Below are 72,089 nucleotides of genomic sequence, written 5' to 3' on the forward strand. Positions count from 1 at the left end.
CTGGTATGCAGTGACAAGTCCTGATCACCTCTACTGCACAGCTTTGGTAGCTGAAGCACACACTATAGTATCCAAAACACCACAACACTGTTAAGGTCCTACTGTAATCCTAGAGTGGCTGTGATATTACATTTATTTAATGTATTCCATAATCCATATATACAGTATAAACCATAGATCACTCCTATGCCCTCCTATGTCGGTGACATTGTGAAATGTAAGTGATATCATCACAGCTATTCCATTGCTGAATTAATTTATCATATAGCGTCCATACTCACTCAGAAACCTGTTGAAATGTCTCCCAAACACTCTCTTCTCCTCCAGGCTAGTGTGTTAGTTGACTAGACAGCCACAGTCCATCTTATCTTGTAGTTATTAATGTCAGCTGGTCATGGTAGAAATACTGAGTGAAACCCCAGCTCCAAACACACAGACATGCTGATATATCCACACTGGTTTATTATCCCTGGCCCGCTTTTACATTTAACAGATTATTTAATTCATAAACATCTGTTTTCAACGTGTGGTTGGACTAGCTGTCAGATTGTTTTCCTTCGAGCTATTTTCCTTCCTGCTTCTTTTAGCCCCACCCCCTCTTGTAATTGCTAGGTCGTCTTGTCTAGAGTTGATTGATTGATTGCTTGATTGAAGACTTTATTAGAAATGTACATAGGAAAAGGTACAGTTTCATGACGGTACAGTTCACTTTTACAAGGTCAACTAAAAGAAAAAAAAATCCTAGAAAACCACTTGGCTTAATTTACTCAGGAAACCATTGAAGTATCTCATATAACATTGAATGACAGACGGATAGAACACAGTAGGCCTACTATGCTGTAGATATATCAGGAGAAAATAAAATAAAAAAGAGACTAAAAGAAACAGTGCAAAAAATATACAGTAGGTTAGAAAGAAGGGTCAGGGGAGGGTAAGGCTGGGCTAGGTTTGAGCCCTAGCTACTATCACAATGTCTAACTCTAGTTAGGCTAACACAGTACACTGTTACTGAACAAAAGCTCTACAGTCTGTAGGCCCCGCCTATATTAGCAATGATTAGCAGTAAGTAATTTGGAGTCTGTATTGGCGCTGTCATATGGCTGCATGAGGCAGCGATGACTTGTAGGCTGTTGTTGCCCTATAAAGCCACCAGGCGTCATCAGAACACCACTTCATAGACAAGACATTTAGACCGCTCATAAACAATAACATTAATATTGTGTGTTATGATGAATGTGTCTCAGCATGGACAATTAACGCACAAACCACAGTTAAGGTTGAGAACAAATGATTTAGATATTACAGGTTACAAAATTCACATTTTGTAGGTTTGCCCCTTTAGTAGTTTTCCTGACTTATATCTAGATTTGAAAAGTGTTGAATGAGGCTTCTGAGCAGCAGGGAGAATACAATCATTGTTACCAATAGATTCAGTTGTCCTGTGACATTTTGAACAGAGAGTAAGGCTCTATGCAGGGGTGTCACAAGGGGGGAAAGTGGGACTGAGTTATAGGGCCCAAGGTGGAGGGGCCTTAATTATTTTATACTTTAGCTATTGAAAAATAGCAGATATACAAGTTCACAGCGTGGCACCGACTGCCGTGCTGCCTGGCTTGGCCAGACTATATAGTAATGCAGCTAACTAACTGCATTCCCACCTTGTTTTAAGATGGGTGGATTGTTTAGCTGTGCTAGCGCTGCAAGCTTGTAGGACCTACAGTAGATCTGCTATTTTTTGAAAAGTCGTGGAAATGTGTGCAAATATTTGAATATATGTATTTTTAAGCCAACATTTGTAACTAAAACTTTGCTTCTGGGGGGTCCCTGGAACTAAATATTTTGAGATGGGGGTCCGCAACCAAATACATGTAATTTTGGGGGTCCTTCACATGAAAAAGTTTGAGCACCACCGACATAGAAATATAGGTTTTTCAAAAAAACCTTAGGATTTAGAAGACACTTATAGGCTGTGTTTACATGCACAACATTCATTCATTCAGAATGAACTCATTCCGAATAGAGATTCATACACAAACGTTTACATGGAACCTGAACAAAAGTCTATTCTGATTCAAAATACCACCCCTCCAGACCGGAATGAAAATTCATTCTGAATGGATATTCTATTCCATTCTGAGGTTTTACATGAGCATTTTCATTCTGAATGAGCAGTCATTCTGAATACAAGTGGAATGTACCTGCCCATGTAAACGCAGCACTCGGTGCCGCACTGGAGGGAGGGCTGTGAGCTTGTATATCTGCTATTTTTCAATAGTTAAAGCACAAAATAATGCTTAATAACAGTGAATCCAGGGCCCAGAATTTGTTGAGACACCCCTGGCTCTATGCACAGTCCTGCGACACTACGGTCAGTAGATTTGTTTTGTCACTTTGCTTCTCAGTGACAAAACAAATGGTATACCCAGGCTACTGATATCGTGCATGTTGGCTCACTGGAAACACTTTAGTACACCAGTGGGTCTCAAACATAGACTGTATGGACGGTGGGAAACATTGGTTTCTATACTGCTCTTCAAGCTTTTTTTGGGTATGGGTGTCACAATCATTGTTTTAATGTGGGTACCAGCCAGGAATGCTATTGGCTGCCAACGGAACCGCATGGGAATTGTCTTGAGCTTGCCAAAAATAAAGCACACGAAGAAGAACCATCACAACAAGCCTATGATCACGAGCATACCCTGTTTTAACATCAATTGTAACATAAATTGGACCATATTTTCACAAAACACAATATCATGGTGATTGAAACAAGACTTTAAACTAGCGACAGCAACCACAATGTATTTACAGTATGACAATGTTTATTAAGGTAAGAAAATCAAATGTAAAAGTTCGGGGGAAATGAATGGAATCCTATGGAGAACATGTTGCTTTTGGTACCAGAACAGCGCAACTAGCGGCCATTCATAGGAACTTTCAGTTCTGTGTTTGCTTCATTTGAAATCCGGACAAATCCGGTCTGTAACTCTGAGAGTGTACAAACGGAACAAAATGCACTGTGTTATGGCCTGGGTGTCATCAGCCGTTCCGTTGGGATGGGTGTCATCAGCGGTTCTGTTGGGATGGGTGTCATCATCAGCTGTTCCGTTCGGTTGTGGATCCAGTCCAGGTAGTTGGACACGCGGGTGTAGATGCCGTAGTTCCCTGGTCGCGCGCAGCCCTTCCCCCAGCTGACGATGCCCAGCAAGAAGGTGGTGTTCTTGTACTGGGAGAGGAGAGGTGAGGTGAGGGGAGGGGAGGGGAGGGGAGGAGTTCATTTAATCAACTCACAGTAGCAAGTATACATTTATACAAATCTTACATCCACAAAAGAGAACAGTAGCACTGTTTGAGGTGATCAAAAGGAATAGGCTGAAGCTACAAAGCTTATGAATGCCTATCCTACATATTCATGGTTTAAGATACAGTAACATGTTATTAAAGTGTACAAATTCACCATATAAAGAGAATGTAAATAAAAAGAAAATGTAGAGGAGGAAAGGAGAGAGAGTAACAAATATTAGCATTAAATATCATTAACACTATCATTCGTTAGTGTGCAATACTGGCTTTATATTATGAATAGTACTGTAATAATTTCTTGATCGCCTCTTGTCTTGATTGTTTAAACATGAGCTATGCACGATAACAAGCTCGATACGCTCAAAGCTTGTTGATACCGGATACTCAATACATTTGTTATGGCGTTTGTAGCGGAACCTTGTTTCGAGCTCACCTTGGTTACCAGAGGTCCTCCGCTGTCTCCCTTACAGCTGTCCTGTCTCCCCTCCAGATATCCTGCACAGAACATGTTGTCGGTCAGAACCACACCGCTCTCCTTCACACATTCCTGGGTTCTGATCCTGGGAACCTGGGATGGGGATGGGGGAAGAAACAAGGTTTGTATGTCTGTTTGTAACAGTGTTCTTTAAAGGAGTAGTTCACCCAGGTTGCAAAGCGCCCCTTGAGGGAAGCAGTCGCATCTCAGTTTGGCTCTGCAGTTGTTTTCCTACTTTCTCTTTTTCTTGCTTTTTTTCCTGTCTTCTTTTTTCTTGTGGTGACTCATAACATTGGCCAAGCTGGTCATGTTCTGAAGTTTTATTCGTGTATATAGTAGTTTAGTCTGTCTTTTCGTGTTGTTGTGTTTTTCTGATTGGCTGGCGAAAAAGTGGGTGTAGGGCCTTCTGTGCCTTGCGTGGAACAATAGCATAGGAAACAGCGGCCTACCTCTATCTGCCTACCCTGTCTTAAGCGTGTGGCCCTGGGGTGTGGCACTGTGTTGATAAGTAGTTCCTTTAAGTCCCTTAAAATTGCAACCCATTATAGAAATGTTAAGTACTACTATTTTATTGTTCTGTTGTGTTTTTTTTTAAACTGTTCTCGACACTTTATATGTATATATTTGTATTACTTAAGTGCTCTGTATGGTTGATTCTCCTGTATTGTTGATTCTTCTTTCTTGTTTGTTTTTTGTCGCTCGGCTGTACACAACAGTCCTTTTTTCTTTTTCTTACGGTCCTGTAACCTTAAATGCTGTGCCGCCTGGATGACTTCATTTCCCCCTTGGGATAATAAAGGTATCTATCTATCTATCACCCCCAAAATGTCATTTTTTTCCTATTGATTACTCACACCATGGAGACCTGAGTTCAATACTATTTTTAAATTTTTTGTCGCATTCCTAAGACAATCATTTGATTACCATAAATGTACCCCTATTGATTTTGGATGGGGACCCAAATTCCCATCAATGGGGGTACATTTACTATATTTCTTTTTTTTGTCTTCAGAATGCGACAAATACAAAAAAATATGATTGAACTCAAGTCTCAAAATTGTACTAACATTAAGTGCAGTACTTACTCAAGTACATGAGTACTTACTCAAGTAAGTATGTACTCATAGCAGCATTAAGAGTGCTCACGGTAATGCCAGGCGTCGCTAGCATGTAGATCTGCTATTTTCACAATTTCTGCCTCAAATATTTGACGATTTGTCCAATGTTTAATTTGTCATTTTAGAGTATTAAAACGTTTGTCACTTTAGAAATGTGCAGCCAGATACCATCTATACACTTAAACTTTATGTTGGTTTGTTTACTGTTGAGTGAGAAAACAATATTGCACATTAAGTTAATCATCTGGGATAACCACTGGTTACTTTTTTTTTATTTTTTTAGTTTAGTTTAGTTTAGATTATTTGATCATCTTCTCACAGTATCAATCATACTTTTTCCAAATCATACATCAACAAAAGCAAAAAAAAAAAAAAAAAAAAAACAGTAGCACTGTTAGAGGAGATCAAAAGGAATAGGCTATAAAGCTTATAACTGCCTATCCCACATACGTATCCTTTAATTTTAGATACAATAATGTGTTTTACCTGCAGGCGTCTGAGCAGGTGTGAGGTGGGTCCGTTCTCGCTGCGCTGGCCCCATCCGCTCACCGTGTGCATGCTGACCGCCCACAGGTAGACCTCGGCGAGCGGCCGCGTGGGCAGGCACACGGGCACGGCGTACTGCGTGTAGGCCACGGGCTCGCTCAGACGCAGCAGCGCAATGTCGTTGTCGGCCGTGCGCGACACGTACGCCTCGTGCATTATGATCTGCGACACCTGGATCACCTGCTCTGTGTGCTCGTCCACCCCCGTGTTGTGTTCACCTGACAGACAGACAGACAGACAGACAGGCAGGCAGGCAGGTAGAAAGGCAGGCAGGCAGGCAGGCAGACAGGCAGGCAGGCAGGCAGGCAGGCAGACAGGCAGGCAGGCAGGCAGGAAGGCAGACAGGCAGGCAGGCAGGCAGACAGATAGACAGGCAGGCAGGTAGAAAGGCAGGCAGGCAGACAGACAGACAGATAGATAGATAGGGGAAATACATTTATGAATGAAACACTTAAAGATGGGGTGCCATGATTTCCTCCCCTCCTAAAACATGATGATCAAGTATTATGATTATACAAGGATTATACTAAGATTTTTTCCAAAAAAGTCTACAGAAAGTGTTGCCTTGTTGTCAGGTGGGTGGTGACCCAGCTGAAGTTAGCCACACCCACAGTGTTGGGTGAATGGCAAAAGAGGAGGGGATGATTAAAAAATTAAAAATGTTAAAGTCAAAACAGGGAAAGAAACCTGGGGAAAAAATGCATTTGCAGAACAAATTCAGTAAAAAATGATTTAAAACCTAAACAAATGCTATCTTGCTTTCATGTATGGTCAGTCGAGTGCTACGGTTAAGTGCTATGGGCTAAGGTGGAGTCTCAAGAGGTGAGTCTTCAGACCACAGTGGAAGTTAGGGAGTGAGTCTGCAGTTCTAAGTGAGAAAGGGAGTTTAATCCTCAGTTTGGGGGCCAGGAGAGTGAATTGTCTAGGACGAGTGGAGTTTTGTCCTGCATTTTTTAGTGGGTTCTGTCAGCATCCCTGTGTTGGCTGATCTGAGTGAACGGGTGGGGTTGTAGGGATCTATCAGGCTTTGACTGCTTTGAAGGTCAGCATCAGTGTTTTGTATTCAGTGCGGGCAGCCACCGGGAGCCAGTGGAGGGAGCGGAGAAGAGGGGGGGGAGACAGATGTGAAACTTTTGGCTGGTTGAAGACCAATCGTGCCGCAGTATTTTGGATCAGTTGGAGAGGCTTAAGTGCACATGCCGGGAGGCCAGTGAGGAGAGAGTACAGTAGTGGAGTTTTGTCATGACAGATGGCCGACTCCTGGGTGAGGAAGAGAAGGGTCTGAGTGAGAACCTACAGGATCGAGTGACTGATGCAATGTGTACCTTGAACGACGGCTGTCCAGGACCACACCAAGGTTCTGGATGGAGGAATGGATGGATGGATGGATGTTCAAATGGATGTATGGTTTGATGTACTGTTGGATGGATGTACGTACGTATGGATGGTGTTACGGTTGGATGTATGGTACCTGCCACCACCCTGAGCAGCTCGGTATGCATGTTCTCCATGCAGTGAGAGGCGGTGAGGACCCAGGATGGATGTATGATGATCCCTCCACAGAACCCCTTCCCCCTGGACATCAACAGCACCTACACGCACACGCGCACACGCACGCGCACACGCACACACACACACACACACACACACACACACACACACACACACACACACATGCACCAGGGACGTGCAGAGAGAGAGGCAAGGGTTGAAATTTATAAAAGGGCCTTTTGGTGAAAATAGCCGACCTCCAAGCTCGCAGCGCGACGCGTTGTGAGCTTGGAGGTCGGCTATTTTCCATACTTGATAGATACCACACTGAACTAAGCATAATCAAGTGAATACTGGAGATGTGACGTAACAGCATGGATTTCTACACAGACAGAGCGATTCCTTCAACATAAGACGCTGCAGTTCAGGAGAGTTTGGACAAGGCAATTCTCTTAAATACCGCCCTACTTTTACCATCTGGAATTGCTCGGGCAGACCCGATGTAAGGGGCGGGCCATTTTTTCAAATTCTTCATCAGGTGATTGGATGGGGCCGTCTGTCTATCACAATCTGGGAGTGCCAACTCCAACCACTCATATTGGCATGTCTGCAACTCTGCATGATGTTGTTACACCCAGAATCCGCCTCCTGGGTTTCCATGTGGTCTGCAGTGAGACTCTATTGGCTCAGAGCCGCTCAGAACCCGCCTGTAGCTGCCGCTGATTCGTCCGGTCTGGGACTTTACGAGTGATATCAACTCTCCCCGAGCAGTCTCAGATGGTAAAGTAGGGCGGTACGCACTGCTGCCACCATCTGGCGGAGTCAGGTTAGTCCCCTTACCTGCCAGGGACATTCTCCTTTGGGACACTCTGTTCCTCCAACGATGCGAGAACGAGGGTCCACCTGATCTGCTTTGTCTGACGCCCCCTGGAGGACGGGAACCATACCACACGCTATAGGCTCTGTAAGATACACAACACTTATATGAACGTAAACAGAATGCATTACAACATTAACAAAATGAATATAATACAACCACAGTATAAAAAACAATAAGAGAACTAAAGCTATAGCGCCAGTATTTTATTTTACTTTTTCCATTGAAAATACCATAGGGTCATCTTAGATCACGTCATAAGAACTGCTTTGAAAATAATCAATGAGCATTAGTGATTTTACTCATATGCATATGAAGCATCAACTATCTTTATGATCTCTCTATGAACACAATAAAATACAATATCAACAAAACATAAACGACGTAGGCTATATTTAAGAGGTTGAACTGAAGTTATCATCTTACGTCATTGAATTCTCTAAATACTTTTTAAATATGTTATAGTAATAGTTTTATTTCATTTTTTTCACAAAACACCTACTCTGTTAAGCAGATATTTTCATCAATGAGTCTTTCAGTACTCAATAAACAGACATATTTCATCCTGCTAACATTGATTGATTGAATAATATTTTGTCATTTTGCATAGGAAAAAAGTAGAGTTTCATGACAGTACAGTTCACTGGTACAAGGTCAACTAATAGGAGATCCTAACAGGAACCACTTTATGTATCTGGGGGGGGGGGGGGGGGGGGGGGGGGGGGGTCTTGAGTAGCAGCCGTCTGAAGGTGACTTTTCAGACCAATTTTGAAGGAGGCTAGGGATTTGCACTCCTTTAAGGCCTGTGGAAGGGCGTTCCATATGTTGGTGCCGGTATAGCTGGAGAACCAATTAGAGCCTTTTTTAGTGTTAAATCTGGGTTGAACATGATTAGTGGAGCTGCCTCTGGTGTTGTGATCGTGGACATCCTAGTAGTATTTTGTCAGGTACATGGGTATCTTGGAGGTGTAGTGTATCTTGTAGGCCTACACCAGGCCCATTGCAAGACGCTGTACTCTGTGAGCTACTGTGAGCCACCCCACGCTTATGTGGTGACATATTTCATCCTATATCTCTGCTAAGCAGACATATTTCATCCTATATCTCTGCTAAGCAGACATATTTCATCCTATATCTCTGCTAAGCAGACATATTTCCGTCACGTGAATCAAAACAGCGTCCTGGTTCCGACAATGGAACAAGGGGGGAGCGCTTGTTTTCGGTGGAGATGACGGAGGCGCGCCGGCGTTATATTATAAACACAATCTGATCTCGCTATAACAACAATCATGACATAGGCTATTTATTATAATATAATCACTAATTCACTATGAAGTGTCTTTAATTAGTAAAAATAGTCAAATAACAAACAAGGACAAATTGTTCTGCCCACATCAAACCAAAATGCCTAAACTACTGTAAATGTAGGCCTATTATAACTATGATAATGGTTCTTAACTTCTAGTAAGTCCCTATTATTAAGTATAATACTTGACCTTATAAATATAGAATGTTTATGATTATTTCTTGTGTTATGAAACATCGCATGTAGGCCTATTATAATTACCTATAACCTGAGCTCTCGGCACCTCCGCACGGTCCAGGCAAATCCAAACGGAGCGCTCCCTTACCTCCGGTTCAGCCAATCACAAGCTTCCATTGTCGGAATCGGGACGCTGTTTTGATACACGCATTTCCGTCCTACCTCTCGGCACACAGTTGAGTCCGTTCCGATGCAGGAAGTAGCCGTCCGCACACGAGCAGTTGACACTTCCTGCTTCCCCCTCACAGAAGTGTTCGCATCCACCGTTGTCCAACAGACAGTTGACTGGGACAGCATTGTACTCTGAACAAACAACGACAACGACAACACTGGCTTGTTAACATATACTCTGCCATGATTCACTGTTTTTCACCTACTGCACACGTGCCCTTTTACCTGTCTATAAAAAGTGCCCTCTCCAGTCCATGAATGCAGCATTTACTATGGAGAAAGAAATGCAAAGGCCCCCTTTCCATGTCCTATGCAGCAAGGTTCCCCAATTTGTTTTCCCCAAGGGCCGAATTATGTCTAGGGTACCACACAGCAAGCCACAACATTACAGTTTTCGTCGTTGTTGGGTGAAAATCAGTGTCCAAATCAATGTCAAATCAATCAATGTCCAAAACCGTTCATTTTGAATGTATCATTTTAAAAATGATTTAAACGAGTGAAAACAGCAGATCTACAAGCACACAACGCCTCGCACCGCGACAGCCTTGTATGATTTGCGAAAGAACGTACAAATTTAAAGATACGAGATTTCCACCCAACGACGACCATATACTAGTGTTGTTGCTGCTCTTATACCACCATTATTACTGGGGTTGGTGTGGGCCAGACAGTAGCCCCCCGCGGGCCGCAAATGGCCTGCGGGCCGCCTATTGGGAAACCCTGTCCTACAGTATTCATGAGAATTGCCTTTTCCGAACTCTCCTGAACTTGAATGGAGCATTTTATGTTGGAAGAATCCTCTGCGTAGAAATCCATGTGGTACCCCGTATCTCCACTAGCTAAAGCTAAAGGCTTGGTATAATCAAGCTGAATGCGGGGTTGCTCACCAAATAGCTGCAACTACAAGCTCACAATGCATCGGAGCATGGCACATTGTGAGGTTGTAGATCGGCTATTTTCATTTTTGTTCTCCCCGTGTCTACTAGGGTAGATACCCTCACAAAAACATGCAGTAATCATGGTCTCTATACTGCCTCCCCCTGGCCAGCTGGGGCGCCTGATGGAGGGGAAAGGAACTGGTTGGAATACCGTGTTCCTTCCACGTGCTACGTCCAACCGGGGAAGCTCCTCCCCGTCAGGTGATAAGAAGCTGCCTGCTAACTCCTCATGCACTGAGGGGAGCATGAGCTCAATTCAGGGCTCTCCCCAGGTTGGCAGAGGGAGAGCAGAGCCCAGGATTACAGCTTAGGCAATTGGCACTGGGTGAAAATATTAGATTTTCTTTTTGTTTTTGTTTTACACACCATTATAATATTCTTATTTTCATCATAGACCCAAACTGAATGTCAGTCTCCAGGTTTTCTTCAGAATATGTATGACACTGATTTACTACGTCACTATTAGGAGTCTTGTACTAGTGGTTCTCAAGGACAGAGGTGGAAGGAGTCAGGACGGATGGAAGGAGGAGTCTAACCTAGCTCACAGCTGCGTCCGCTGAACTCCGGCAGACACAGACACATGTAGGACTCTCCCTGGTTCACACAATGTCCCTGGTTCATGCATGGAGCCGACGCACAGCTGTCTGGAACTACACACACACGCATGCGCACACACACACACACACACACACACACACACACAAAACACACACGCATGCATGCACGCATGTTATTATCTTTCATGATAACTACAAAATAATGTGATTTAATAATATTAATGGCGTTTAAAGGTGTTCCTACTTACGACTGTACGTCCTCCAAAACTCATCCTGAAATAAATATGACAGAATAAACATTAGTCCGGTTATCATCACGTTCCATGGAGTAAATTAAAGGGGAATACCACTCATTTCCAACATTAAACTATGTAGTTTGTATACCTCAGAATAGGGGTCTTCAACAGGGGGTCTGGGACCCCTAGGGAGTCCTCAGAGTTAACACAGGGGGGGCCGTCAAATCTTTGTGTCATATGATCATGTTTTTTTTACATTAGCTGAATAGCTCATACAGCTAGCTGATCTACAAGCTCACAACGCCTGCAGCGCGAGGCGTTGTGAGCTTGGGCGGGACCAGGGCGGGACAAGGCAGAAAGAGCCTGCTGGTTGGTCAGTCAGGGACCAATCAATCAGAAGGCTGACAAAGGGTGAATTGCTTAATTGGATAATTGGTTGGTTGCTTAATTCATTCGTTCATTAGTTAATTGGTGGTCCACAGTGCCGTGGACTCGGCGTACTCAAACACCTCCCGGCGTCCAGGGCCTCCTCGTAGGAGCATTTCTCCTCTGGTTGGTTAAATGGTTCATTAGTTAATTGCTTGGTAATTAGTTAATTAGTTGGTGGTGGTAGACAGTACCGTGGACTCTGTGTATTCGAACACCTCTCTGGCCTCCTCATAGGAGCATTTCTCCTCCAGACACTCTCTCTCCAGGTTGCCTTTGTGGAGCTCCTCGAACCAGCCGGAGTTCCACCTCTTGCTGCGAACCAGGACGCTGTGGGCGGAGTCTGGAGGGAGGAACACTACGCACACACACATGCACACGCGCACACACACGCACACACGCAGTTCACACATTCACTGCCAGGTATTAGAGTCCTTAAGCAACGCTACGGCAACGGCAGATGACAATGGTAACCGGAAATGATCCGTGCTCGATAGATAAACCTGCCGTCGCCGCAGCCGTCTCTACTATGACAGAAGGTCCCTTCCCACGTAGCGCCTACTCCGTCTGCTACGTGTACGCGTCGCCATGGGAACCAAAGCGTTCAGTGAAAGGGGTGGGATCCCGTCGCCGCCGACCGAGGCTTTGCTTAACCATTTTGACCACTACGGCGATTACGTCATAGCAGCCGTAGTCTGCCTGGCGTTGCCGTCCTGAAAATCATCGAGCTTAACACATCGGATGCCCACGTGATCTCTGACGTCTTATTTGCTGGTGCCCATGGCAACGCGTCATTTTACCTACCGGCGAGAGTACTGGCGAGAAAAGTAATCCGAGTAAATGTAATCCGAGTATGTCCTGTTTATTTCGCAAAAATCTTTTCTTTCAGTCAGGACCGTTTTTTATCATTTCTAAGCCACAGTGTTTGTGTTACGGCATGTAGAAGAGGCTGCCGTTTTGAGAAAAAAATGAAAAAAGGAAGAGAATCCGGAGAAAACGGCATTTTTGTGCAGCCGGTAAACAGGAAGTCAACGAGCCACACAGCACGTCCGGGTGACGTAATTGCGCGCTGCATGTTGGGAAATGGAGTTGTTTCATCACCGCGGTAGCCAAGTGCAGTATAGCTACAGTACAGTATAGTTTACTGTACAACGCGTCAAACGCGTCGTTGGGCACTCGTAAAGATCAAAGAGATTGACGCGTAGACACCACGTGGGCACCCGATGTGTTAAAGGTGATACACCATGAAATTTCACTTTTCCTATTTTAAAACCTTTTTTTGGGGTCCCACTTGCACCTTCTATCCTCAGAGATCCCAAGATATTTTTTTTTCAAAAAGATTTTTTTTTTTCAAAAAGATTTTGGGGGGGTGGTGCAGTTCAGGCCAAAGGTGGTACTGCAGCTGAAAATGCTCTGGGAGCCATTCAAAAATGAGAGAGGCTCTCTATTCAGGAGTGGTAATTTAGCCTCAAACCTTTTGAAAAACGTTTTTGGGACATAAACAATATGACATAAATACTTTTTAAATGCATGGTGTATCACCTTTAAAGTCGCTATTAAAAACTCACCGGGTGCAATTGGCGAGATTGACAGGTAGATAAAGGTTTTATATTAAACCGTAGCTTTGCGGTCTGCGACACCCGCGACTGAAGGGGGGAAAAAAACTCAAATTCAATCAGGAAATCCGGTTTTGCATATCACAGGCCAATGTTATGAAATTCAGAAAAAAAAAAGATTTATCTTGTATCTAACCGCTGCTCACGTTCATGCTTAAAACGAGCCCTTCTCTACCGACCTTAACAAAACCACGGATGGCTAACCATCGTCAAATAAAAGGGAACGCCCACTCTGTTTGTTCCTCTTCCTTTGAGTAGCTATCAGAGTCTGTCTTGAGAGATTAGCTCTATATCAGCTCTATAACAGACCTCCGTATTGATTGACTGATTGATTGATTGCTTGACTGAAGACTCGATTTAAGTTTGCATAGGAAAAGTTAGTTTCATGACAGTACAAAGTTCACTGGTACACAGTCAACTAAAAGGATTGACACCTCAAAAAATCTTTTGGGCTTGTTTAATGCCTTTTTAAACTCATATAACATAGAAAGACAGATATAGTACTATGCAGTATACCGTCTAATCAAAGACTCAGAGCACCTGGCTGCTTGGATTTGTATTCCATATCCAACATGACAGCCATGTAAACAAACAAACACACATTGTCATACACAGCTAAACATTTGCTCTCAAGAATGTTTCTGAAAACATTTGAAGCGAGGAAAAGATGATGCAGTGAGCGAGTCAGCGACAGATTTTGGAAGAAATTCTAGTCATTCTAGAGCGCACACACACACACACACACACACACACAATAGCCGACCCACAAGCTCACAGCGTGTCACGCTGCGTCGGCTGCTACGTGTTGCGAGCTTGTAGATCTTCACAGGGACGGATTAATCCCCGCGAGGGCCCCTAGACGAACATTTTTTAGGGCCCCCCCACCATAACCCCCCCCCCTTCCCGACACACACTACCCAGCTCTCACACACACACGCACATGCACGCGCGCGCGCACACACACACACACACACACACACACACACACACACACACACACACACACACACACACACACACACACACACACACACACACACACACACACACACACACACACACACACACACACACACACACACACACACACACACACACACACACACACACACAGTGTTACCTGAAGCAGACAGGCAGCAGTAGAGGTTGCAGAGGAGACAGAAGAGAGCGATGGCAACCATGATGGATGACGGTCGCTGCTGAAATGCTGCTGCCAGCTGTGTGTGTGTGTGTGTGTGTGTGTGTGTGTGTGTGTGTGTGTGTGTGTCTGATGGTACAAAGTCTGATCTGCAATCACCTACAGGTCGCTGACCCCGTACACACAGCTGTGGAATCCGTTTTATCAAAACACAACAGTACAGTGCTGCAACATTCAAGGTGTTTATTCCGTACATTGCATACACAGGCACGAGGGTAGGATTATTTGGTTGGGGTCCGCTCATAATTCTCTTTTTTTCCCTTTTTTCTTAAATTTGTATCCCACAATTTTGTAACCCATTTTTTCACCCAGTGCTAATTGCCTATGTAATCCTGGGCTCTGCTCTCCCTCTGCCGCGCCTAATTGGGAGACAACGGACTGATCTCATGCTTCCTTCAATGCATGAGGAGTCCAAGTTGCTTCTTTTCATCTGACAGTGGAGATTTCCCTGGTATGGACGTAGCACGTGGAAGGAACACGTTATTCCAACCAGTTCCTTAATTCCCCTCCATCAGGCGCCCCGGCTGGCCAGGGGGAGGCATTATTTAGACCAGGATTACATGCATGTTTTTGTGAGGGTATCAACCCTAGGAGAAACAGGGAGAACATGCAAACTCCACACAGAAAGGCCCTATCGCCAACCCCACCTAGGGTGTGGGTTCCGCTCATAATTCTGACATCCCGTTATTCCAACTATTAGGTTAGTGTGAGGTTAGGGTTAGTATAGGGTTGGTTTTAACTCATTAACTGCCAAAAACGTGAATCCCTTAAAAATCCCGTTGTCCCACCCTGCCACGCCCGTGAATCCCGTGAATAAAAAAAAAAAAAAAAAAAATCTTTTTTATTTTTTTTTTTTTTTTATTTTTTTGGACCCCAAAAACGTTAGTAGGCATGATAGCGATCGCGAAATTGCTTGTTTAACCCCCATACAACCCCCATACAACTCAGGTAGCAGACCTCCAAGCTCACAACAGTGTAAAACATAATGGCTGCTATCTCATGAATGCCTGAACGGATTTCCATTCGGATTTTTTTGTTTGAAAGCTGTGAGCAATGTGGACACACGTGGTGCATTATCTAGGCATGGGTGTGCATGATCCGTGCACTATGAATTACATGGAAGTCTATGGAGACGAATGGCAGTTAAAGAGTACGAAGGTATTGTTAAATGGCAGCATATGAGTTAACAAGGCCGCGGTTTGGGATTTTTGACATTGTTGCATCAATAAATAAATAAAGGAGAAGCAAAAGATAAGCACTTGATTAAAAATACATAAATCTATAAATTGATCAGCACACTCTGAGGTGAATTTGCAAGGCGCTGCATGCATTCTACACAAAAACAGCATTTTCGTCTTGCCTTGTATTTTACTACCCAACCGTATGTTTATATTAATGCGGTGTAACAAGGAACACGTTGCATTGTATGCAGTGATAAGTGCAGTGAATCTTGAACATCATATCGTCGTTGTCGGGTGGAAACCTTGTATCTCCAAGTTTCAAATGTGTACGTTCTTTCGCAAAGTAAAGCCCTGCTTCATCGTACAAGGCCGTCACACACAAGTAGTGAAAACAGCAGATCTACAAGCACACAACGCCTCGCAGTGCGAGGCGTTGTGTGCTTGTAGATCGTCTGTTTTCACAAGTTTAAAAATGAAAAATTCAAAACGAACAGTTTTGGACATACAAGGTTTTCACCCGACAACGACGTTATGTAAAGACAAACTGTGGTACAACAATTGTAAACAGTGAACATGGACATAAAATGTAAACATTCCTGGAGGAAAAAACTGTTCTGAGATCAGATCTCGTCACAAACTGTAGGCTATTTCACTGAGTTCTATTAGATTCTGTACTTTTAAAGGAGCAACAAATAACACGTCTGAATACCTTTGATGACAGTGATGACAGTTAATCATCTGGGGACCGCCAAAATAATTTGAGGAGCACCCTGGTCCCGCCCCACAGGTTGAGAACCACTGATTTAAGTGACTATTTCCCCCGTTGTTTGTTGACTATTGTCCAGGACATTTACTCTGATCTTACGCTTTAAGTTGAGATTGAGAGCCACTTTGTACAGCAGTGACTTACACCCACTGGTTGAGAACCTCTGGTGTATAGTAACTATACATGTACTATGTACTAAGTACTGTACTTATAAGTGCACTTTTGAGGATTCTTTTAAAGGTGATACACCATGAAACTTTTCCTATTTTAAAACCTTTTTTTGGCGTCCCACTGGCACCTTCTATCCTCACAAAGTCCCATTTCTGACCGTTGTGTCTTTCTCTGGTTTTGGGAAGGCGGAGGTTAAAAGCATCCCACAGGTTCTCAAAACAGGCTGTCCAGATTTGCTGCCGTCGCTGACGTCATCGACGGCCGTTTTTGAACCCTTTAAAAAAAAAAAATCACACCCGTGTGAAGTGGAGCTGTGTGTGTGTGTGTGTGTGTGTGTGTGTGTGTGTGTGTGTGTATGTGTGTGTGTGTGTGTGTGTGTGTGTGTGTGTGTGTGTGTGTGTGTGTGTGTGTAGATCATGTGTACCGATTTTTGTGACATTTGAAGAAAATATGTAGGAAAAGGAGCAAAAAGTGTGTTTTGCGTTTCCTGCGTTCCTGAAGTAAGGATATGGTTTCTTGTTTTTAAGAAATAGGCTCCTCCCACAAGTTCCGCAAGGCGATTACGTTGTCGCGTCGCTCCAGAGATCGTTTGTGTTTCGTTTTGAGAGGGTCGTTCCCCCTGAAAAACACGTTTTGGCATGAAACGGTTACGTTTTGCGCGTTTGTGGCGCCCCCTATGGGTCGAAGTGGAAATGCTTTTGGGTATATGTTCAGTATAGCGCCCGCCACTTGTGTTTAAAATTTTGTGTTGACTGGATGTTTCGTTTGTGATTTATGGCTACTTCTTATAAAATGGGTTCCTCCCGCTAACTTTGGAAGCTTGTCACGGAAGAACGGTATGGACTATCAAAATATCGTTTGAATATGTTTATCGCATGAGTCCATAGATCATGTGTACCGATTTTTGTGACATTTGGAGAAAATATGTAGGAAAAGGAGCAAAAAGTGTGTTTTGGAGAAAATTCAAGATGGCGGAAAATCTATCATGGCGCAAATGGGCGTGGCCTATATGGGGAAATGCGTCATGACCCAAGGAATCCAGGGAAAAAATATTTTTAATTTTCCGACCTACGGTTCAAGAGTTACAGGCCAAAACGTAAAGTGGGGTGTTATGGCGCCACCATGCGGCCAAATGACACAATTATTTTTTATTTAATCCTTGAAATCATTATGAACCTCCTCTCCAAGTCTTGAAACTCTAGCCCCTATGGTTTGCGAGAGACAAATAATTGAATGTGAGTTTTTGCGATTCCCATTATAAGTCAATGGGGAAAATTAATTCACTAATAAATTAATATCAATTAAACTATAGAACCTTTCTCTTAGAAAAGTAATAGCCCACGATTCCCGAGTAAGCCGGTCGATTTGACATATGGCGCGAGTGTGTGGTGGCAAAACTGTGGGACTAGTTGCGCGCCGAAGTCAGGCTACATACGGACAGACACACACACACACACCCACACAGCCACCTATAGGGAGCTGCACACAGCTCCAAAAAAAATTGGGGGGGGGGGGGGGGGGGGGCAGTTCAGGCCAAAGGTGGTACTGCAGCTGAAAATGCTCAGAGCCATTCAAAAATGAGAGAGGCTCTCTATTCAGGAGTGGTAATTTAGCCTCAAACCTTTTGAAAAACGTTTTTGGGACATAAATAATATGACATAAATACTTTTTAAATGCATGGTGTATCACCTTTAATTTACCGGAGCGTTTCAAATTCTCCTCTACTCCACTACATATCAAGAGGCAAATATTATACTTTTACTCCACTACAATTATTTGACAACTTTAGTCACTAGTTACTTTGTATGATTTTGATTATTATTACAAAACATACATTAATAACTTCCTATGTATACTTACGGTAGGCTAGTTGATTTCTACATTTGAAAACTAGCAAAACGGGACCATGAGTACTTTCAGTGCCCTAAAAACTATGTTTACATGCGAATACTTTTGTACTTTTATTCAAGTACATTTTGAATACCAGAATATTATTTGTAACAGAGTATTCCTACATTGTGGTATTGGTACTTTCTTCTTCCACCACTGGCCTTAATCAAGAGTCACATCTGCAAAAAGGTTCAGAGGAGGAGAGCCTTTTAGATGTACCGATACGATATTTTCCTTTCCATTATGTGTTATGGTAATGACAAAGACTGCCAGGCACGGATACTGTTACAGTATCTACTTATGGTTGCTCTGTTGTGGTTTTGACCATTCTCACCACTTGTCAATAACACAAAATGTCAATAAACAGATTGTGGGGGAGAAAAACATACACAATCATTGATCACTGTAAATTACACACTTCCATGTGATAAATAATGTGGTATGGGAATGGAATAGATTGCCATACTCACCGATACCAGCATTTTAGGCAGTATATCGGCAGCTTTTCGGATACTGGTTTACAGTTTAGGTATTTAGCAGAAGCTTTTAATCCAAAGTGACTTACAATAAGCAGGTAATACACATCACGGCCGACAGGGCACCCTGGGGTGCCGTGATGCCAGTCAGGGGTGCCGTGAGAAAATTTGACCTGATCTCTTCACCAAAAATATCCGATCTACAAGCTCACAACGTGTCACGCTGTGACGCGCCGTGAGCTTGTAGATCGGCTATTTTTGGTGAACCTAACCCCAAGAATAGGCATGCTCAGGTTCAAGTGGTTAAACGTCAAATATAGTTAATATAAGTTATTTTCAGTCAGTTCTGATGGAAACGGATATTTCTCCAATAGGATGTAAGATTCTTATCAGTGTGGTAATAACTCTAAAGAAAATGTGGTCAAATGCTAGTAGTGCGTGGAGGAATGACCTTAGGAACCCCAGAGGATGAACTCTGCTCTCTCTGTCACCAGCAGGTCTCTCTCTCTCTCTCTCTCTCTCTCTCTCTCTCTCTGTTCAGATCCATCTGGTCTCTCTGTCATCAACAGGTTGTCTATTCACTGGTGGTCTGCGAACAGAGGTAGAACACAATGTAAGCTGTTGTTCATATCTAACGTGTTTGTTTGCAGGGAAAATACAATATGAAGTGCAAGAAACTCAACAGAATTGTGACTGCCGGCCAAGTATGTCTGAATGTGTGCTTCCCTTGTTTTTCACGCTTGTCTTCTGAACTTGGATCTTGTCATAATGAGTATACAGGAGGGATCATCAGGGGCGTCACAAGGGGGGGGGGGGGGGGGGGGACTGAGTTACTAGGGCCCAAGGTGGAGGGGCCCTAGTAACTTTAGCTATTGAAAAATAGCAGATATACAAGCTGCGAGCTTGTAGATCTGCTATTTTCTTTTTAAAGTCATGAAAATGTGTGCAAATCTTTGAATATATGTATTTTTTTATGCGAACATTTGTAACTCAAATTTTGCTTCTGGGGGGTTCCTGGAACTAAATGTTTTGAGATGGGGGGTCCGTGGCCAAATACATATCATTTTGGGGGTCCTTCACATTTTCACAATTTTTCAAAAATAGCAGCTTGAGCTTGTATATCTGCTATCTTTCAATAGTTAACATTCATGGGGGGCCCACAGTGAATTCTTATACCCAGGGCCCAGAATTTGGTGTGACGCCCCTGGGGATCATGCTTCCTAGAATGTCTACTGTCACTACCATGACTATGGAAACATTGAATCAACGGTGCCCTGGGCTGGATTCCCAAATGTTTTTTTGGGATTCTCTGTCATGACGTGGTTATGTGAAATATAACGGGGGAAACAAAGAAATGAAGACAAGACAGAGAACATGAGAAATAGAAGAAGAATTCATTGCAGCGACCAAAACAAACGAATGTGTTAAGGATTCCATGGATATTCAGGCGGAGATAAAGGCTTAGACTGTATTTTAACAAAAAATGATGGATGTTATATTTATACACACATACTGATACTATAGGAGGGAAGGGTTGCAGCCTTGCAGGTGTATTATAAATCAGTGGTTCTCATCAGTGGTGACCTTTTCAGCCAGCGACCCCAAAATAATCATATTTTAACTGGGGACGCCTTAGTTGAAACGTGAGGCGTTGTGAGCATTTAGATCTGCTATTTTCACAATTTCTGCCCCTAATATTTGACAATTTGGCCAATGTTTAATTTGTCATTTTAGAGGTATTAAAATTTGTCATTTTAGAGGTATTAAAAAGTCCTTAAATTGTCACTTTAGAAATGTGCAGATACCCTTTATACACTTAAACGTTACGTTGTTTGTTTACTGTTGAGTGAGAAAACAATGCTGCACATTAAGTTAATCATCTGGGGACCCCCCAAAATGATTTGGGGACCCCCCCTGTTGAGAACCACTGTTATAAATCATATGAACAATATTATCCACATAGGACTGTTGAGGTTTCTTACCTGGTTGACGAGTTCTTCACCTGAAATAATATGAAATATTGGATTATATTACTATCAGTGCTTGTATATAACAGTCAACAGTTGCATGCACTTGCAGACATGTATTCCACGCCCTTGGTGGAAATTAATTAAGTACATTTTACAGTACTTGCTTCACTGGACAGGCGTACTTCCAGTTTTCAATTATTTGACTTCTACTCCAATACATCTCAAAAGAAAATATTTTACTTTTACTCTACTATAATTTGACAACTTTAGTTACTTTTTAGAAACTTCATAATTATTATAAAACCAGACTAGAAACCAGACCTCTTATACTTTTGATAATAATAGATCTCCAAGCTCACAACACGCATTGTGAGCTTGTAGAAACTACTATTTTCAAATTATTTTTTTATAAATTGTATACAGTTGAAACACGAACGCACGCAGGCACGCGCAACACACACACACACACACACACACACACACACACACACACACACACACACACACACACACACACACACACACACACACACACACACACACACACACACACACACACACACACACACACACACACACACACACACACACACACACACACACACACACACACACACACACACCTTGTAACCTGGTGGTTTCTCCTGTGGAAGCAGAGATGTGAGACAGTTATTGGACAGTGTGGAGGCACTACAATAATTTTGATCTTCACATTGTTATAGTAGTAGTAGTAGTTTATTTTGGTCTTTTGTGATAGATTAAAAACAATACAGTTATTTGTTTCCCTTTCATAGGGGGAAAAAACAAAGCGAATCAGACCAAAAAGGAATAAGCTGAAGCCTAAGCTTATAATGCTTACCCTTTAAGCGTGTAAATAAACGTCTTCATATTGGAAAGAATATAAACAACAACAAAATGAATAGTGTAGGACCCAGGACCGAGCCTTGTGGAACTCCATAAGTAATTTTTGCCTTGTCAGAATCAACATTGTTCATATGCACATACTGTAGTCTGTCGCTAAGATAACGCTTTAACCATTGATTTGCAGTTCCCCTGATACCATATCTGTCCATTTTATTCACGAGGAGTCAATGATGGATGGTGTCAAATGCTTTTTGGAGGTCAATAAAAACTCCTACTGTATATTTCTTGTCATTTGTTGCCTTTGATATTTGTTCTACTAAATCTATAACTGCCATGGAGGTGGACCTATTTGGTCTGAAGCCATACTGGTGGTTACCAAGTAGATTATGTTTTTCTATAAAATTATCAAGTCTCGAAACAAACAGTTTTTCAAGAATTCTTTTAAATTGTGGAAGCAGCGAAATAGGTCTATAGTTTGTAAACAGATGTTTGTCTCCACTTTTAAAAATAGGGATTACTTTTGCTATTTTCATTTTGCTAGGGAAAATACCTGTTTGAAAAGATTTATTGCAGATATAGGTGAGCGGTGTAACTACCGGTATACTATTAATTATTTCTTTAACAAGCATCATGTCTATATCAATGTGGTTTATCATAATAAAGACGTGGATGGATGTTATATCAAACATAGATTTAAAAAATAAATACAATAATAATAATATCAAATCAGTTGAAGGCCTACCAGTTTGCGTCTTCTTTTTCCAGTAGTAATATCCCAGTATTGCTGCCGATAAGATGATACTCATCACTGTGAAAACGATCCCTGCAAGCCCTCCTAGAGTCACTGTCATACCCTCTGAAGGACAATGAAACACATAGAATAGAGCAGGGATGTGGAACTCAAATAGACGGGGGCCAACATTTAAAAAATGGTACAAGTCGAGAGCCGGTCTGGTTCATACGTATTGAAATGATTGTGCATATTGAAACTGGACCTACTGTAACACAGCCTATATTATTGCACTAACATTAATCATTAAATTAATGAAGTAAAACATAAAATCACAACATCAGTTGGAATATTTTCTTATGGGTGTCAGTAATTTCAAGTAAAATGTTTTTTTCAACAGGCAAACAGCAAAAAATCAAATATGTCCCTTAATAAATGCAAAAATTAAACTGCATGCATTAAAAATGAAATTAAAGCTCAGTTCACTGCTCTATGATCCTCGTGTCAATGCACTCGCAGTGCATTGTGGGACTTGCAGTATTATGGTGGTGCGTGCAATATACCAGAGGGCCAGTTCTAATAGTAATTAAATATCATACTGCGGGCCAAAGATAAGTCATTCACGGGCCTGATTTGGCCCCCGGGCCTTGAGTTTGACATGTGTGAGGTAGCCAGTTCAAATCACATTGATTGACCGGTGATATAAACATAAGCAGACACAAGGTTTAGTATCCAGACTTGACAGCAGAAGTTGTGAGACCGGGGGACCCGCGTTCCCGCGTCATCAAGCTTGCAAATGCACAGCGAAGACTTTCAGAAACTAGCGCTGCAGATTAATTTTCTTTTTCACAGCTCGTAAACTGCTTTTGCTGGTTAAATCACGGTCAAAGTGCCGGCATTTTGCATACACTTTATTGCGATGTACAGGTTATTTGGGCTAGATTTGATGAGTTTCACTTTACAGAGTATTATATTTGGGAAGAAAAAAAAAAGTATATAGGGTGTTTTTTTTGTGTGCGTCTTGCCGCATCACCCTTTCTTGTTTATTTTTATTCTTTTTTGCTAGTTGTTTTTATCGCTCTGACCTTTGGACACTGCACTATTAGGTTGTGTTAGTAGTTTTCTTTTAGTATTTCTGCTTGTGTTTGACATGATGTAGAGATACTTGTTGCACTAACTAGCATTGACTGTATGGTCACTTTGATTTGGGCACTGTATTATTTTTTGATAGTCGTGCTTTAAGACACTTTATGTATATATATTATTCGTTCCCTTTCCTGTTGTACTGTACCTTGCTCTTACTGTACTTACTGTACTCTGTACTCTGTTCTTGTTTTTTCTTTTTATCTTTTTTCATACTTCTCTGTAACTTTGTAAATAACCTTATACTGCTGTGCTGCCTCTGGGCAACACATTTTCCCCCTTGGGATAATAAAGGTATCTATCTATCTATCTATATATCGGCGGGAAAATGGCCTAATAATATAATTCGCCCATTGATGATATATATTCGCCATATCGCCCAACCTTAACTTCATGATATTAAAAAAGGCTTTAATTGTCCGAGCTTGGTGCAGTGCATTCCTCCTTTGTCCTATCAATCATCATCAGCTATTTTTGAATGGCCAATGTATAAAATACATCGGAAACGACTGATCAAAGTCGTTTGTATAAGTCTATATATGGCTAAAATCTAAAATGACACATGCTTTCCCAGTTAACCCATTTAGGCCTAAAATTATTGAATGCTTTAACTATTGAAAAATAGCAGATATACAAGCTCACAGCGCTGCAAGGTTGTAGATCTGCGATTTTTGAAAAATTGTGAAAATTAGAATTTTGACCCGATTCTATAAGTGTCTTTTGAATCCTTCTAAGGTTTTTTGAAAAACCAATGTTTCTATGTCAGCAATCTGGCTTAGCCATCGTCAAAGAAAAGGTCCTTTTCACTAAACTGGAGCTCAGTTAGTCTGTTCTTGAGAGACTAACTATGTCGGTGGTTCTCAAACCTTTTCATGTGAAGGACCCCCAAAATGATGTATATTTGGCCACGGACCCCCATCTCAAAATATTTAGTTCCAGGGACCACCCAGAAGCAAAATTTGAGTTACAAACGTTCGCTTTAAAAATACATATATTCAAAGATTTGCACACATTTTCACAACTTTTTCAAAAATAGCAGATCTACAAGCTCGCAGGTTAGCGCATTCAATAATTCTAGGCATAAATAATGAAACATGTTCATATTTACCTGAACAAACAACATTAGCGTCCTCGTTGGGATAACATCCCAACAAGTCCTTTCCGATCCCACCGTGTCTGCATTCCGAGAGCCTCGACTCGTTGCCCGAGCAGCTGACATCAGTCAGCCACGTCTTCAAACCCCCGTCCTGTGACCCCGCTACTGACACGGCCCGTCCACAGTCCAACTGTCTGCACACCACCTGGGCGTCGTCAAGATCCCAGCCGCTGTGACACACCGAGCCCCAGGTGTAGGAGGAGTAGACCTCCACTCTGCCAGAGCAGGGGTTTGGACTGCCGGCCAGCCTCACCGCATAATCTGAATGATCAGTTGAGTTGAGATGGAACACATGCAAACATGACCTGCGGTTACTACAAGTAGCCTGATCAGCTCAATTTCAGTCAGACTGGAGACATCATTCTGACCAGACACAATTTGAACAAAATGTCAGCACACATGCAATATATATATTTACCGTCACAAACAACGGCAGCGTCGTCGGTGTGAAGACAGTTGTGTTTTCCAATCTCTGCATGTGTGCACTGCGAGAGACTGGATTCGGCGCCCGAGCAGTTGACTTGATCCAACCAGATGTTTCCGGCACCCGGTCCGAAGCGTGCCTCCCCTGGTGCTGACAGAGCCTGTCCACAGTCTAACTGTCTGCACACTGCCTGGGCATAGGGCATTCACCAAATATTAGAATATTCCAATATCAAAGTCACTATTCAACGTTGTTCACCGTAGTCGAATATTCGCTTATTTTAATTTTTTTAAATGTTTTCTCTTTAAAATATATATAGTTTATAAAGCTTGGCTCGATAGGAAGTCATAAGAATGAGTTGTCAATTTGTTAATCCTCTATACCAGGTGTTTTCAAACCTTTTTAGGCAGTGACCCCCAAAATAAACATATTTGAACTGGGGGCCCCCACCCCGACAAGCACTTGGAATTGTAGGTATTACATTTAATGTGACTCGGTTCCGCAGATAAATATTGTGAAAATAGTAGATCTACATGCTCACAACGCCTCGCAACGCGAGGCGTTGTGAGCATGTAGATCTGCTATTTTCACAATGTTCGCCTCTTGCTTACTGAATATTTGACAATTTGGCCAGTCCTGTCGAATATTCGACTATTCGAATACTTTGGGGTCGAATAATTCAAATACTAAAAATCACTATTCGTGAATGCCCTACCTGGGCATCGTTCAGGTCCCAGCCATGGTCACACACCGTCCCCCAGCCGTCGTCGTCGCCGCTACCACCGTACTTCACCTCCACTCTGCCGGAACAGGAGTTTGGGCCACCGACCAGCCTCACTGGATACCCAGCTGAGTGAGAGAAAACCCAAGCACGAAAACGAAACGTAAAGATGAAAATACAGCAACAACACATTATTCTCAGCATAAATGCAGGATTGTCCTGGATGAAAACTTAAATTAAACTTGCACTCTACATTGCTAGACAGTGAAATGATTTCTTTCTAAACACAGTATAACATACAATGGCTGAAAGCATGTCAAAGAACTGAGAACTAACAAATCTCTGCTGTCAGGCCGAAACCTCCTAACTCCAAAATGTTCATTTTCGGGAAAATGAGCTCAAGTGGAGTTAGGAGGTTTTGACCGAAGGGCTTTTTACTACTTTTCATTGGTTCGATATTATTTTAACCAATACACAGACTTAAAGGGTGTTCAATAGCACATATTTATGAAAAAAAGAGAGGGCCAATCTGGTGGAGTTTGGCAGAAAGTGTGCAGTTAGGAGGTTTTGTCCCAAGCACTTTTTACCACTTTCCATTGGTTCAATATTATTTAAACCAACACTCAGATGTATAGGGTGTTCAATAGCCCTGATTTATGCCAAACAAATCAAAAACCTCAAAATTGGAGTTAAGAGGTTTTGGCCAGACAGTGATAAGATAAATTGTGGAGTCAGACCATTTAAACCAGTGATTCCCAAAGTTTGGCCGGGAACCAAACTAGTGAAAATAGCAGATCTACAACTACAAGCTCACAATGTAGGAAACAAAAAGAAAGCAGAACCAATAACCTGGTGTCCCGACTGCACTGCTTTCCAAATACACTTTTGCTCCAGACACGGACAGCCCTTCGTATTTACCTTGACAAACAACACCGGCATCGTCGCTGTGTTCACACCCGTTGGATCCGATCTGCATATGATGACATCGCGAGAGCTTGGATTCGGTGCCTGCACATCTGACGTGATCCAGCCAGATGGTTCCTTGGCCCGGTCCGAAGCGTGCCTTCCCGGGTGCCGACAGGGCCCTTCCACAGCCCAACTGAGTGCACACGACCTGGGCGTCCGCCAGATCCCAGAGACGGTCACACACCGTCCCCCAGGTGTCATTGTAGTAGGTTTCTACCCTGCCGGAGCAGGAGTTTGTGCCGTTGGCCAGCCTCACTCGATCGACTGCGAGAAGAAGGAAAACTGGGTGGACTGGGCATCTGGCATAGCGGGCATATGCCCGGTTAACCCCATATAGAACATCACCCTCCGCTGCATAATGTTGTGCTCCAAGATGAGGTCCTACCGGGGTATCCCCGGGCTGGGGTAGAATGCCTCCACGGTGAGGTAGAAAACATTTTTGCATGTTTTATGTACCGTAGGATGGAAAACCATAGTCTGGGACCGTGGAACTACCTTTACTTTTCGAATACAATTTCGGGAAAAGGCTAATCTACCTCGCCGTGGAGGCGTTCTACCCCAACCCGGGGGTAGAACGCGATTTCTTTAATCGCGAGGCACCCCTACATTATAATTTTCACTCCCAGCACATATATTTATAGCATATCGTCATTGTCGGGTGGAAACCTTGTATGTCCAAAACTGTTCATTTTCTATTTATCATCTATAAAGTGTACTAAACTAGTGAAAACAGCAGATCTACAAGCACACAACGCCTCGCATCGCGAGGCGTTGTGTGCTTGTAGATCGGCTGTTTTCACTAGTTTTGTGTGACAGTTTTGTATGATGAAGCAGGGCTTTGCTTTACCAAAAGACGTACACATATGAAACTTGGAGATACAAGGTTTCTGCCCGACAGTGACGATATTTTAGTGATTGTGTTGCGAGGAAAACGTTGAGATAAAAGCCACTTTGGTTAGAACTGACTGAAAATAACTTACCTCAAGTTAAATGATACTAAATATTTTTTCAAGTGTCCAAATCAATTCCAAATATTATCAAATTACGGGTTCATTTGAAGACCCCTGGTATATTAATTACATAGTTCAATGTTGACGATGGGTGGTTCTCCCCTTCAAGTGAAATCACTTACCCAACCTTTAACAAATGCCATCACACATACAAACACAGCAGTTAACGATAATGTACGTATTAAAACGTACCTGAACAAACAACGCCAGCATCTTTGTGGTGACCACAGCTGTTGATTCCAAACCCTAGATGGTTGCACGCGCACTGTGAGAAACCGGATTCGGAGCCTGCACATTCCACGAGATCCAGCCAGATCTTCCCGTCGCCCTGCCCGAAGTGGGCCGACCGCGGCGCTGCCACGGCCCATCCACAGTGCTCCAGCTCTCTGCACACCACCTTGGCGTCGTCCATGTCCCAACCGTTGTCACACACCGTCCCCCAGCTGCCATTGTAGTAGATCTCCACTCTGCCAGAGCAGTTGTTTGGGCCGCCGACCAGCCTCAATGCATAATCAGCTGAGTGAGGAGGAGAAAAAACAACAAAAACAACAACACATGCATACACGTGAAGATTAGAAGATGTATTAACTATAGAAAAAGTTGAAAACCTTCCATAAGAAGGGACTGCATCACTCCAGGGAACTGCAATGGACAACTGCTTAATTCATGATTTTTTATTAGCACCAATTGTGCTAATAAAAAATCATGAATTAAGCAGTTGTCCATTGCAGTTCCCTGGAGTGATGCAGTCCCTTCTTATGGAAGGTTTTCAACTTTTTCTATAGTTTATGCATGCTGACTACGACTTGCACCTCATATGGGCCTTTCGTTTGGATGTGCAGGAGTCTCTCCTCTTTGTATTAGAAGATGTATGTTTACCCTACAAAAAAATAATAACTAGAACTGCACTCTGTCGGTGCCAACTTGCGCCTCACGCTCAGGTGGGGACTGCCCATAAGTCCTACATCTCATTAGTCCTACATTGATTTAGGTTTAGGGTTGAAAAACGGATGCTGAAATAAAAATAATGTTTCGAAAATATTTTATAAAAAAAATAAGCTTCATACATGTGTTTCTATTCAAAAATGACCACAAAAAGCGTAAAATAATGATAAAATAATAATTTTGGCCATTGTCAGACCGACATTTTGTTTACATTCTAGTCTATTCTTTGATAGTGTTAGACTAGGATGTAAACAAAGTGTCGACAATAGCCAAAATGATTATTTTATCATTATGTTACGCTTTTTGTGGTATTTTTTTTAATTGAAACACATATGAAGCTTATTTTTTTATAAAATATTTTCGAAACATTATTTTTATTTCAGCATCCGTTTTTCAAGAAAAAGTTGACTATAGCTCCTTTAAGGTTAGGTTTAGAATTCACCAGGTTAGCATTCACCAGTTTCTGACTTGTTGGACCAATGCCATGGCAGCGCTCAGGCAGGACACACATGGCCTGCTTTCGTGCTAACCTTGCCTGGTATTGGTTTACTAAACAGGTTGGTTGATCCGGTCTAGACCGGATGATATCCTCGTCATTTTGTATTCAAAACGTCATCCGCTCCCGACCGGATCAAAAGCCAGAAATTGGAAGCAATCCCAGACTACTTGCGCGCAAGCAGAGCGCGCCACGAGGTGTGTGCTGCTGGCCTCATTGCTACAGAACTACTTACAATAAGCAAAAGGTTAAAACATCAACATCAATACAAGATAATACATCAATATATCAACATGAATGCATGATAGAAATAGTCATTAAAGGAAAAATTTCATAATATATTTGAATATGAGGACAATAGAGGCAGTTTACCATGTTCAGTGGTAACAGTCTGTATGAACAGAACCAACACAACACCTGACACTCTCACCATGGTCCTCATCCTGGAGATCAGAGAAACAAAAGAAAAACAAAAAAAGGTTTTAGTCAGGCTACAGCAATGCATCTGTGTCATTTTAGATGTTTGAGTTGGATATGAAATAATTGCAGATATACAAGCTTGTGGGCCTATTTCTGCCATTAACACACTAATCTTCCAGATGGGGGTCCACAGCCAAATACATATCATTTTCGGGGTCCTTGGTACAAAAAAAGAAAAACAAGGAAACAAAAAAGTTTGACAACTTAACTATATGGATTTAGAAGGCATTTGTAGAATTGGCATCAGGTCTTAATGCGTTGAAATGTTTGGTGCCAGGGAGTTAGGCCCGGATTTGGGTTGATAGAGGAATAGCATTTTCTTTTAAATAGCAGATCTACAAGCTCACACCGTTGTGAGCTTGTAGGACGGTGCATACAGTATACAGGTTTAAAGTGATGCACGTGGCCCTATAGTTGCTTCTTCTGGGCTTGTTTTCCTAGACCTGGTTGCTTATTTCTCTCACAGAATCTGGCAACACTGGACCTATATCCCCTATAATTATGTTGTCTGAAGCAGGTAATCTGAGGACACACGTGCGCGCGTGCACACACACACACACACACACACACACGCACGCACGCACGCTGCACACACAGGCACGCACTCTGCACACACACAAACAGGGCGGGACTGAGACAGACATTAATTAGATGAAGGACTAGTGGTTTTACAATGGTAGCCTAAGGCTTATTGGATCAGGACTGTCATAGATTTATTTGATCGAGTCTAAGAAAAACGTCAGACTGGATAAAATAAATATATGATATTGATAGTCTTGATCCAAGGCTAGTATAAAATAGCATGCATCCTCTGGAGAGTGGAGACACACCCTTCTCGAAATCTTTCGACAAAATAAACATTCCCCAAAACAAAGAAGTCGATGCCCACTTTGCCCACACACACAAAATATATATTTTTAAAGGAGTAATAATAATAATAGCCTAATAATAGTAATATGGGTAATAATAATAATAATAATCTATGACTAAAGTGCTGTACATAACCTTTATAAATTAACGTATACTTACCTAATAACTGGTCCAAATCAGGGAAATATAGCATAGGCTATGTCAATAAATCCACATCGATGATTTTACTGTAGGAAAACGTTGAGTTGGAAGGACAAACATTTCAGCCCAGCCTGTCCAGCCATCCAGAAGCTGTTCTCGGTCTCCTCCATCTCCACTGATTACAGCATGATGCTAAAAGCTTCATGTATGCTTCGCTGCACCACGCGGTGTCGCACCGAAAACAGCTTGCAGGTCTGCACTCTGTCTGCAGGAGGACTGTCTGGGACCTGGAAGAAAGGATGCTTAGACTTTCAGCGGATGAAGCAGTGTTCTGATGACACCTGGTGGCTGCATAGGGCAACAACAGCCTACAAGTTGTCAGAATGTCATGAGACTGGAGCAGCTTTCTTTCTGTCTTCAACTTCCAACCATTACAAAGTAGTTGCAGTTCATGCAGAATGACTTCATTTATGATCTGTCCTGGTAAAGAGTTAGTCAGGGACGTGCTGGCCATTGGGAAAAGCGGGACAACTCTCGAACGACCGGTCCTGGCCGGCCATTAGGAAAAAATTTAAAATAAAATGCTGGCCTTCGTTCCATTTTGGGGTCTGGGCGGCCAACAAAGTACATCGTCACTGTCTGGCAGAAACCTTGTATCTCCAAGTTTCAAATTTCTTCGCAAAGCAAAGCCCTGCTTCATCATACAAGGCCGTCGCACAAAAGTAGTGAAAACAGCTGATCTACAAGCACACAACGCCTCGCACCGCGAGGCGTTGTGTGCTTGTAGATCGGCTGTTTTCACTAGTTTAAATCATTTTAAAAATGATAAATACAAATGGTTTTGGACATACAAGGTGTCCACCCGACAATGACGAAATATAACTCATGTAATTGGCCCACTGGCTTGTCACTCGTCATGATCTGAAATGGCAAATCTTTGAGTAGCAGCAGCGCTATAGAGAGAGATCTCTCTCTATAGCGCGCAATGAGGGCCTCTTTTTCCCGGGCTGAATCAGGGGCCCAGCACGTCCCTGTTGAGGAACCATTCTGTCCTATGAAGCAGTAACTACACACACTGACAATGTTTTGTTCGTTACTGCACTCTGGCTTCGTAGGGTAGCATTGTTGAGCGGTGCTCCTGGAAGGAGCTAAGCTCCAACATCTGGCTTTGTCCGGGCTCTGAAGCGTGGCCTACATCTGGCCTACATCTTGGCATAAAGCTCTCAGCGTTTGCTGTACGCCCAATCTGAGTTCCCAGAGGTATTTTTCTCCGCCACTAGGGGGCGAAAACTACTGTACGCCCAGCTCAGGATCACATTGGCCAAGCATCGCAGGATGCTTGATGATATATAGCACAGCTCACTTCACAATAGGTGTGATTTTTAACAACACATGTTGATAACATGCCTGTCGGAATATAGAAAGATATAAGGATATTCAATTATTCATATACAACCCATAAAAAATGTAAAAAACGACCCATTGCTTTGGAAACACTGCTATGATATAACTGTTTTAGTTATATGATCTGACAGTATGAAAGGGGTGGGCGATATGGAGAAATACAATATCACGATATTTTCCCAAGCTGTATCACGATACATGATTTTATCACAATTCTTTTTCATGTTTTTTTTTTTTGGTTATTTTTCAAGTTACTTGACAAAAACTAGACTCTCTGAGTTCCTTTTGGGAGGTCTAAATTGCACTTTACAAGTATGTAACTCTGACAGTATACAAATGAAACCAAAAGGAACCACACAGGTCCATTTGGTTTCATTTGTATACTGTCAGAGTTAAGTGGAGACCTTAACATTTTAAAGTTTGAGAACTACTGATTTAGACCAAAATGTTGAATTCTGCAATGAATCTCTGTATTAACAATTAAACATGATTTATTTTACAAGGCTCCCTCAATTGTATCACGATATATACGATACCTCTGAAAAGGCATATCGTGGAGACATTGTATCGTCTCAACGATAATTATCGCCCACCCCTACAGTATGATCTAATATAGTTTAGCTGTAAAGGTGGTAAGGTACTGTGAAATCATTCTGGGTTTGGACCCATGTATTTAACACAATGCATGCAAGCACAAAACCATCCAAGACCACAGATACAACATTTCAAAATGATTATTCAATTTCATATACAGGTTACGAGTGTAAGATTATTTGGTTTTGGCTTCTTGCCCTTGAAGCAACAATAAAAAAAAACAGTAGCGAAAGATAAGCAATTAAAACAACAAAACTATCTATAAAATAATCAGCTCAATCAGTTTAGTGTCTAAGGCGCTTTGTGCATTCTACAGCAATGTATGCTTACTAACCCCAACCCTCTGTTTATATCAATGTAATGTGAGGCAACAGAACACATTTCATTACTCTGCAGTGGCAAGTGTAGTAGAAATATTTATAGACTGTCAAATGTGTATCCTACTTACAGTATATTCAACTTTGTAGAATTTAGTTTAAAGCAAATCTCACACTAATGTAGATTTGCCTGCAGCTGTCAAACCAACAGCTGAGATCCTCCTGTGACTTCTACCTCTCTGTGTCAGCATAATCTGTACTGTGTGTAACTATTTCTATGTTGCTTTATCTTTAGAACATAACCTTATAAGACCATGTTACCATGTTAGAATAGCATCTCTGTCAGAATGTATGATAATGGTGCAGGGGAGGGTTGTGCCCGGAGGGGCTGACAGGACTGCTCCTCTGATGCTGTGAATGCTGTATACTCGGTTCAACTTTTTTGCCCTTTTGAATAAATCTTTGTAAATTCTTCAAATCCTCCATCCTTGTGAAACATCAATTAATTTCTATTTTCCTGGAGGAAAAACTGAGATCAGATCTCATCACAACCTGTAAAATAGCCACGCTTGTAGATCTGCTATTTTCAGAGCGCAACACCCGAGCACAATAAAACATAAAATTACTTGTCTTTTAGTTCTACTGGATTTCTGCTCCACTAGTCCCTCCCTGACATTTTAGTCTCGTTTTTATTTGCAGACAAAATTGTCAATATATTTAGTTTTAGCTTTGTTTTTATTTCGATGACGGTGGAGCCTCAATTTTTCCACACAGTCGGAGTTAAATAAACGTTGGATTTTACTGCACACAAGGCAGATCACATGACATGCCTAATCCAGTCACGTGAATTAATGCAAATCTTCCCTTCGAAACATTAGAAACTGTTACTTTGCAAACAGTACTGACTTATGCAAGTTATAATTGGTTTTATTTAACTATCACTTTAGGCTAACACCTTGAAATCATATGGACAAATTACAATATACAAAATTACTCCACTAAACAACGGTAACATTTAGCAATTAGACACCCTTATATACAGAATAACCAGTAAGACACCTAAGGGCGAAAAGCGACCTCGCCCTGTGCAGAGGGCAAGGTTTTCATAGTTAACTGTGACCTACGGTGAGGGTACCTACCCTAGGAGACACAGGGAGAACATGCCAACTCTACACAGAAAGGCCCTTTTGCCAACCCCACCTAGAGTGTGGGCACTGATGACATGGAGGAGAGAACACGCCCCTGCGCCCACAGCGTCCCCCGGCGGGAATCCAACCCAGGACCTTCTAACTGTGAGGCGACAGCGCTACAGTCTGTGCCACCCCGAGACCGCATTCTAGTTTGTTGTAGTCGGTCACAGCACTTACTTCAGAGAATGAACGATAGTCCTTTTTTTCTTTCGTTCACAGTGAGTCAATCAGTCACTCCTCTTCCCTCCACACCATAGCATTGTAAGCCCCCCACATACAGACAGTCTGTTCAGTCCAATCAGGAAAGCTGCCTGTTTCTGAGGGAGGGGAGGGGAGACCCTCCAGCTTGTGAAATACAGTCCAATGAGGAAAGAGGAAGGTTGAACCGTCTTCAGCCAATCAAAAAAAATAAAAAAAAAAATAAAAAAATCAACTGAACACAGGTGTGAGCAGATCTTTTCATTCACCAAAAAAGAACTGCTTAATTTGAGCCGTTCGTTCATGACCGACACATCACTATTGTGAATGCACTTTTCAGAGCACTTCACTGACTGATACACTGGTAACACTGTTAATATTGTGACTAGAGTTTTCTGCAGTGTGGCTATGCCTGCGCTGGTGTCTGTTCAGGCTACCTGACCGACTGAAGCTCTTGTCACAATGTTTACAGTGGAAAGGTTTTATACCAGTGTGGACGTGCTGGTGTTTTTTCAGGTCAGACGACAAAATAAAACTCTTATCACAGTGTTTACAGTGGAAAACCTTTTCACCGGTGTGGAAACGCTCGTGTGTCTTCAAGTGACTTGACTCTTTGAAACTCTTGTCACAGTGTTTACACTGGTAAGGTTTTTCTCCAGTGTGGACACGATGGTGTTTCTTCAGATCAGATGACCGAATGAAACTCTTGTCACAATGTTCACAGTGGAAAGGTTTTTCCCCAGTGTGGACGTACTGGTGTCTTATCAGCTGACCGCGCTCAACGAAACTCTTGTCACAATGTTTACAATGGAAATATCTATCTCCAGTGTGGATGCGCTCGTGTGTCCTAAGGTAATCTGACTGACTGAAACTCTTGTCACAATATGCACAGTGGAAAGGTTTTTCTCCAGTGTGGACACGCTGGTGTCTGTTCAGGTCAGACGAGTGAATAAAACTCTTATCGCAGAGATTACACTGGTAAGGTTTTTCTCCAGTGTGGATACGCTGGTGTGTCTTCAGGTGACCCGACTCACTGAATCTCTTGTCACAATGTTCACAGAGGAAAGGTTTTTCTCCAGTGTGGATACGTTGATGTTTCTTCAGATCAGCTGACTGATTGAAACTCTTTTCACAATGTTCACAGTGGTAAGGTTTTTCCCCAGTGTGGATACGCTGGTGTCTCTTGAAACAATATGAACTGCTGAAACTCTTGTTACACAGTTTACACTGGAAAGGTTTTACTCCAGTGTGGACGCACTGGTGTCTCTTCAGGCTAGATGAACGGCTGAAACTCTTGTTACACACTTTAAAAGGACACTGGAAAGGCGTTTCTCCAGGGTGGACCCCTCCTCCACTTGTCTCCCCCCAATCATCACTGTCTTCAGTGGCTTCAGTGTCAGATTCAAGTTTAACTTCAATTTCAGAGATCTTCACATCAACTTCACTTTTCACTGCTAGTAATGTCAACATTGATCCATCAGGCTCCTCTGGTGTTTGAAGCATCTCCTCCTGTTGCTCTTGAGCCTCTGGTTCCTCCTGGAGCAGACTGGAGCTCCTCTCCTGTTCAGGAGGATCCTCCTCTTTACACACAACCATGTGCAGAGTGTCTAGGAGCAGAACAAAATAATATGATAGTTAATACGGGATTCCTAAAACGCAAAAGTATTCGTCCATGTGCCAAGCAGAAAATGAACTCTCACCTATAGTTACTAACAACTGGTTGTTATTACAGGTGTTTTCACTTCACTTCAAAGCTGAGATATCAGCAAATGAAATAGTGTGAGTAGTAATTAGATAGTCTATGTTAAGTTATTACTTATTTAATTTGAGTCATGCACCTGTATATTATGTAAAAACACAATATTTTACACATGGGCTCTACTCTGTGAAAAATAATTTACAATAGGTTTTGCTTGTATGCAGGAAGTCCAGCAGACCAATTTAGCCTCACTGCCAAGAGAGAATTTGCCAGCACCTAGACTACCTGTACATGTATGAAACATTTAGCTCGGCTACCACAACACAATGCATAATTTAGCTAGTTGTGTGCCCATCATGAGCTATGTATTGACAACTCATAACACACGGGTGCACCCTCACAGGAGAGCATGCACTGGTGCTTGACAACCATTGTGTCATTATGAACATGCAATATATTAACCTAGTCACAAAATACAACACTATAGCCAACTATAGGGCAGGCTTCAGCTAAAAGGCAGCCTACTTTTGTACTTGATTGGGTTTTAGACTAGTGTTATTCTATTTATAAAAACTACCTGTGGATAGGTGTTCAAAGTTAGCACTCATGCTATACCAGTAAGACTCCCTAATCGGGAGATAAGCGACCGTAGGTGGCTTATCTCCACAAATAGGGCAAAAATGGGTTTTTCCAAAATCTTCCTGATCCATGTTGATGGGATGAGTGTAGACATACTGTGTAGCGATTTGCGTGATTTTAGGGCAAAAACTGTAGGAGCAGTGTCCAAAAATGTGTTTTAAAAATCGGCCTGCAGGTGGCGCTAGAAGAGGGCCATGTGAGAAATGAGGGGTGGGGTCTCCGCGTTGCCTTGGCGGACGAATAGGTACCGGCCCCGGACGCTCCTAGCCCGAGTTACGGCATTTTATGTGAGCTGCAGTGGAGGGGGTCCTCCACTGGGGGCGGCACCACTTTTGCATCCGTTCTGGAGCACCAGGAGTGGGTGGTCCCCGGGAATTCCCCGTGAGCAGCCCCGTTGGGGTGGTCATTTGGTCATTTTTGCACATTTGGTCATTTTTTACACTTGGGGGTCCCTGGAGCTCCGGGGGTCTTGGAGGTTGTAGTTTGGCAGGTAAGGAGTGTGTGTGCAAAAGGTGGCATGGATGGGGGCAACGGTTGTGGAGATATGTGCAGGGCAAAAGTGTGACGTGTGACGTGTCACTCACGGAGGGACATTTTTTTACACCTGGGGGTCCCTGGAGCTCCGGGGGTCCTTGGAGGTTGTATTTTGGCAGGTAAGGAGTGTGTGTGCAAAATTTTTCATGGATGGGGGCAACGGTTGTGGAGATATGAGCAGGGCAAAAGTGTGACTCACTCACAGACGGACAGCCTGTGGAGGTTTTGGTAGTAAATGCGACCTACGGTCGCAATAAACATACACTTTAAGTAATGCATAATGGTTCGGTCAATGAGATTGTGATGTCCCATAAATAAACATAATAACAGTAATTCCTTCACAATTCCAAGTGCTTAATATGTTGTTTCAATTGCAGCTCATGTAAATCTTCTTTCCCTGTGAGTCAGATAGGAAAAAAAATCACACCCGTGTGAACTGAGCGGTGGTTTACCCACCAACCCCTAACTGTACTGTATACTGTACTCTACTGTACCTAACTGTACTGTACTGTACATATTCTGTGTTCTATATCTATGAATTCGATGTGTTCTAGATCTATGAATTCTGTCACCCCCCAGGCTAGTCTCAACAGCACCCTCTTACCCACCAACCCCTCCCCCCTTCCCCCCTGTGTGTGTGTGTGTGCCTGGCCTGGCCTGGCCTGAAAACAGCGCCCCTCCCTTAACATGTGTGGTCATAAAAGGTACTACACCACAGGCTTGAGGCTACATACAGACCCACCCACCCACCCACCCACATACATACATACAAACATACCTACACACACGGCCACGCTATGGAGACGGTGTGACCACCGCTCAAAAACATCTTTGTCTTCACATCTCCCTACCTGCTCACTCGCTGATTGCAGCAAACAGCTTATATTCTGTATTTGTTTTAATTTCTTTCTTTTTATGTCAAAATATCAGTGCCAGTAGGGATTAGGGATGCCAGAAACTGATGGAAGTCTAATATGAATAATTATTCTAAAGCCCATGCGAAGATCTTTTCCACAATTCGATAAGGGAGAGCACGTGCAAACTTACCGAGGTGTAGTTGGTCTTCAGGATCCTCCTGTTTAACAGAAATGTCCCTAGCCGAGTCTGGAGAGTTCATCTCCACCTGCAGTCTGGACTCCACACACTGCTCTGAAATGAAGCAATTAAATCAGGTGTAAGAGTGAAATCACCAGTAAGACTCCCTAATCGGGAGATAAGCGAGTGATTTTAGGGCCAAAATTGTAGGAGCAGTGTCCAAAAATGTGTTTTGCAAGAATCGGCCTCATGGTGGCGCTAGAAGAGGGCCATGTGAGAAATGATGGGCGGGGTCTCCGCGCCGCCGAGGCGGACGAATAGGTACCGGCCCCGGCTCTCCCGGTCGCTCCTAGCCGAAGTTACGGCATTTTATGTGCGCTGCAGTGGCAGGGGGTCCTCCACTGGGGGCGCCACCACTTTTGCATCCGTTCTGGAGCACCAGGAGTCGGTGGTCCCCGGGAATTCCCCGTGAGCAGCCCCGTTGGGGTGGTCATTTGGTCATTTTTGCACATTTGGTCATTTTTTACATCTGGGGGTCCCCCAGGGACCTGGGGGTCCCTGGAGCTCCGGGGGTCCTTGGAGGTTGTAGTTTGGCAGGCAAGGAGTGTGTGTGCAAAATCTGGCATGGATCGGGGCAACGGTTGCGGAGATATGAGCAGGGCAAAAGTGTGACGTGTGACGTGTGACTCACTCACTCACTGACTGACTGACTGACGGACGGACAGCCGGTGGAGCTTTTGGTAGTAAATGCGACCTACGGTCGCAATTAAAATATTTCATGGAATTGTGTGACCATGGGGTGGCGCTATGCGCTATAAAAGTGTCAAGTTCATGGGCACCTGTGAGAGGTTTTTACCCGGAAGGGCAGCGTTTTTTGACATCAAGTTACCTGTGTTCAAACACGCTGTGGCGCGTAGTTTGTAGAAAATGTTTGATTCGTATTTCGTTTTGATCTGCTTGTGGAACCCAAAAGATGAGTACTGCACAGTGAAGTAATAAATGTATCTTGCATGAAGAAGCCACCTGCATCACATCATTTGAACAGTGACAGTGTCAAACACAGTACAATTGAGAAAACGTTATGATATATGATCAAACAGACCACCGGCGCCTCAGCCAGTTCCATCTATGGGTCAACCCCTCTGTGGCTCAGTATTAGACCGAGCTCCCTTAATATCAGGACTTTAATAACTGGAAAGTAGACCTTGTGGTCTCAAGTATAACAATATCAGCAGAAGGTAACTTTTCACCGATATTGAAATTGTTAGCCGATACCAATGTTTAAAATAGCAATGTAGCCGATAACTGATACCAACATTTGTTTATATATTTATGTCTCCCTTTTGTGTCAGGGAAACAAAATACATCTTCAATATAAGAAATCACTGTAGGGATGGGACGATGTGTGATATTATCATTTATCGCGATAAAAAACACTCAGGATAATCGTATCGTGGAGATTTAATATGTTGTGATATGGTCCTCCGTAATGCACTGGCATCAATTCACCTTTTACAGTTTACAGTTTAGGCATTTAGCAGACGCTTTTAATCCAAAGTGATTTACAATAAGCAGGTAATGTCAGTAGAGAAGAGTACATCAACAACAACACAACAAAAGCATAGGAATATTAATCTAGAAAAAAAAAAACTTTTATTTGCCGAGCTGCATATCCAGTACCACTTAAACCCTCTATAATTGGTAATAGGTAGGCCTACTTATAATATACTTATTTGATACGGTCTTTTTTTTCAATCTAACAAATCTCTTTGCCAAAAAATAGCCGATCTATAAGCTTACAACGCGTCGCGGCGCGTTGTGAGCTTGTAGATCAGCAATTTGTTGGCAAATGTTCCGCCCCAGGATAAGGGATTTTGATTATCGCGATAATATCGTAAATCACGATTTCTTTAGGCACAATAATCGTGATATGAAATTTTCATATCGTCCCATGAACCCTAAATCACTGTTCATAATCCATCGCTTGGTAGGCTGCATATAATAATGAATACACCAACAAAGCCAGCGCACAATGTATGCTGCTTATCAACAACACATAGATATCGGCTGCTGCCATCGGTTAATGTCAGCTTTATTTGCAGCTGCCGATATTGACCGAAAATGGCAAATATAAGCATATACCGATATCTGGCCGATACCGATGGTGCATGCCTATTTTCAACATATGAACGTTCAGCTATTTCTGCCATCTGATGTACAACCAGTAAGACTCCCTAAATCGGAAGAACTTTATAAGCCAATCGTAGCCAATCAGGAGGGAACATGGGAAGTGGGACAGATCCATGTTGATGACATGACTTTAGAGATACTGTGTACCGCTTCGCGAGATTTTAGGGCAAAATCTGTAGGAGCAGTGTCCAAAAATCTGTTTAAAGAAATCGGCTAGATGGGACAGATGCATTTTGATACATGACTGTAGAGATACTGTGTACCGCTTTCTGTGATTTTAGGGCAAAATCTGTAGGAGCAGTGTCCAAGAATGTGTCTTGCAAGAATCTGCCTCATGGTGGCGCTAGAAGAGGGGCATGTGAGAAATGAGGTTGCGGTTTGGCAGCCAAGGAATGTGTGTGTGCAAAGTTTGCCATGGATCGGGGCAACGGTGGCGGAGATATGAGTAGGGCAAAAGTGTGACGTGTGACCCGTGACGTGACAGACTGACAGACGGTGGAGGTTTTGATAGTAACTGCGACCTGACGGTCGCTACAAAGTAAGTCATCACTCACCAGTGTCTGTGGCAACAACAGTACCCTGTTGGTTGTCTTCTGGGGTTTTCTCCAGGTTAACGGACGTGGAGGCCTCATTGCATGTGTAGTGATGCACGGAAGCGGGGACTGAACCCGGGGCTCCCACTCGCCAGACCAAGGCCCAAACCGTCGTGCCAATTGGCACGGATTGGCAGGGCTGTTGTGGCTGATTCGTGGCTGTACCAACTACGGGGGCTACACATGCATCCCCCAAAACATCTGATCTGCCACTGTAAAAGCATAACTCATGTTATTTGAATATCAATTTGCAGGCATTGACACTAAGGCTTGCCCACCTGCCCCCGGCCGGTAAATAAAACCTTCGGGGAGGTGAAGTTTGCTGTCAGGTTGCCCGACTGGGCAAGTGCTCATTTGAGAGGGGACACAACCGTCTATAAACAAAACACCAGATATCTGTCTAAACACCTGAACATGACCAGTGCACTGGTCTGTGGAATGTAACAAGTGTGAAACCATATACATATTCAATCATAGCTATGTAGGCATTTGGACTTGAAGGTATTGAGGTATGACATTTTTTAGCACACAGCCCCAGAAAGTAAAGTAATACGTTTAAATTGAGAGGTAATTAAAATCTTACCTGCAGTATCATTTTATAATGGACAATTTACGTTTTGGGCAAGCGGGCATGACCTTCGGGCAAGTAGAACATGACCTGTACTTGCCCGATGGGCAAGTGCCCCTGAGACCTTAGTGTCAACCCCTAAATGCATGTTACAATCACAGAGGTTATGTATAGATAAATAGATAGATAAATGAAATATTACTGTGCCTTGTGTACCGTTTATTGGGAGCCTTTCGAACGCCACCTCGCTGTTCCCTCGTTGGATTGGACACCTTTATAGCAGCTACCGGGTTGGGATACTCTTCTGTAGGCTTGCCATTCAAGAAATGCTACAAAGATTAAAGCAAAATAAGTTTGCATTTGCATGATATCACAACAAAACATACAATATTTGAACATTCAAGATTCACATGGTTTTATTTGTCGCATGCTCATGTTTTGCAGTGAAATATTGGTGTGACAGACTAGACTGTGCTAACAGACAGTACACAACATATTAGTAAAGACATGATACATTAGTATGGTCATAGGTTAAAATACAAGGGTGCTAGTAATAACATGCATTGTGTGTAGTGTTTATAAGTTGGGTGGGCACTGGTTTGGTGCATCTTAAGGGGGAGGTGGGCTCAATCCTGGCTAGCCATCACCTACAAGTATGATGGCTTCCACTTGTTATCACTGTATAGGTGATAAGGTTATCACATGAAAGGTGAGTTGCTACTCACCTAAAATCAGAGCATGAATGAGCCCTTATATTACATGCATATGCATATCGATGGCCGCAAAACCTCCAATGTGAAAATGTCACTTTGTTGGGAAAATGAAAAAGAAAACATGTGTGTTCAACACCAAAACATCCTATCTATATGTATGCAGATAACAGGTTTTTACCTAGAAATAGTTAGCCTTACGAACTAAACACTTTTTGTTAAATATGAATGCTTTTTATGGCAGATTCTGATCTGCAATTAATAAGAGATTGCGACAATGCCGTTCACATCTACTGTAAGCAGCAATGACAACCTCTATACACCTCTATCTGTTTAAAAATATTCAACGCCAAAACCTCCTATCTACATACAGTACATGCAGATAGGTTTTTACCTAGACCTACAAACACACTTTTTTTTTGTTTTTGTTAAATAACACTTTTTATGGCACTTAACCCATTTAGGCCCGGGATTATTGAATACTTTAACTATTGAAAAATAGCAGATATATCTGCTATTTTTGAAAAAGTTGTGAAAATGTGTGCAAATCTTTGAATTTATGTATTTTTGAAGCGAATGTTTGTAACTCAAATTTTGCTTCTGGGTGGTCCCTGGAACTAAATATTTTGAGATGGGGGTCCGTGGCCAAATACATATCATTTTGGGGGTCCTTCACATGAAAAAGTTGACATAGTAGTCTCTCAAGAACAGACTAACTGAGCTCCAGTTAAGTGAAAAGGACCTTTTTGTTGACAATGGCTGGCCAGATTGCTGACATAGAAACATAGTGTAGTGCCCAAGTCCAATACTTGGGTGCTACTGGATGCTGATGGCCAGGGTGATGTTAAAACGTGTGCTCAATAAATCTGTTGTCCAAAACGTTGTCATTGGGTTAAGGAAATGATATTTATTATCTGTAACTTCGGTCCTATATACTTCAGTAACAAAAAAAGAAATAATCAAACTTTACACAGCAAGGCAAGAATACAGACACAGCGCCTGAGACACAGTTGGAAAACTGTTTGCCTCGCCATCAACACCACCTGAGGCTGGTTAGGGGCAGGGTTAAATAGATAGGCAATCAGGCAATTAGTGATATCATCAATTAAAATAATCAATGTTGCTCAAATGGCTCTTACACATAGGTTTTTCAAAAAACCTTAGAAGGATTCAAAGACATTTATAGAATCGGGTCAAAATTCAAATTTTCATGATTTTTCAACAATAGCAGATCTACAAGCTCGCAGCGCGGCACCGAGTGCCGCAATGTGAGCTTGTATATCTGCTATTTTTCACTGGTTAAAGCATTCAATAATTCTAGGCCTATTAATTATACTCCTTTTGAAATCAAGACATTCTACAGGACTGTTGTTACAAGTATTACCATTAACATTTTTGATCAACTGACCCTCTTTGTGTGGTAAAAGTTTCACCACCTGACACCAATCAACATTATGGTGCAGAAAGCAGGTTTTGAGCTTCAACATTTTCCCACAGACTGGCACTGAACACAATCCTGGTTCTATTCACATGACATTTCTGACAAAATGAGGGGCAGAACGATCTTGCAGACGGACTGACCAAGTGCAGCATAGCCAGTTATCCCTCATTTCAAATGAAATCCAAAAACCATGACATTTGCAGATAGGAGGTTTTGCGTTTTGGCCATAGATATGTACCTGCTGTAGTATTGTGTATGTAGCTAAACTTCACAGTGAGTAATGTTAGGTAATGAAAATACTTATAAAGCTTGGTAGTAATGAAAACATTCAAGAACAGTTTCGCGATTATCTCATATCTGACAGCACAGTAACATTAGCAGCTACTTTATGCCTACCTTGGAGCAGACGTATGTGTGTTTGTTTATTTTGGTGGGGTTTAGATGGGAATGAGGTCTCCCACATTGTTTGATCCACCGCCTGCATTTTTCTGGTTGGGTTTTGGGTTTTGGAAAAGGAAAAAAGACGACTCCCCCCGAACGATCCGGGTAGCGGCTGTCTGACTTGCAGAGTCCGTGAGCACACCGTTTCACCATGTTGTTGTTGAGACGGAGCTGAGCTGGACCTGGTCTTCCTCCTCTCTTTTCACCCCAGACTATTCTGAAACAATGACAAAGTCATTTTAATCTAAATGTAACCACCGCTACAGATTGCTTATAATGACATAAACGTTAACCCATTTAGGCCTAGAATTATTGAATGCTTTAACCAGTGAAAAATAGCAGATATACAAGCTCACAGCGCGGCACCGCGCTGCGAGTTTGTAGATCTGCTATTTTTGAAAAAGTCGTGAAAATGTGTGCAAATCTTTGAATATATGTATTTTTAAAGCGAACGTTTGTAACTCACATTTTGCTTCTGGGGGGTCCCTGGAACTAGATATTTTGAGATGGGGGTTTGTGGCCAAATACATATCATTTTGGGGGTCCTTCACATGAAAAGGTTTGAGAACCACTGACATAGTAGTCTCTCAAGAACAGACTAACTGAGCTCCAGTTAAGTGAAAAGGACCTTTTCTTTGATGATGGCTAGCCAGATTGCTGACATAGACACATAGGTTTTTCAAAAAACCTTAGAAGGATTCAAAAGACACTTATAGAATCGGGTCAAAATTCAAATTTTCACAAAAAAAAAAATAGCAGATCTACAAGCTTGCAGCGCGGCACTATGCTGTGAGCTTGTATATCTGCTATTTTTCAATAGTTAAAGCATAATAATGATACACAATAATGTGTACCCGTTCTAGATGCCATGATTCCCCCCCATGATTATACTAGGAGGAAGATCTTTTCAAAAAAAAAAGTGTACAGAAAAAGTTAAAATTATGTTTTTATGTGGCCACACCCAGGTCAGGTGGGTGGTGACCCACCCTGGCCACAATAGGCGACGTAAATGGCATGAATCTGCAGACACCGGAAGTGCTGCGGTTAACGGAAGTTACGTCACGCCTTGCAGTCTTCCGGTGAAATTCTCTCGGCGGAAGTAGCACCGCTTCATGACGTTTCAGCCTAATATGGACGTAACCAGGCTTTTCTCTTCGCAGATGAGTAGCCCTGGCTACGCGAGGCTAGTGGTGTATGGTAAAAGGGGAGGGGTGATTTCATGATGTAATTAACTCTGTGTTTTTCGGTTCACCTTTCAGGAAGTAAACAAAAATACACAGGGGAGGCAAATGTGCACATTATAACCCTTCCCTGTGGTCGATTAAAGTAATGTTAACTCCAAAGACACATACAAAACAGAAAAAGTACAAAGCCATAGCACCACCTCTTTAACGTGATGGCTAGATGATCACGTTAGTTGATGATCTAAGAGATTCCATAAAAAATGAATCATAATAATTAAGAACTAGTGAAAATAGCTGATCTACAAGCTCGCAGGGCATCGTGCACTTGTAGATCAGCTGAATCATCTGAAATTCAAATCTGTCTTTTCAACTTCTCCCACTGAAAGGTGATGGCATTGTCACTACACTGCCTTTATTCCCACCCCCGTTTTTTACACCCCAATCTGTTTTATATAATGTTATGATATTGTAGTTTTGTGGTATTTTTTATGCTGTGTTGATGAATTGACTACATAGGACCTTAATGAAAACAAGCCATTGACAGGACTTTTTTTTTTCAGCATCCTTTTAGACCAAGTCCTTTTAGACCAAGTGTACCATTTCTGTCTAATAAAGTATTAAATCAATCAAGTAAAACGTGTTACAGTGTGTGTGTGTGTGTGTGTGTGTGTGTGTGTGTGTGTGTGTGTGTGTGTGTGTGTGTGTGTGTGTGTGCGTGCGTGCGTGCGTGCGTGCGTGCGTGCGTGCGTGCGTGCGTGTGTGTGTGTGTGTGTGTGCGTGTGTGTGTGTACTGTGCACATGGGTGATCACTGCATGCCTGCCTATTGTGAATTTTTATTTCATTCATATTTTTTGCAGGTCTGTGCAGTAGCCCACAAACGAATTCTGCTAATTTACACGCTAATCTAAAGTCTGTTTGCATCTTATATAGAGATTAACCACACAATGCTATACAACATTGATGCATTAGTGTTACATTGATCATCGTGAAATCCACAACATGCAAGTAACAAAACAAACGTGTTGCTGCTTTTAGTACCGGTTGCAATGTTTAGCAGTAGCAGCATTTAGATTAAAAATGATGCGTCAATAAATACAAATAGACCAAGATGAAACATTAGTTCATCTTTACCTGCTGTGTTTCAGTGGTTGAGCTGCTGACAAATGAACGTCCTCCTGCTGCTTAACGACGACACTGTTCTGAAACGACACGTTTTAGTTTTCTTTGTGTTTTACTTTGATATAAATCTATGCTATTTTAAAATGTCAACAACAGTCAGCCACCATGTTGTTTTCACTACTGCATTGTGGGCAATGTTGTTCTTCTTCTGACCAGTGTGTCTACTAGACGGTCTAGACCTCTATGGTCTAGACGCCAGTTCACATATTTCAAGTCTATGCGCCAGTTGGTGTGTTGCTGCCCCCTTGCTGTTGGTCTTGGTACTGTCGATTGTTACTATTTTTCTATCTACTATTGTTGATTGATTGGTTTGGTTATTGTCTCCACCAGCCGAAGGCTGAGGGAGAGTATGTTTTCCCCTCCGTCCGTCCGTCCGTCCGTCCGTCCGTCCGTCCGTGCGTGCGTCCGTGCGTGCGTCCTCGCAGTTTGTGAACAGCTAATCTCTGTCACCGTTGGCCAGATCGCTGCCAAACTGAGCACACACACTCCCTGGATGCCAATCTAGAACCTCTGCCCCACATTTTTCAAATCAGCCTCATGGTGGCGCTATAACAGGCCGATTTGTGTGGCCTGGTTGTTACCAGCTAATCTCCGGCGCCGTTGGCCCGATCGCTGCCAAACTGAGCACACACACTCCCTGGATGCTAATTCAGAACCTCTGCCCCACATTTTTTAAATCAGCCTCATGGTGGCGCTATAACAGGCCGATTTGTGTGGCCTGGTGGAGACCTGTGCTCGGAAGAGCACTGCTTCTAGTTAGAGATGTAATGTAAGCAGCACAAGGTACAGTCACTTCTCGCATGTCTAAAGGGAGAGTGATACTGCTGTGAGCTGCTGTGATAGGAGAAAGATATCAAATGGAACCCAACCACCTTAAAAACCATTGTATAACCTATATCCCTGCTCTGCCTGCATGTAACCTTGATGCAATGATGCATGAAAACTGTCAGGCCGCACTCACACAGTTGCGTGAGACATCTTCTTTGTATCGTCTGAGGCTGGACTGGACTCACACATATGCGTGAAACATCGTCTGAGAATGGCCACTGGGAGCGCCGTACTAATGCATTGTCAATGCAAGGTTGTTTGGTTTTTTGTCTCAAGCTCAACCGCAGCCTGTCTTTTGGCCAAGAGACACAGCAACAACAAAACACCAAACAACCTTCCATTGACAATGCATTAGTATGGCGCCCCCAGTGGCCATTCTCAGACGATAAGGAGAAGATGTTTCACGCATATGTCTGTGGCGCGCCTCAGAATGAGTGGGGCAGGGAAAAGTCCAATGCATTGTCAATGGAAGGTTGTTTGTTTTTTTGTCGTTGCCGTGTCTCTTGCTCAACCGAAAGCTGTCTTTTGGCCAAGAGACACGGCAACGACAAAAAAACAAACAACCTTCCATTGACAATGCATTGGACTTCCACTCCCACTCATTCTCAGACTACACGTACACGATAGCTGTCGCAACTGTGTGTAGCGCGCCTTACACTCCTTTCACTTGTCCACATTTTGTTCCGATTGTATTGGATTGTATTGTGTACACTTCTGCTTTGGCAAATGTAAACATATGTTTTCTCATGCCAAAGCCCTTTGAATTGAACTGATACATGATACCTCTGCCTTTGGCCTCCTGAAAGCAGTTTTGAAGAAACTGCCCAGAGAACTATGTGGAATTCCACACTTATGTGGCAGCTAGGATTTAGGCTACTCATGTTTGTTTTGTGGGTGGGTGTTACCACCAGATCTTTGTTTGCACATGCAGGAGGTGTTTAGTCAGATATGCGGGTATTGAGGGCAGAGTCGCATTGACTATTTAGAAAGAAACCCCAGTAGACCTATAGTTGTTTTAGATCATGGTCAATGATAATACCAAGCCTATTGAGGAGATCTTTCGGGGGCACTGTGTAGTAACCAAAGTAATTCCCGCCTGGCGGACATATTTCATATTCAGCTCAAAAAGTGTATTTTATAGAGAAGGTGGGGTGCTGAGAGGCTGCCCACCACAGAGAATAGACTTTCAACAACGCAAAACTGCCTTTGTTTAGGTAAGTAGCAAAGTAGTTTTGTTTATTTTTTCCTTAAGTCGAGCCCTCGCATGGCAGTGGAATTCCTTGTCCTGTGTCTGAGCCGAGGTGCTTCACTATTAGGCGGCAGGGTGTCGCTAACGCTCATGTAGCAGTGCCAACGGTTACAATCTGGCTAGCCATCGTCAAAAAAAAAGGTCCTTTGAGGCGCCGTACAAACATTTGCGACAGCTATCGTATCCGTGTCGTTTGAGAATGAGAGGAGGAGGGGAAAGGCTGGGTCCAATTCATTCTCAATGAAGGTCACGTGTTTTTTTGTCTCTTGCAAATCTCTTGGCCAAAAGACAGCCTTCGGTTGAGCAAGAGACACGGCAACGACATGAAACCACGTGACTTACGGTAGATAGAGAATGAATTGAATCCCACACTCCTCCCCTCATTCTCAAACGATACAGAGAAGATGTCTCATGCTTATGAGTGATTGCGGCCTGAGAGACCCGTCTGTTCTTAATCTCGTTGCGTTCTTTAATAAAAAGCCTTTTTATCCGATCGTGTTATGTTTTCCCATGTATTTCCTGGCGTTCCCCATGCGCACCAACCCCGGTCTATTGAACACTGAGATGTGGGCGTGGCCTTGCAAAAATGGATCCGGAAATACATGGGAAAACATAAAACGATCGTACCTCAGATTATCAAAGACCGTCCTGTTTCAGGGCTATGTTTATGAGTCATTCCACGAAACCGGTACGATTTGGACATTTTTTTCGGGAAAATTTGATCGAAATGAATTACTTTTCTGAATAGCCCACACCATTAAGGACATATTTAACATGCAGAAAAACATATTTTCCCATCTCAGGCATTAAATTAATATTTTTATATGGAATAATCCATTTAACAGGGTTGACATTGATAACGGGGTTGAGTGTAACGGGGTTGAGATTTTTTACTCAAGATGGCAATTACTCTACCTGTGGTGATTAAGAAGAGACCACATGCGAGACCATGCATGACATTAGGAAATCAGATACATTGTTGAAATAACAAAGATATTTTTCACAAATGATTGTTTTCTATCTTTATTTCATGTAACGGGGTTGAGTTGTTAAGCTTTACGACCACACTATGAAAGTTTAAATGACTATAAATAGGTGTAAAAAGTTGGGAAATGTCCTCTTTCTGCAGCATCTTGCTCAGAAGACTTGTAGAATGCCATTGCATGTTGTTAATGTCACTAAAGGAGCAGTTCATACTTTTTACAGAGAGGAGAATGACTTTGTAACGGGGTTGAGTGCGATTGGGGGACGGAGCTATATTATGTGATTTTAATGATAAATCATCTATCTATTAAAATACTAAACATGACCAGCAATAGAGTACATTGCTGGTTTTATGTGAATAGCATAATTTATGCATTATTTTACATTTTTAGTAGTTATATCTCAAGTCCACTTTCCTTAGCAGACATCGGGGACATGAGAAAATGGACAAAATAGGTGGTGTCTACTAAAAGAATTGAAGATAATTTCTGGAATTAAGATAAAATGTATGTAAGTTTTACACAATATTAAAGGGAACATTTCAATTTATGATAAAAGCTTCTAAAAATCAATTTTGGTGACCAAATAGATAAAATACAGCTAAAAGGATTAGAGGGACCTCAAATCGTACCAGTTTCGTGGAATGACTCTTATACTGTATGTGCAGTAGGTCTGGAATCTCAGCCTGGATGCCGTTCAATGGTTTGTAGACCTTAGAGTGGTTCAATCACGTCGTACATGCTTCTTTTGGGCTTGTTTGTTTTATAGACCTGGTTGCTTGTTTCTCTCGCAGCAGAACCTGGCAACGCTGCCACGTACAGTAGGCCTACAGCGTTGACGTGAGACTGAGAGCCGTGTAAACAGACAGGGAGTGAGATCGAACGTCAGTCTGTCTGTACTCTTTATCATACAGAGTCTGTGTTTTTCCCTGTACAATCCTGAACACTTTGTCTGGGGTTGTCTTTGAAATGCACGCCTGGGCACGTTGTGAAAACGGGAGGATTTTACACACCGAGTTCAAAGACAGTTTGTTTTATGTTTAGACTAGCTCCATGGAGCTATTAGTCTAAACATAACTGCTGTCACTTCACAACCTCTAGTCTAGGGAGAGGTTCTGATAGGAGCTAACCCATTTTAGCGTGGTGTGTTCTGTTTTGTAGCCTACCACAATTTATTAAGGTACGTTCATTTTAGTTTTTAATTTCATTTAAACTGTTTAAAGGTCTATATAGCCTATTGTGTATGTTGAGTAACTTCAGTGCTTTGCGTACAGATGCAATCTTTTTCAGATCAGATTCTGTTTGGAGGCATGTGCTGTCATAAGGGTTGTTTTTAAAACTCTGGATGTGCTAATAAATAGAGAGTTGCTTGTGGCTATTAAAGAGAAAAGGATAATCCCCCCCCTCTCCCCCTTTTTTAATTGTTTTCATTTTCAAAACAAAATGTTTGAGAGTTATAGCCTAATATATTTAGAGAGAGAGGGAGAGAGGGAGAGAGGGGACTTTCACATAACGAATAACTGATTAAGCATGTTTGTATATATATATATATATATATATATATATACACATATATATATATACAGTACATGGATCTCTATGGGTACCAGGGGTCTCCATATATGGGTGACCGGTCCGATATACATCACTGGCCAGACGGCCAAGACATGGCGCAACCTCGCCCTCGCTTCAATATTGGCTGTTACTGTTGAAGTTGGGAGTAAGAGTTCAAATGAATCCTAAAGTCTTCTGGAATTGTTATGGTTTCTTTCCAGACACTGTGGAGTGCAGACAGCAGGTCCAGATGACCTCTCCAGACTCAGCCAGACCCGCTTCAATGAAACAGGAGGAACCTGAAGACCAGCCAGACCTCAGTAGGTTTCATGTTTCATCTCTCTCTCTCTTTCTCTCTCTCTCTCTCTCTCTCTCCCCCCCCCCCCCCTCTCTCTCCCCTGCCTCTAGCTTCAAGGTGTTTGTCACAAAACCGTTGCTAGCTGTTTCACTTGTTTTGGCAGTGCATTATTGTGCAGTCTGGAATAAGAAAACGTATAAATGACATAGGATGTAAAGGTAAAAGTAGTAATACAATTAAGAAATAACAGAAACACATTCAAAGAAAATCTTCCAGAATAGTTGAATGTTTTATTCATAATTTGGTTTGTTGTGCACATCCATATTCTGGACAATTGTTTCTGATCATTTTGAGCTTTTCCACTACACACGGTGCCAACTTTGACTGAAGGCAGCTTATTCCAACCGTTACAGTAAACTGTCCTTTTAATGCACCCATCATTAAGGATGAATTTACCCTGGTGGCGACACTGTTTAGTATCAATGATGTCAGCATGCAGACAGACGACAGACAGACAGACAGACAGACAGACAGACAGACAGACAGACAGACAGACAGACAGAGACAGACAGACAGACAGACAGACAGACAGACAGACAGACAGACAGACAGACATAATTAATAGTTAGATATGTGTTTATATCACCATAGTAGATTGAGTAAATATAATATGAGTAAATATATCAAATTAGGTTCATTTTCTAATTACCGGTATGCATTTTTGTAGAATCTTGCTAAAACTTTGAACTCTGGACCAGAAACACCTGTACTGTTCAGTAACTGCTTGGTCAGTCTTAGTAGTTAATAGCTTGGTACATGGAACATGGTAGATAGAAAAATAGATTTATATATTTGGAATCCAGTTTGACTATTGTTATATCTTTGCTCCTAGACATCCTGCATGTGGTTGTGTGTAAAGAGGAGGATCCTCCTGAACAGGAGAGGAGTCACAGTCTGCTCCAGGAAGAACCAGAGCCTCCACACATTAAAGAGGAACACGAGGAGCCTTTTGTGTCAACGTTGCCCTTACCAGAAGTGAAAAGTGAAGATGATGACGAAAACATCTATTCACACTGCTCTGAAGTTGAACTTGAACTTGAATCTGACACTGACGACAGTGCTGATTGGGGGGAGAAAAGTGTTGGTGCCCACACTGGAGAAAAACCTTTCCAGTGTAAACTATGTAAAAAGAGTTTCAGTTGTTCATATTATCTCGAGAGACACCAGTTCATCCATATTGGAGAAGAACATTTCAGTCGGTCATCTGACCTGAAGGCACATCTGCGTGTTCACACTGGGGATAAACCTCTCCACTGTGAACATTGCGACAAGAGTTACAGTCATCCTTCTTACCTGAAAAGACACCAGCATATCCACACTGGAGAAAAACCTTTTCACTGTACATTCTGTAACAAGAGTTTCAGCCGTTCATATAATCTCAAGAAGCACCAGTTGATCCATAATGGAGAAACACCTTCCCACTGTAATCATTGTGACAAGAGTTTCAATCGGTCATCTGACCTGGAGGCACATCTGCGTATCCACACTGGAGAAAAACCTTTCCCCTGTGAACATTGTGACAAGAGTTACAGTCAGTCTTCTTACCTGAAAAGACACCAACATGTTCACAATGGAGAAAAATCATTCCATTGTAAATATTGTGAAAAGAGTTTCAGTCTGTCAGAAGAGTTGAAGATACACCGGCGTGTCCATGCCAAAGAAAATCCTTTTCACTGTAAACACTGTGACAGGGGATTCAGTGAGCCATTTAACCTGAAGGCACACGAGCGTATCCACACTGGAGAAAAACCTTTCCATTGTACATTTTGTCTAAAGAGTTTCAGACATCCCAATGACGTGAAGAGACACCAGCGTGTTCACACTGGAGAAAAAAGGTTCCACTGTGAACGGTGCGACAAGAGTTTCCGAGAGTCAAGTCAGCTGAAGGCACACTGGCGTGTCCACACTGGGGAAAAACCTTTCCGTTGTACACTGTGTGACAAGCGTTTCAGTGGTTCATATGTCCTCAGGTTGCACCAGCGTGTCCACAATGGAGTAAAACCATACCACTGTAAACATTGTGACAAGAGTTTCAGCGAGTCCGGTTCCCTCAAGAAACATCAGCGTGTCCACACAGGGGAAAAACCATACCACTGTGAACACTGTGACAAGAGTTTCAGTCAGTCATACAACCTGAAGAAGCACCAGCGTGTCCACACTGGAGAAAAACCTTTCCACTGTGAACATTGTGACAAGAGTTACAGTCAGTCTTCTTACCTAAAAAGACACCAACGTGTTCACAATGGAGAAAAATCTTTCCGTTGTAAACATTGTGACGAGACTTTCAGCCGGTCAGATGACCTGAAGACACACCGGCGTCTGCATGCTAAAGAAAAACCTTTTCGCTGTAATCACTGTGATAAGCGATTCGGTCAGTCGTTTAACCTGAAGGTACACGAGCGTATCCACACTGGAGAAAAACCTTTCCATTGTACCATTTGTCTAAAGCGTTTCAGATATCCAAATGACGTGAAGAGACACCTGTGTGTCCACAATGGAGGAAAACCATTCCATTGTGACACCGGCGAAAGCTCGTCACAATGTTAGCATTTGGTGTGAGAAGAGTTTCAGGCAGTTAAGCGCTCTGATTCTCCCCTCCCCTGTATAAATCACCTCACTAGGATTTACTGCCCAAGTAACTAAATCACACAAGCCCATTGTGTCCGTGATTTTTTCGTTTTCCCTTACCCTTTCAAATAGTCACAGAATATTCTTCTCCAGAACGATCGTTCCCCAGATCGACACAGACACGGAGGAAATACAATCCGGGGAAGCAGAAAGAAAATAAATGGATCAGCTTTGAAACCTTCCAACAATCTGTTTTAACTGTGAATGGTAACATTATTGTTGTTTTCTATTTTTCTATTGCTAATTATGTTGATGTCTTTCATTTATAATATAAATTGCCATGTAATCATGAATTGTACATTTTTGACTGTTTTACTAGATTTTTGGTGTTTATAATGATATAACGTCATTTTGCCGTCATTTTGCTGGGGGTACCAATACAAACTCGGGAAACTCGGGATTGGCACCAAACAGGTTAACTGAAGAAATTACAGGTGGAGTCAGGGGTCTATGGTGCTGTGTGATGTGTAACATTGAGAGCTGGTTGCTGGTTGCCATGGGGAACAAGCGGCACCTATTATTTTAATGACTTTTAACTCTTTGCTAGTATTGTGTAACCTTCTTTTCTAAATACAGATGTGCCATATCCTGAGATTCTGTAGGCTATTATATTTATAGTGGGTAACAATACTATACCATAATCCTCATTAAATGTCATAATCATCAACATAATCATTACATAGAGACTTTGTCAATATTCCATGAATACACAGCCACAGCCATATCACTCTTGTGGCGCGGTGTTGAGCAGAGAATCTTCGCGGCGCTTAAGTGCTGCGCGTTACTTGTGTACTAACCTAATAATTAATTCCTCAGCCTTGGAGACAGACATTGTCCTCTAGTTTAATATCCAAGAGTATATATAGAGGCATTTCAAATTATTTTGATGTGATTAATGTATACTATAATATAAAGAGAACGTTCAACGTGGCATCACACTATTGAAAGTAAAGGCTGAAAACCTCCCAAGATGGTGCGCTTGTCCATTGAATGGTTCCTCAAGCTATATAAACAACCATGTCAAACACAATTCATTCTGGTAGAACTGTCTTATTAAAATGTCATTGTTTTCTATGATGATTCAAAGGCATTTTGCTGTGTTCTATTACATTCCCAATTAATGGGGCACTATTTTGATAAATGTACGTATTTATTATCATTTAAAATGATTTCCGCATTTACCCATATCTGGGTGAACGTGATGACATCTCTCAACAAACAAGGGGCAGCGGGTGCTTGCTCTTTACTTTATTTTACTTTACTTGACAAAAAAAAGGTGCTGTGCTGTTAGATATCGGTTGCTGTTGTTATATAAGCCCATGTGCTGTTACCGCTTGCCAAACTGGGAAAACCCAGGGGGGCCAAGTGCCTTCAACTTCTCTTCATAACGAGAAAGAATGGTAAATGGTGCATTTATATAGCGCTTTTATTCGAGGAGCTTAGATTGTGCATTACATTCACCCATACACCGGTGGCGGAGGAAACCATGCAAGGCACCAACCTACTCACCGGGAGCAATTAGGGGTTCAGAGTCTTGCTCAAGGACTCTTCAACATTAACTCAGGGGGAGCCCGGATTCGAACTGGGAACCCTTCGAGAACCCTTCGTGCTCTAATAACGGTTTCTCTACCCCTGAGCTATGCCGCCCCCACATGCATTTTCTCAATTGCCAAAGAACCAACTTTTGAATTTGACAATTCTGATTTTTGCTACTGGCTTAGTTAGTTAGCAACCATTTCTTCTGATGAGGGTACAGTAGTATCTGTTTGGACCTCCGCCTGTTTAAGGGTTCTTACTCAGTGCAATGGCACCCTGATTGTCTCCATGGATTTTGGTGCCACTGTAAACTCTATTCGTGGGTTGCATTTGTAGTCCTACACCAGCCATATGTTGAGGACCAACACAGGTGTTCTGATTGGCAAAGAACATTAGTTCTGTGCCAATCAGACAAATTGAAAAACCTGTGTTGGTCCTCAACATGGCCGTTTAGGACTACAAATGCAATCCATGAATAATACGCCCTACCGTGGGCCTTAAAGGAGTGCAAATCCCTAGCCTCCTTCAAAATTGGTCTGAAGTCACCTACAGACGGCTGCTACTTGAAACTCGTAATAGACTAAGCCCATACTTCGGCTACCTCCCTTACATTGTAAATGTCTCCATTTTTCTCTGTATTACTATTATTTATTGTATTCTTTATGACTGCTTTTCCCCATTTGTTATTGATAAAAAGTAGGCCTGTGTTCTATCTGTCTGTCTTTCAAGTGACTCCTTTGTAAATATGCCGAAAAGTTTAGCAGGATCTTCTTTTAGTTGATCTTGTACCAGTAATTTGTACTTTCATGAAACGGTACTTTCCCCCTATGCAACCTTCTAATACATTCCTCAATCAATCAACCATTTAATAGCTGACTCAGATACCTGGCAAACTACTGGCAAACTACTTCTTAAAGGTCAAGGATGTTCACGATCACAACACCAGAGGCAGCTCCACTAATCATCATCAACGTAGATTTAACACTAAACAAGGATAACTCGTTCTCCTGCTACACCATCAACATGTGGAACGCCCTTCCACAAGCCTTAAAGGAGAGCAAATCCCTAGCCTCCTTCAAAATTGGTATGAAAAGTCATCTTCAGACAACTGCTACCCGTGACTTGTAAATAGACTAAGCCCCCATGCTCCCCCCCCCCCCTTTTTTTTTTTTCCTGCATTTGTATTTGATGTTATGCTTTTGAAACTGATATTATCCTAGATAAAGTACTATGTTCTATCCGTCTGTCTTTCAATGTTATATGAGATACTTAAAGTGTGGTTCCTGTGGAAATAAGCCTCGGCTTTCTAGGATCTCCTTTTAGTTGACCTTGTACCAGTGATTTGTACTGTCATGAAACTGTACTTTTTTCTATTGCAAACTTCTAATAAATTCTTCAATCAATCAAAACAATAGGCCTACAGGCATTCCTGACTGAGTTGTGGCTGCTAGGCCCATGTAGGCCTACTCTGCCTCACAAATGTAGGCCTACTCGGCCTCACAAAAGAAACACATCTCAGTTTCCATAGAGGAATCTGCGACATCTGCTTAAAGTTTCAGTACCATTGACTTTATTATGCAGGAGGGAGGATAAAAAATCGCACCCGTGTGAAGTGAGCAGTGCAAATATATTTAGGGAGATACATTGTGGACAATTTTCAAGCCTTGTTTTTCTTTAAATAATCATATATGCTTTGTGTGTCTTCAATCAAATGGCCGTGATCAATCAATAGCTGTTCTAACCATGAATTAGCCGAATTCAACATGAGCAGTTTAGTATTCACAATCGCCAAGTCAGCATTTATCAGCATCGTCAAGCTAGCATTCACAATCACTAGGTTAATAATTAATATTCACAATATACATCATCAATATAAACCAATTCCATTCAATCATTTACATGATGTCATTTCTACATCACAATAGATGATATATAGGAAACATGATCAGACTTCCAACAATTAGGAAGTCTCCATAATAGGGTTAAGGTTAGGGTTAGGGTTAGGGTCAGAAGACAGTGTTGTTAAAGAGGTGGTGCCACAGTTTTGTACTAGTATAATACCTGATGATCTTATTTTAGGGGGAGTGAAATCATGGCACTTCATCTTTAAACCAGTATCGGTTTGAAATTTAGTGCACTGCTAACAGCCAGTTAGCCAGCAAGAGGAGCCTCGGGCAAAGTCTCTGCCAGAAAGAGACCAGAAGGCAGGGGATGGGATAGACGGTGCGTGGCCTGCCTGGCGGAGGACTGTCAGCTAGGTCCCGAGATCTAACTAGGAGCTTTTGAGGGGGGGCTATTGGTCCGTGCACGTGCACTGCTGGCTCACCTGCTCCAAGGAACCTGACCCACAAAAGGCCACCCTGGCAAAGTTGGTACATACGCCAAATAACGGTTCTGCTGAGCTCGTGGCTCTCCAGAGGGACCAGGGTGAGGATGGCGAGGAGATTCTGTCCTTTGAGTTTCAGAAGATCCGCTACGTCTTCGACCGAGAGGAGAAGAAATGTTTCCTCCCGGTGGCGTTCCCCATCAGCCACCCAATGAGCCACTTCCAGGTGTGGCGTGGCTACCAGGAGGAGACAGACCTGAGAGCGGCAGAGAAGCGATACGGCACCAACCGCGCTGAGATGATGGTGCCTGATTTCCTGGAGCTCTTCAGGGAGAGAGCCACCGCCCCCTTCTTTGTGTTCCAGGTGTTCTGTGTGGGGCTGTGGTGTCTGGATGAGTACTGGTACTACAGTGTGTTTACACTCTTCATGCTGGTGGTGTTTGAGGCCTCGCTGGTCCAGCAGCAAATGAGGAACATGTCTGAGATCCGCCGCATGGACCATAAGGACCATAAGCTGGACTTTGCCATGTCTACATACCGGTACCTAAAGATTAGAATACATGAGGATAGTGCATTCTAATGACCCTGAAAGGTCATGTTCAGATACTTTGAAGACAAAGTCATTCGAAAAGACAAATCTGGCATGTGGCAGAGTGTTATTTCTGTTGGGACGATATTTGATGTCTTCTTGCAAAATGATGGCTGAGGAGCCCAAGACCAAAGAGCATGAAGAGCAGCTGGAATGTCATGCACAGTTTCTATTGCTTTACTTGACAATGACAAAAGGATCTGTAGAGTTGCAGACAAATACTGGACTTGTTTGGTCGAGACTTTCCCACATCTGCTGTGGAGTGGTTCTAGACATTCTAGACATCTTGCAAACATTCTCTCTGTCACTCAGTGCTGACATCCGCAAGGATCTGCCAAACATGACATTATTATAGGTATCACCTTCATGATCACTGTCCCAGTTTAGCCAGAAGGCCGGCAAGATGAGAGACCGATTGTACAAAATTCAACAGTAGTTGCAGATCCAAAGAGGAGAAGGAGGTTCTACTGTATTTTCGCTCCCATGAAGTGTCCAGGATATGGGGTTGGTTAGGCGTGGTAAAGCTCGTACTTCGATCTACATGATAATCATAAGCTGTTTATTTATATTCTTTGAATTTCAAAATTGTCTTGAGCTGGATATCTATACTATAATTTTGCGAATGTCTGAGTGAGTGTCTGAGTGAGTGTCTGTCACAGCGTTTCTCCTCAGTGGCTGGAGCAATTGATCTGAAATCGCATCACCATAAGCATATGAACACACCTGACATAACTGTGAAGCCCGTTTGTCACTTTCACAAATCGTATGCTGTATATTAGCATTTTTATGGTGTATCTACTATCTATTCTGCATCTAGCTTGAGGCTAATCTATTCTGCATCTAGCATGAGGCAACATGTTTAACCAGCTCTCTGTGTGTGTGTGTGTGTGTGTGTGTGTGTGTGTGTGTGTGTGTGTGTGTGTGTGTGTGTGTGTGTGTGTGTGTGTGTGTGTGTGCAGGCAGTGTTGCAGGCAGGCGGGTGTGTGCGCGGGGGGGGGGGGGGGGGGGGCATTAAACGAAACGGGTATTTCTTACATTGATGCTCCTACATATTATCATGCAAGCACCATCATGCAATTATCATGCACAGTGCACATCCCATAACCCACACACTGCACATCATTTTGGAGCTCATATCTTTGAACGGGTAAGGGCTAGTCTCTATAATACATGAAAACAAACCACACTTTTAGACAGGGCCCTGTGATTAAAGCGCTCTGTCTAAAAGTGTGGTTTGTTTTCATGTATTATAGATAAATACATGACTCATCTAATTGAGAAATTCAAAGAACGTCCTGACCTGACTCCTGTCCTGTCCTGATCTAATACAATTTTGAAATTCAAGGTTAGCACCGCTCAATCATTTTTTATGACGTATTTAGGCGGCCTAAACGCGTTCTAAATCAGAGTTAACCAATCGGGTGCCTATGTGACTATGACATCATGGACAGATCAACAGAATCAAAGTGTTTCATTGGTCTAGACTAGCGGACTCATGTCATCATCATTTGTGACATCATGGTTTTGGTAAAAAAAAAAAGCGGTCTATAGGAGCGGTTAGCACCGCTCAAAAAATAATAATAAATAAACATGGAAGCAGAGAAAAAGAAAAAAATAAACATTTCTGCTAGTAGAGTCTTATTATGGATATTTAATTACAATTATGACTAATGAGAATGCAATTTGTCTAGGACAAACGTGGTTTTGTAAACACATATTACACATAGAGGGTTCAATTAAATGTTAAAACGACCTACAAAGCATGCCATGGTCACAGCGCTGTTACTGTATGGACAGTACCCCAGATCAACAGTGGGGGGCAGCATTACACCACTGCGGTGTACTACAAGAAGTAGAACAACATTACCCACAATGCAGCAGTGAAGACAACATGGTGACTTACTGTTGTTGACATTTTAAAATAGCATAGATTTATATCAAAGTAAACCACAGAGAAAACTAAAACGTGTCGTTTCAGAACAGTGTCGTCGTTAAGCAGCAGGGGGAGGTTTGTCAGCAGCTCAACCACTGAAACACAGCAGGTAAAGATGAACTCATTCACCATGTATTTAATCTATTTGTATTTATTGACTCATCATTTAATATGGAACATAAATCTAAATGCTGCTACTGCAGCTAAACACATTGCAACCAACCAGTACCAAAAGCAGCAACACGTTTGTTTTGTTGCATGTTGTAGATTTCACCATGATCAATGTTTTATAGCATTGCGTGGTTAATCTCTATGACTATTGATTGATTGATTGAAGACTATTAGAAGTTTGCATAGGAAAAGGTACAGTTTCATGACGATACAGTTCACTGGTACAAGGTCAACTAAAAGGAGATCCTAGAAAAGCACTTGGCTTAATTACACAGGAAACCATTGAAGTAACTCATATAACATTGAATGACAGACGGATAGAACACAGTAAGTACTATGCAGTAGATATAGTCAGGAAAAAAGGAAAATAAAAATAAAATAAAAAACAGTGGAAAAATATATACAGTAGGTATATAGCTCATAAGAGCCACAGCACGTTGTGTGTGTGTGTGTGTGTGTGTGTGTGTGTGTGTGTGTGTGTGTGTGTGTGTGTGTGTGTGTGTGTGTGTGTGTGTGTGTGTGTGTGTGTGTGTGTAAACTGCATTTTGTGTTACTTACCACTTGGTTCCAAGTGATTAAAGTCATTATTCAATTCCTTCATTTCAGAGCAGTGTTTGGAGTCCAGACTGCAGGTGAAGATGAACTCTCCAAACACAGCCAGGGACGTTTCTATTAAACAGGAGGAACCTGACAACCACCCACACCTCAGTAAGTTTCATGTTCTCTCTTTAGTTTTTTCTGTTTTGTTGAAGGGCTGCCACCAGGCCAGGAATTTCAGGGAGGCCATGAAGGCCATGGCCGTCGTTGCCCCTCAGTTTGGCCGTGTGCCCTCCAAAAAATGGAATTTTGTTTAAATACCATCATTTATTTATTTCACTGCATATAGTCTACATATTAAATTAAATTAAATTATTAAAAATCATCCCTAACCCTTAAATTGAACAACTTGTACAAAAATCACCTTGTTTTATTTGATGGCCTTCCTGACCTGACATTTGGCCTTTGTTTCCTCAAAAAATGGACAACACCAAAGGTCAAGTGGCTTTGCCCCTAACATGATTAAATTCTAGGGATGGCTGCCACAATCTCTTATTATTATCACTACACCAGAATCCATTTTAACCATGCTAGATTCATCGAAATCACCTGACCTTGGTCTGGTGACTCATACTGACCTCCTAAAGCAGGGTTCCCCGATTAGTTTTCCCCAAGGGCCGAATTATGTCTAGGGTACCAAGCCGAGGGCCACAACATTACTACTCCAGTGACAGTTCAGATATCGGCGTTGTCGGGTGAAAATCTTGTTTGTCCAAAACCGTTCGTTTTGCATTTATCATTTTAAAAATTATTTAAACTAGTGAAAACAGCCGATCTACAAGCACCCAACGTGCGCTACAGTTTAATTATTGGAAACTAAAGAAAAGGTTTGAGGAGAAGTGGAACTTAAAAGTCAGTTTAGCATGAGGGGGAGAGGATTACTTGATATCTAGGGCAACAGACGAATCATTCAGTTGACACACATGTTGCACAAGCCAGACTAAACTAAAGAAAGCTGCCTAAAGGTGACTCCACACCAAAGAGACTACAGGAGACTAACTTTTCACAGACTGCAAAGACCTGCAAAAAAAAACACATTTCTTTCCAGCTGACTGTACGCAGACTGTAGTTACTGTACGCAGTTGTGTGCATGCGAGGTTGCCAGGTCTGCTCATTATAAGCGACTTTGCAAATGAATGCAAAAATGTTATTGAAAAAAAAAAAAAAAACACAGCCCTTCATGTATCAGGAGGATATTATGAGTCAGCAGATTGAGCAGAACCAAGGATGGGTGTTTTGGATGAATCTCTCATGTTTAAAATCGAGCTTGAAGTTCCAGTGGGTTTGTATAGGAAGGGGGCGATCTGCTATTTTTAAAAAATCGTGAAAATTTGAATTTTGACCCGATTCTACAAGTGTCTCTTGAATCCTCACTAAGATTTTTTGAAAAACCTATGTTTCTATGTCAGCAATCTGGTCAGCCATCGTCAAAGAAAAGGTACTTTTCACTTAAATGGAGCTCAGTTAGTCTGTTCTTGAGAGACTACTATGTCAGTGGTTCTCAAACCTTTTCATGTGAAGGACCCCCAAAATGATATTTATTTGGCCACAGACCCCCATTCAACATATTTAGTTCCAGGGACCCCCCAGAAGCAAAATTTGAGTAACAAACGTTCGCTTTGAAAATACATATATTCAAAGATTTGCACACATTTTCATGACTTTTTCAAAAATAGCAGATCTACAAGCTCGCAGCGCGGCACTCGGTGCCGCGCTGTGAGCTTGTATATCTGCTATTTTTCACTGGTTAAAGCATTCAATAATTCTTGGCCTGAATGGGTTAAAATGAGTATAAACAAAAATCTAAAAACTGAATCGAGCAACGTAAAAAGTGTCTGGGATACTCACAAAAGACTGAGTAGACATTAAAATGACCCAGTTTTATTTTTTTCTGTAAGTGAATTATCCCTTCAACAGCATGAGCTGTGAATGATTGGTATACAATTTGCAATGTAAGCATTTAGCAGACGCTCTTGATCACGTGTGACTTAAAATAAGCAAGGTACAGTACATCAGTACATCAACATCAATACATCAAATGGACATAAATAGTAGGCAATCTAAGAAGACAATTAGGCCAAGCACCTATTCAGTAAAAACGTCAACAAGTTATTACATAAAACTCTACTATTGAGGAAGAATGCATACATACCATACAGTACAGGTGAACCCTGTTCAATATGGCTTTACCTACAGCCTAATTTACTCCAAATATAAGTTGTATAGTTACTCTAATTATAAGTTGTATAGTTAGTGTGGTTGCCCCAGACTATAGTTCTTGTCCAACTTTCTTTCCATCTTTCTGGATACAATTTATTTTTCCTGCTACTCCCACAAGAAACACTTGTAGTAACCTGTAATTAGTACATGTTTGATCAATCAAAGTAGTTGATAGCTGATTTGTACAGGGAACACGGTCAATGGAAAGAAGAAAAAAAATACATTTTAGGAATCCATTGTTGACCATCATGTTATATTTCTGCTCCTAGACACCCTGCACATGGTCGTGTGTAAAGAGGAGGATTCTATTAAACAGGAGAGGAGCTCCAGTCTGCTCCAGGAGGAACTGGAGCCTCCACACATTAAGGAGGAACAGGAGGGGATACTTCAAAGACCAGAGGAGCCAGTGGAAAGTGAAGATGATGATGAAGACATATCTTCACACCACTCTGAAGTTGAACTTGAATCTGACACTGAAGTCACTGAAGACAGTGATGATTGGGAGGAGACCAGTGGAGGTCAGTCATTGTTAAACTCAGGGATGGGACTTAACTGTTATGTCATCATCACGGTGTACTTTGCAATACAAACCCCAAAATAAATCCTCCTTTTATTTTTATTTAATTTTTTCTTCTTTCTTTTCAACCTCCAGGTGAGCAAATCTACTGGTGAATACATCATTTCTAACCTGCCTTTCCCCTCCTCTCCCCCACTCTCTGCTGCTGTCTCTCTCTCTCTCTCTCTCTCTCTCTCTCTCTCTCTCTCTCTCTCTCTCTCTCTCTCTCTCTCTCTCTCTCTCCAGAGAGTTCCCAGTCTTCCCAGACTCAAATCACCAGCTTTACAACCAGCCAGAAACAAGGGGACAGCGATCTACCACAGTCTTATAGGGCTGCTTGCACAGACCTCCTGAATTACAGATACCAGCCAGATGGAGGGAAACCCTTCCACTGTAAACATTGTGACATAACTAGCAGACACTCGCATGCCCGAGACAGGCAGCAGCGAGTAGACCCTGTAGAAAAACACCAGCCTATACGCGCTGAAAAACGCTTCCACTGTAAACATTGTGGCAAGAGTTTCAGTCAGTCCGATGACCTGAAGAGGCACCAGCGTATCCACACTGGAGAAAAACCTTTCCTTGCCGGGGATAAAACTTTCCACTGTGAACATTGTGACAAGAGTTTCAGTGAATCAGGTAATCTAAAGGTACACAAGCGTATCCATACTGGAGAAAAACCTTTCCACTGTAAACATTGCAACAGGAGTTTCACTCAGTCAGGTGACATGAAGAGGCACCAGCGACTCCACACTGGAAAAAAGCCTTTTCAGTGTAAATACTGTGAATATAGTTTCAATCACACAGGTGACTTGAAGAACCACCAGCGACTCCACACTGGAGAAAAACCTTTCCAATGTAAACTGTGTAATGAGAGTTTCAGTCGGTCATCTTACCTGGTAAAACACCGGCGCATCCACACTGGAGAAACCCCTTTCCACTGTAATACTTGTGACAAGAGTTTCACAGGGGCCAGTGGTCTGAAGGTACACCAGCGTCTCCACACTGGAGAAAAACCTTTCAACTGCAATACTTGTGGCAAGAGTTTCACTGTGTCAGGTCACCTGAAGGCACACCAGCGTATCCACTCTGGCGAAAAACCTTTCCACTGTAAACTCTGTGACAAGAGGTTCAATCAGTCAAGTGCCCTAAAGTCACACCAGAGCGTCCACACTGGATTAAAACCTTTCCACTGTAAACTCTGTGACAAGAGTTTCAGCCGTTCATATAGCGTAAAGATACATCAGCGTGTTCACACTGGAGAAAAATTGTGAATAGCATCAATAGCCCCTTTTCCACTGCAAGGTGGAACCAGAACTTTCAGGAACCTGAATAATTTTTGCACTTTTTCTAACCCTGTAGAACGGAATTTAACTTGGAAAACTCCCAAAGAGCACCTGTTTTCAGTTTGCCATACTCACGGACCCACACAGCGCTTCTTCATCTATTATCTATTCACTTATCTAACGTTTACAATTCACGGGTTGCATTTGTAGTCCTAAACGGCCATGTTGAGGACCAACACAGGTGTTTCAATGTGTCTGATCGGCATAGAATTAATGTTCTACGCCAATCAGAACACCTGTGTTGGTCATCAACATGGCCGGTGTAGGACTACAAATGCAACCCATGAATTACAAATTATTACTTCAAAAGTGAGTGCTGCGGACAGTACATAAGCAGCCTGCAGTGCCTGCCACTGTCCTCCGGGAAAAAAACACAGATCTACAAGCCTACAGTGCATTGCATTGCGATGGGTTGTAAACTAGGACAAAGAAATATGTTTTTCTTCAATCTGGTGTCTTGACACTCGAACCACAATTGTTCTATAGACCAGTCGCGGCCCCGGTGCTGTGGAACGGTCTCCCTCCCCATATTAGAGTTGCCAAATCTATTGATATTTTTAAGTCCCTCCTCAAAACCCACCTTTTCTCACTGGCCTTCGATGTTCCATGATGGCTACGCATTGTTTATTTTTAACCTTGCTGGTTGTTATGCCTATGTATTCATATTTGATGTATCTGGTCTGGTGTATTTCTTACTATGTTCTTATATTTTATTATGTTTTTTATATATTTGATATACTGTGAAGCACTTTGGTCAATTTCGGTTGTTTAAATGTGCTATATAAATAAAGGTTGATTGATTGATTGATTGATAATCTACAAATTGGAAGTAAAACATGTTAAAATTATGTACTTAGTTACTTTAACCACTGCTTGCGACCTTATGTCATTGAGAATGATGGCCTTCGTGGCACGATAAATTTGAGACAAGCTTTTTTTGAAAAGTCAATTGTTCTTGGTTTTGTTTTGTTCACAATAGTAAAGATCATGTCATCACTCATGACTCATCATGATATATCTGGTTAGGTCAACGCTGTGCTGAATCCACCTTTGCTCGCTAGTAGTCTTTTTTTTTGTTTCTTTCTTTTCAACCTCCAGGTGTGCAAAATGTAAAACTACTGGTGAATACATAATTTCTAACCTGCCTCTATGTGCCTTCCAAGGGGTGTTAAAACATGACTTTGAACTTATTTTTGTCTAATAAAAGTTATATTCTTGTACTGGCTTTTTTTTCCTTCTTTTTACAGTCTTGCTATATTCCCACACTGTGACTTTGTAGAGCAGTGGTTCTCAACCGGTGGGTCCCAGAATTATGTTTTCTCACTCAACAGTAAACAAACCAACATAATGTTTTAAGTGTATAGAGATTATCTGCACATTTCTGTGACAATTTAAGGACGTTTTAATAGTAATAGGCCTACTCTAATTAACAAACGAAACATTGGCAAAATTGTCAAATGAGCAGAAATTGCCGATCTACATGCTCACAACGCCTCGCAACACGAAGCGTTGTGAGCATGTAGATCTGCTATTTTCACAATAGAACCGTGATATACAAAATGTAATGCCTCAACTCTTAGTGCTCATCAGGGTGGGGGGTCCCCACTCCCAGTTAAAATATGATTATTTTGGGGGTCGCGGCCTGAAAAGGTTGAGAACCACTGATGTAGAGTGTAGAATGAATGCTCCATTAGGGGGGAACTCTGCAACCATCAAATTCAACAACAAATTGATTAACAACATCAGCCCTATCTATGTTATACTACATACAGTATGTTGCACACAAAGACTTGTGAAACATAGCTGATCTACAAGCTCAAAACGCATCGCACTGTGACGTGTTGTGAGCTTGTACTGTAGATCTGCTATTTTCCATATTTTTGGAGAGTAGGCCTATTATGCCTATCACATTTATAAAATAGGGATTGAGTATTAGGTGACATAGTACTGTTATACTGTATTATATAAACAATAGATAATACCAGAGACTAACAGTGGGGGGCAGCAATACGCCAACTGGCGTCTAGACAAACTGGTGTGGTGACTGTTGACTGTTGACTGACACTTGACTCAACATTTACAACACAAAGACAACAAAAACGTGTCGTTTCAAAACAGTGTCGTCGTTAAGGCAACATCAGATGAAATAATTCATGTTGTTTCATTTAGTTGTAAACCTTTAAAAGTATATATTTTTTATATAAAAGCTTTAAAATGCTTATTACATTATTCATTAATTGGGAGTACATTTATGTTAGGCTATTTCTTCTTCTTTTTCTTGTGTTTTTATAATCAATGTATCCTGTTTATGGTCGAATCTACAGTAAAACAGCATGTATGGGTCTTCTGCTGGAACTGTGCAGGATAGTGTGTTTTAACCCGGGCGAGAGAGAGGCACGGACCAGGACTGTGTCCGTCCCTCTCTCTCATCCGGGTTGAAACACGTCGTCAGCCAAACAAACAGAGCAGAGGGAGAAGTTAACGTCTTTCAGAGAAAGTCTGTTAACTTATAATATAAGTTTACAGTGAACAAACCTTCGTTATAAGTTGCGTCTGAGGTTGTCTTTGCACCACAGTCTGTGTAAAGAGCTACAGACTGGCACGTTGTGAAGACGGGAGGAATTTATTTACACAACAAGTTCAAAGACGGATTTGTTTTGTTGGTTTACTGCTAAAATAGCTTCAAGACGATCGAGTGCCAGTCGACACTAGAATCCTTAGTGTGTTTAACAGACTAAATTATTGGGGAAGGACCAGGTATGTTTTGTGTTTTGTTTATACTCTCTTACTCCCCTTTTTCCAGCTTCAAGGTGTTCATTCATTGTTACATAATTACAACACCAGAGGCAGCGCCACAGATCGTTCAACCCAGAGTCAACTCAAACAAAGGGTCAAACTCATTCTTCTGCTATACCACAAAAATGTGGAACGCCTTACTGAAGGCCTTAAAGGAGTGTGGATCACTAGCATCCTTTAAAATCGCCCTGAAAAACCACTTAACAGGCAGCAGCCGTTCGCAACTGGTAAAAACAAACATAGCCCAGCCCTAATACCCTCTCCTGGCCCTTCCTTGTATTTACCTACTGTATGTTTTTCTTTTTTTTTATTTCCCCCCCTTTTTCCTGACTAGGCCTATATCTACTGCATAGTACTGTGTTCTATCCGTCTGTTATGAATCAATGTTATATCATATGAGATACTTCAGTGGTTTCCTATGGAAATAAGCTTAGTCTTTTCTAGTATCTCCTTAGGTTGACTCGGTTGGTCAGACTAAATACTTACTGAGCTCCAGTGTGTCTCAGAGTCGCGTCTCGGAGTAACATCTTTATCATTGTAGCTAGCTAAGTTACTTTGTATTGTATGCACTAGAATTAACCTAGTGACTAGATGAAGCTGTCAGTCAGTGAAGTATTTTACTGATTTTTGATTGATTATTGATTATATATTGTTATATATTGTGTATATATATATTGTATATACTTACTGTTTGTTTAGACTCTTTTTTTTGTTCTCTCATTTTTCTTTTCTTTACATATCTACTGCATAGTACTTAAATGGTTTCCTGTGGAAATAAGCTTAGTCTTTTCATGGATCTCCTTTTAGTAGACCTTGTACCAGTGAACTGTACCGTCATGAAACTGTACCCTTTTCTATGCAAACTTCTAATAAAGGCTTCAATCAATTCAATCAATCAAACATACTGATACAAATTGCTAGGGAATGATATTGTGCTACAATAGCATGGATTAATTTAAAATACAAATTCAATAGATAGGATTTAAAGGAAATATGAAAAGAGGAGGAGTAGCCTACATACAGTACATGCACATGATCTGTTTCCATAATCTATAGACATTGTGCTTGACCCAAAAATCATTAATTGATTTGGGGACCCCCAGGAATACAAGTCAGTGGGCACTAGGGACATCTGGGCACCATATGTTTGGGATGACTGGGCCTCTGGACATCAGGGCACCTGAACGAGTGGGCACTTAGGGGTGGAGACATCTGGGCATAGGATAGGTGGGTGGTCTTGTAGGAGGAGGCTTAGGGACTGGGTCAGGTGGGTGGTCGGTGGTGCTAAGGTGCCAACGAGGTATACTTAATGAACTGGTGGATGTGTCTGCATAAAAATAACATTTAACACTTGATAAGAAAAATGTAATGTTAAAGTCCTTATTCAATTGTGTCATTTCAGAGCAGTGTGTGGAGTCCAGACTGCAGGTGAAGATGAACTCTCCAGACTCAGCCAGGGACATTTCTATTAAACAGGAGGAACCTGAAGACCAACCACATCTCAGTAAGTTTCATGTGCTCTCCCTTTTCTTCATCTCTGTCTGTTACAATATTTGTCTCAATACAATAACCACGCAAACTAGGCAGAAATGTAATGTAAATGCTTTTTTTTTTAATGGCGTGGCTCTGTAGTAGAAGAGACATCTATAAATGCAGTGATGTCATTACGTGCGCATCCCGCATCAAAAACTCATTCAAGTCGCCCAGGGACTCATTCATGTCATGGTCCTGGGGTCCTGGGGATGCGCCTCCATTGGAGTCCATGTTAAAATAATTTACTTCTTCTACTTAAGTTGCTATATTAGTTTAGATCGTTTAATTCGTTTTTTAATGTATTGTGTAAGATAAACACGGTAAAGATGTATTATCAGTTAAACCTGGAACTGCTAAAAACTATTTTCACTAGTGGTTCTCAAAGTGGGGTCCTGGGTCCTTGAGGGAGTTCCAGGGGGTCCCCAGATAAATGATAGTTAGGAACCAAATAGAACTTTATGGGTCTGTAACTCGGTGAACAAATGGAACCAAATGGACCTGTTCCATTTGTATTCTAGTATTTTAACATTTAATATAAATTTGGGTCCCAGTGATATAAATATAATTAAATGGGTATCTGTAGCCTAGTGTATTTAGAAATCCTAGTTCTAAGTTCAAACATTAGCCAAATTGTAAAATAAATATAAGAAATAGGCAAACATTTTGAAAATAGCCGATCTACAAGCTCACAGTGCTCGAAAACATTGTATTGAGGACTCATAAAACTTTTCTGGGACCCATTTGAATGACCACCTGTGGGTCCCGGGACCCATTACATTGAAAACCTAGTAACATCACTAAAATGGGTCTGTGAGTGGGATATGTGTGAGATAACACAGATGGATCTATGATGGCAGGCTTGTTCTCAGCTTCTTGATTTGACGTTTAACAACTTGAACCTCAAAGTGTTTTGACGCATTGTAAGCTTGCAGAGACATTTTATTTTGTAAAAACATTTGGTGTAGAGGGAGAAATAAATACATTGTCAAACCCAGTCAACTAAGTATTAGTTCACTGAGTATATAGCGTTAGTGTACTGCCGTGTATAGAGGGTTTAAGTTGTTCAAGTATTTTCAGTGCATGACACAGTATAATTATGACTGTCTGCACTTGAATATTCTGGAGGGAAGAAAATCATACACTGATCCTTACAAGGGTTTTTGTGAGGCTAACCCCAGACACACAGACAGACTTCACAGACACATTTCTAGTCATCTGGCCTCCTACAGAGCCACGCTGTAAAATATAAGTTAACATAGATTTTAAACAGACTCGAATTTCACCAGACATTTCAAGCATTTCATGACTGAAGATGCTTCTGTTTCACGGTGGTTTGAGCTGTGATTGTCTCCTTTTGAAGAGACACACGTACTACAGACCAACCCAGTTCTACTAGACAGGGTTCAGAGTCACTTATTGTCCTTTTAGAAGACAACTCCTGACTAAATAACATAGGCCTATACCCTATAGGCTAATTTTCCTACTTACATTGATCCCAAATGACTTGCCATTGGGTCTATTTTGCAGAGTTGCCCCTGTCCTCCACTTTCCCCAGCAGACCCCAGCAGACCTCATAATACCATAGAGTGGAGCCCATAATAGTGGGGTGGCTTAGCAAAATTATTGAAACGAAGCGGATAGAAGCGCCAATTTCTTTAGGCTTCATTAGAACCTACTGATGGAATCTAACCTTGGGTACCAAACCTTTTGAAAATTGGCCATACAATTAATATCCATTAAAGAACTTCCCGGTTTACTTTTTGGAGGTCTTAAATGGTAAATGGTAAATGGTGCATTTATATAGCGCTTTTAATCCAAAGCGCTTTACATAGATTGTGCATTACATTCACCCATTCACACACATTCATACACCGGTGGCGGAGGAAGCCATGCAAGGCACCAACCTACTCACCGGAGGCAATTAGGGGTTCAGAGTCTTGCCCAAGGACCCTTCGACATTAACTCAGGGGGAGCCCGGATTCGAACTGGGAACCCTTCGGGATTTATACCCTTCGTGCTCTAATACCAGTTTCTCTACCCCTGAGCTATGCCGCCCCGCGGCATAGCTCAGGGG

At 42.0% G+C, this 72,089-nt stretch overlaps 3 protein-coding genes and 1 long non-coding RNA gene across 4 annotated transcripts; 1 reads left to right on the forward strand and 3 right to left on the reverse strand.

Annotated features, from left to right (window-relative positions):
* Positions 1-2,802: 2,802 nt before the first annotated feature.
* On the reverse strand, positions 2,803-14,521 carry f7 (coagulation factor VII). The gene is made up of 10 exons (XM_080720794.1): positions 14,418-14,521; positions 11,876-12,039; positions 11,268-11,292; positions 10,999-11,112; positions 9,516-9,656; positions 7,774-7,895; positions 6,914-7,034; positions 5,383-5,660; positions 3,737-3,871; positions 2,803-3,226 (listed from the first exon to the last, which is right to left on the reverse strand). Exons 1-10 carry the CDS (start codon positions 14,476-14,478, stop codon positions 3,023-3,025), a joined length of 1,365 nt encoding a protein of 454 aa, XP_080576920.1. The 5' UTR covers positions 14,479-14,521; the 3' UTR covers positions 2,803-3,022.
* A 5,032-nt stretch (positions 14,522-19,553) lies between these two features.
* On the reverse strand, positions 19,554-31,065 carry LOC308279937 (scavenger receptor cysteine-rich domain-containing protein DMBT1-like; the record flags this gene model as incomplete). The annotated part of the gene is made up of 9 exons (XM_080720163.1): positions 19,554-19,568; positions 20,962-20,981; positions 24,795-25,103; positions 25,261-25,456; positions 25,982-26,115; positions 26,906-27,217; positions 28,156-28,479; positions 29,777-29,847; positions 30,983-31,065. The coding sequence occupies 9 exons, from the start codon at positions 31,063-31,065 to the stop codon at positions 19,554-19,556; spliced, it is 1,464 nt and encodes a 487-aa protein (XP_080576289.1).
* A 10,231-nt stretch (positions 31,066-41,296) lies between these two features.
* On the reverse strand, positions 41,297-44,634 carry LOC308279985. Its single transcript, XR_013961708.1, has 3 exons — positions 44,404-44,634; positions 42,073-42,185; positions 41,297-41,500 (listed from the first exon to the last, which is right to left on the reverse strand). It is a non-coding gene; the product is annotated as an uncharacterized lncRNA (long non-coding RNA).
* A 16,138-nt stretch (positions 44,635-60,772) lies between these two features.
* LOC308280073 (uncharacterized protein) lies at positions 60,773-65,828 on the forward strand. The gene is made up of 4 exons (XM_080720335.1): positions 60,773-60,905; positions 61,574-61,675; positions 64,054-64,302; positions 64,587-65,828. Exons 2-4 carry the CDS (start codon positions 61,606-61,608, stop codon positions 65,612-65,614), a joined length of 1,347 nt encoding a protein of 448 aa, XP_080576461.1. The 5' UTR covers positions 60,773-60,905; positions 61,574-61,605; the 3' UTR covers positions 65,615-65,828.
* Positions 65,829-72,089: the final 6,261 nt, after the last annotated feature.

The sequence above is a fragment of the Nannobrachium achirus genome (assembly GCF_963921795.1).
Source record: "Nannobrachium achirus genome assembly, chromosome: 24".
Lineage (NCBI taxonomy): Eukaryota > Metazoa > Chordata > Actinopteri > Myctophiformes > Myctophidae > Nannobrachium > Nannobrachium achirus.

Bases quoted from the DNA above. Each gene is read 5' to 3' on its own strand.
- f7 (XM_080720794.1), bottom strand. From the start codon at position 14,478: ATGGTTGCCATCGCTCTCTTCTGTCTCCTCTGCAACCTCTACTGCTGC. The intron at 11,293-11,875 runs GTACTGTCTACC...TATTTATTTCAG, and splicing joins TCGAATACACAGAGTCCACG to GATGAGTTTTGGAGGACGTA. The intron at 3,872-5,382 runs GTAAAACACATT...TCCCCATCCCAG, and splicing joins ACCTGCTCAGACGCCTGCAG to GTTCCCAGGATCAGAACCCA.
- LOC308280073 (XM_080720335.1), top strand. From the start codon at position 61,606: ATGAACTCTCCAAACACAGCCAGGGACGTTTCTATTAAACAGGAGGAA. The intron at 61,676-64,053 runs GTAAGTTTCATG...TTCTGCTCCTAG, and splicing joins TGACAACCACCCACACCTCA to ACACCCTGCACATGGTCGTG. The intron at 64,303-64,586 runs GTCAGTCATTGT...CTCTCTCTCCAG, and splicing joins TTGGGAGGAGACCAGTGGAG to AGAGTTCCCAGTCTTCCCAG.